Below are 72,089 nucleotides of genomic sequence, written 5' to 3'. Positions count from 1 at the left end.
GTGCAACATTCCACATGAAACTGCCTCTGGTCGTCGGAGAGGATCTTTGGCATGAACTTGGCACAGACTTTGTGGAGCTTCAGATCTTCGGTCAGAACTGTCTCTACTGTGCCAATACTAATACCAACAGCTTCAGATATCATCCTCACAGATATTCGACGGTCTTGCATCAATAACCTTTGCACTTCCTCAATGTTTTCCTCCTTGTGTGCACTTTTCGGTGCTCCAGGTCTGGGTTCATCTTCAACCTGTTCATTTCCTTCAGAAAATCTGTTAAACCACCAATAGAAACTTGCTTGGCTCATCCGTTCACCCCCATAGGCCTCCTTTAACATTCCATAAGCTTCTTGTTTGGTTTTCTTAAGTTTAACATAAAATTTGATGGCATAGCATTGCTCCATGTTTCCCTGCATCTTGACAAGTGTTCACAGATCGGCAAACCGAATCAGACTGGTTCCACCACTTTCACTGCTGCACTCAGACCTACAAATATAGAAAGTTGCCAGTTAGTCATTTTATAGAATATATGTATGTGTACTTCACCATGAAGTATTTTCATCAAATAATATGTAATGTCTCGCCTGACATTTTCTCATTACTTATTGAATATATTCCATAATTGAAAATTGGCACTGATCATAATTTGGTACCATTAATAGTAAAGCTGGACATGTTCTGGTTCTGGGCCATTTGTTGTACTAAAACCTCAGTTTTCATAATACTTATCTGCAAGCAAAGTGACTGGTATACAGAAGGTAGCGAGTCCAAGGTACACTGCACTGAATCAGTAGTATGGGGTAAAAGTGCATCATCTACATATGGCATGTCCACTGCCTGGTGTGTGGATGTTTTGGTACAGGATTGTAGCTATCTGAGGTAGAATAGGCTACCATCAAGTCGGTTTTCTATTTAAATCCATCTTCTTTAAGTTTCTGCATCAGTGTCATTATCATAGAAATAAACAGGTTGAATAGAAAAGGGGGCAGAAATCATCCTGCTTTATACCTGTTTTAACTAAAAATGGTGGACATGCCATAACACAATATAGATATATACACACACACGATGGTGCAGCACACACTTGATGGTGCAGTGGTAGAGTTCTCAACCACCACTTTGGCAGTCCGGGTTTAAATCCTGCCCAGGGCTTAAAAAATTTCAGTATCGCTGTGCTGCGAGTCGTTATTCCAACTTGCATGGGTGGGGAGTTGGGTGTGTGTTTGTATGTAAGGTCACAACATTATCCATAGATTGGTCATATATAGGCTCTGATCTCTTCCAGGAGAGAAATAGCTATCAATCAAGAGTCAACACATGATCCAAGACCATGGTGAATCACATACAGAGCCCTTACATGCCTAAGTGCCGCCCTATGGCAAAGTTATCAGTGATGCCCATCCTCCCACCTCCCCTATCACCACCATGCCTCACAGCCTGTTTTAGCTATTGGCTTGCAAAATAATTAAACATATTTTAAAAACTGCATTTAATGTCCTTATTGCACAAAGGATAAGGGAAAAATATTTCATATTCTGTTAATTCTAATGCAAAATTCATATATTATAGTTAAATATTCAGGGCTTTTTTTACCTTATTTCTATTATAATTTTGTCAGCCTTGTGGGTGGGATGTCCAGACTAGAATTGCTGCCCCCCCTAAATGTGTTGCCCCAGGGCATATGCAACACCCCCATGTGAGGGCCATGCACACACACACACATACAAACATATATATATATATATACACGCACACACAAATATCCATATTATATATATCAACATATTGTATCTATACAAATCTATATATATATATACAAATCCATAAACATATACACACACATATATATATACATTTATATATATATATACATGTATACAGGGTGCATACAGTAATTGTTTCATTGTTTCAGGGACACTGTGTGGAAAGACATGGGTAACCATACGACTCAAAAGAAAAGCAACCGATCAGTATATGTTGAGCCTTTGTCCCAGCAACACCTTGCATCCATGGAGACCTTTACATTTCCTCATCTATGGAAAAAGCATGCGGTACTTATGTTAATCTCCACTGGACACAGCAGCAGCAAGATCTCAGAACTGCTACAAGTGACTGAACAGTTCATCAGAACTGTTAGGAGGGAGTTGATTTCTTCTGACTAAGATTATGAAGGTGTTGCTGAGAGGAAACATCATTCTCAATGATAGGACACCATTGGGGACACCAAATTTGTCACTAAATTGCAAGCCATGGTTGATGAATACCCCAGCTGGTCCATTGCCAAAGAGCTGCAAGTGTCTGAGGGCACCATAAGGAAGTGTTTGCATGAAGATATCAGATAAAAGTCATACAAGATGCGTAAGGGTTAACTCTTCTCTGCAAAGATGCAGGAGAACCACTTCAAGAAGAGCAAGAAGATACTCAACAAACTGAAGCACCCTCTGGAGAATGACATGCTCTGGTTCTTTTCAGGCGAAAAGAAGTTCTACCAGGACCAGACCCACAACTCTCAGAACAACAGGTTTGGCTGTCTGTCACAAAGATGTGCCAAAAGTCATGAAAACCAAATTTCCTGCAACTCTCATGGTGTTTGGGGTAGTCTGCAGTGATGGCCAAGTCATACCCCCAATCTTCTTTCCCCAGGGGCTCAGGGTGACCACCAAAGTGTACAGCAGCATCCTACAGACCTATGTGAAGCTGTGGATTGAGGAAGTAGCTGCTGGTAGACCCTACGTGTAGCAACAGGACTCAGCACCATGTCACACCTCTACAAAATTTCAGAAATGGCTCTCTGACAATTTCTTTGACTTTGTTGCCCCTGATGTGTGGCCCCCTAACTCACCTGACCTCAACCCTATGGACTATTTTGTATGAGGCGCAATTGAACGAGATTCTAACTAAACCCCATGCAAGAGTAAGGATAATCTGATCAGTTGGATCAAGGTTGTCTTCACCAATCTCTCCAAGGAGGTCGTGAAGAAGTCCTGTGCCAGGTTTTGAGGGCGTGTTGAGGACGTCATTGATGCCAAGGGCAGATTCATCGAGTAACGGGACACTAGAAGTGTACTAATACAGAATCTGTTTTCTTTTTTGCAATACATGCATTTTCAACTAAATTGTGACTTTTCTGTGTGACACTAAAAAACAATTACTGTACTCACCCTGTATATGTATGTATATATGTATAGGGTGTTTGGGATAAATCTGATAAAAAAAATTTTTTCTGTCATTTCAGAAGAGTTTGAAGGATTTAATAAAGGTAAAGTGCAACAGATAGCTGATTCTGTGTACTATTGGTGGGTGTGAAAGCTAGAGAGCATGGATGACTGGAAAGCACCGGAATATTGGAAGAGAGTGACCTGCATCATCATGATTCGCACCAGATTAAAAAATCTGGAAATCTTAGCTGCAGCTCAGTACTCCTTGAATACCATGAAGACTGTGAGATAGAGAATTGCGACAGAGATGTGGAAACAGTGGCTAGCAGGACGGATCATAGCAGGCATTTTGACTCTGCACAACAAAATTCATCAAGAAGCTGCAATAAAAGTTGCGGCAAAATCCAGGCAAGGTAATGCGGACCCTGGCAAGAGAGATGGGCATCGGAGTGGCGACTATAAAGAAAGGAAAGCGCTGAGCAAGGATCTTCACTACTCCTCATACAAGAGGCACAAGGGCAAACTATTCACTGCCATGGCCCAAGAGAACTGCCTTATGAAAGCTAATAAACTCCTCAACAATGTCAAACACCCAGTTGAGCTGGGGATGCTCTGGTTCTTCTCAGATGAGAAGAACTTCTGCCTGGACCAGTTGCACAATGCACAGAACAACAGGTGGCTAGCCTATAGTCCACATGATGTCCCACACTTCATGAAGACCAAGTTTCCTCAAACTGTCATGGTCTTTGGGTGTGTTTCCAGTGAAGGCCATGTCATGCCATCCTGCATCTTTGAAGAGGGACTCAGACTCACTTCAGATGGCTATATTGAGTTGCTGTCTACTGTTGTCAAGCGCTGGGTGGAGAGGGTGACTGTGGGAAGACCATACGTGTGGCAGCTGGACTCAGCTCTGTGTCACACCTCTGGGAAAACCCAGAAGTGGCTGTCTGAGAACTTCTATAATTTCACCAGTCCCAGCATCTGGCCTCCAACTCACCTGATTGGAACCCCATGGACTATTATGCTTGGGGCACAGTTGAAAAAGACACCAATTGTACCACCTGCAACACCAAAGATGAACTGATTGCCAGGATCAAACTGGTGTTTAGGCATCTCTCATAGGACACCATGAAGGCTGCATGCTGCAGGTTCAGGTCCCACCTGGAGGCCGTGTTGGAGGCTCTGGGCAGCTTCAACGAGTGAGCTGTATTTGGTGAAAGATCCTCTAAGAGATGCACTTTAAATTTTGAGAATAAATTTTTGGCCAAGATATGACATTTTTCTTTCCTTTCCAAAAGTGTCAAATTTATCCCGAACACCCTGTATGTATATATATATATATATATACTGGTAAATGAGAAATGTATTGGAGAAAGGTCAGGAATGTTGCCTGGCTAATTCTGTATATATTCAATTCCCACAAAATCCAGCCAACCAGTTACCAATTTTACTGTGTAAGCAGGTGCCCTGTTGTGCTGGTACAATTCACTTTGACAAATCTCGAAGCAGTCCCCAAGAGCTTCAGATACCTCTCCTTGTTGACTGTAATGTTCCTTGTTAAGACCACTAGTTTTCCAACACCATGGTACCCAAAAGTACCTCAGACCATAACTGAGTCAGGGTGTTTGACAGCCCCATCACTGTACCTGGGGTAGGAGAAATCTTGACCACTGCATATCCTTATCTTCCCTCCTTGGTTTCTAGTGATAGTAAAGGTGGCCTCATCAGATCATAACACTTTCTTCCACTTGTCCTGATCCCAGGCAAGATATTTCAGGCAAAAACGAAATTGATTCTTCTTTTGCCTGGCTGTTATAATAATTCTTTTTTGAGGTGTGCAGTATTTATACTCAAGATCTTCATGGAGGTGGCATTGCAAGGTCATCAGAGACACATTGGCCAGCAGGTGAGGGTTCTTGTGTTTTAATTCTTTAGCAGAAGTGTGAGGTTCCCTGTCAACTTGGTGCTGCAGGGCCTCAAAATCCTGGATGTGTTGTGTCTTGCTACATTGCTTCTCCACTCACCCCTATCTTCTGTTTTTCCTCTTCCTCAACAGATATTTCCCTCTTTCCCATTGCCCTTTTTACCCTATCCATCTATCTCATTCTTAATTGTCCCCTCATGTTCACTCCCTCCACCTCTGCCTTCCACACTTCTTTTACTGATCTTTCTTCACTCATTCTTTCCATGTATCCAAACCATCCCAATACTTTTTCATCAACCCTTTATCCCAACTCCATTTCCACCCATGCTATCCTCCTCGTTTCTCATTTAAACACTTCCTCTCTTATGTCCCATGTTTCTGCCCCATACAGTGCTGTTGGCATAATCACCCTTTAATACAATCTCCTCTTAGCATCCATTTCCAAAGGTTTACTTCTCATTGCACTTTTTAATCCACCAAGGCATTTAATTGCTTCTCACAATCTACATTCTACCTCCACTCCTCCCTTTTCTGCCACATTCACACCCAAGCATCTAAGGCTATCCATTTATCCCAATGAATGAAATAATTGTGACACAATGAAATAAGGGACCAAATAATGAACTTTGATGTCAGAAAATCACATGGCCCGGATGGATTTGGAAACTGGATACTAAAAGAATGTATAGATGAACTAATGGACAAAATATACAAGATAATAGATTGCTCACTCAAAGAAGGAAAAGTACCACAAGACTGGAAAAATGCCAATATCATGCCAATATATAAAGGGGGAAACAAGAAGACCCAACAAACTATAGACCGGTCTCCCTTACAAGTACAATAGCTAAAATCTGTAAAAAAAAAAAGTCATCAAAAGTACATGGATAACATCTGGAAAACAACAATATACTAAATCCAAAACAATTTGGTTTTAGACAGGGAAGATCATGTGCCACAAACTTGATGTTTTTACTGAAGATTAATTGATATAAAGCAAGAAAGGGATGGATGGGTAGACTGTATTTTCCTGGACTTACAAAAGGCGTTTGACAAAGTACCACACAACCATTAAGAAAACTCAAAACAAACAGGTGTACACAGAAAATTACTGAAATGGACAGAAGATTTTTGCATAGGAGAAAAATGAGAGTAATGTTCAGACATAAAAACTATAACTGGGAAGATATGATAAGTGGAATACCACAGGGTTCTGTATTGGCTCCAATAATGTTTGCTATGTATGTAAATGACACAAAGGTGTAGAATGCTACATGAACTTTTTTGCAGATGACACAAAACTACTAAAGTACAGAAAAAGACTGTGAATCACTACAGAGAGACCAGGATAAGGTCTGGAATTGGGATCATAAGTGGAAAGTGAAATTCAACATAAAGAAATTTAGTATAATGGAATTTGGAGGGAAAAAAAAAAAAAAAGTCAGGACAATATAAAATCGGTACAAAGAAAGTTAGCTATGAAAAGGACCTAGGAGTAATTATCACCAAAGACATGTCCCCAGACAAGCATATAAACAAAATAGTTGGAGAAACCTACAATTTACTGAGATCGAAAAAGGTGGCTTTTAATTAATTGGATGTGGAAATGGTAAAGAAAATACTAGTCACACTGATAAAACCAAGGTTGGAGTATGCTGCAATACTATGGACACCCAGTACAAAAAAAGAATATAAGGAAAATAGGAAGAATCTAAAGAGCAATAACAAAGATGGACCCAACACTTTCAAAATTGACATACGAGCAAAGATTGTCTAAACTGGAACTACCAACCCTGGAACAAAGAAAAGAGAGATCTCTTGGCCATTTACAGAATCATGAAAGGCATAGAAGTCCTTGACAGAGAAGACTTATTAAAGTGGGATACAAGAAAAACAAGGGGACATAAAAAGAAACTAAAAAAATTATAGTTATATATATATGAGAGAGAGAGAGAGAGAGAGAGAGAGAAAAAAACAAAAAAATCCACGCAGAGTGGTGGATGTTTGGAATAAACTAGATGAAACAATAGTGTGTGCAAACACCATACAAGAATTTAAGAACAAACTAGATATTGCAAGATACAAAGACAGGTCACTATCAGCATAGCTCTCCTTCCTGTATAAATACAACTAGGTAAATACTTCCTCCAGTCTCTCTTCCTTAATACTTTCAATTTGCTGCCATCGTCTCCCCTTGTACATCTCATGACTTTAGTTTTACCCTTATCTTCAACTTCCTTCTTTTACACACCTTCCCAAACTCCATCACTAACTTCCTTAATCCCACCTCTGATCCTGGTACAAGCACGGTGTTGTCAGCAAATAATTGGCTCATCTCCCATTTTTCTCCATTTTCTTTAACCATCTCGAATCCCCAGCCTGTTCCCCTTACATTTACCTCTCGCACCACCCCATCCACGTACAGTCAAACCTTGCTTTACAAGCACCTCACATAATGCATGATTAGCATAACAATCAAAATTTTTTTAAATAATTTTATTCACTTAATGAACGAAGTTTTGTTTAATAAGCAACATTTTGCAAGTTGCATGCCTGATGTGTAGACTCTTTTCTACCTAGCTAGCCATGAGTCATGAGGAGCGTCTCCTTGTGAATCATGGCTAGCTTGTTCTTGTCTGCTTCTCAGCCAGTGTTGCCAGTGCTTGAAAATTTCTACTAGATCTTGGATTTTTTACTTCGATCTTTTTTCTTAATGATATGGTTTAATGTCACAAACTCCTCCCATTGGAAGGCTAGGACAGTGCCCCTTACAGAGGACTTTGTAGCGTGGAATTTAATGAACCATGCCCTTGGTTCAACTTTGCCAGTGGCAGGATTTGAACCACCATCCCCTCGAATAAGCGCATAAGCCAGTCATCAATGCACTCTGTGTGGTAGGTGTGCATACAAGGCAAGTAGTGCACCTTGTCCCCTACCATGAATTCAATCATGCATATCACACATCTGCAAAAAGAAAAGAAAAGAACTCAAGGCAAGCCATGGGTGGTTCGAGAAGTTTAAAAGAACAGGCTTTCACAGCATTGTGAGGCATAGCAAAGAACCAAGCTCTGACACAAAGGCAGCGGAGAAATTCATTGGTGACTTTAGGAAGCTTGTGGATTCTGAGGGTTATCTGCCACAGCAGGTTTTTAATTGTGACAAAACGGGTCTCTTCTAGAAGATGCCGAAGCAAACCTGTATAACAGCAGAGAAGGCATTGCCCGGTAACAAACCAATGAAAGACCATCTCATGCTGCTGTTTTGTGCCAATGCAAGCAGTGACTTGAAAGTGAAATGGCTGCTTGCTTACCATTCAGAAAATCCACAAGCCTTCAAGAAGTGTAAAGTCCAGAAGAGCAGGCTAAGTGTGATGTGGAGGTCCAACAGCAAAGCTTGGGTGACACGTGACATTTTTTTTTTAATGATTGGATCAATGAGGTATTTTGTCCTTCTGTGAAAAAATATTTATTTGAGATGAATCTGCCATTTCACGTCTTACTTGTTATGGACAACACTCCTGTCCATCCTCTAGGTCTAAAAGAGGACCTTGATGGATTTCAGTTCATCAAGATCCAGTTCCTGCTTCCCAACACCACTCCTTTACTCCACAAAATAGTCAGAGAAACCTTCAATTTATTAAGCTCAACGTAAGTGGCCTTTGACCACTGTGATGAGGAAATGGTAAAGAAAATATTAGTCATACTGATAAGACCAAAACTGGAGTATGCTGCAACACTATGGACCCCAGTACAAAAAAACAAATGAATAACAAAAAAATAAATAAATAAATAAAAGAAATTAAAAAGAATCTAAAGAGCAACGGTAAAGATGGCACCAACACTATAAATTGACATACGAACAGATTGTCCAAAATGGAACTACCAACCCCGGAACAAAGAAGAGAAAGAGGAGATCTACTGGCTATTTACAGAATTATGAAAGGGATGGAAGTCCTCAACAAAGAAGATTTATTAACCCATTAAACTCCGATGACAAGATGTCTTGTCATTTGGTCAAATAAAACAAAAAATTATAAAACACCAAAATGTTTGATCCAACACCAGAAAAATATGACGTCAGTCCTCGCTTCGCTCGCAAGCGAAGCGAGGACTGACGTCATATTTTTCTGGTGTTGGATCAAACATTTTGGTGTTTTATAATTTTTTGTTTTATTTGACCAAATGACAAGACATCTTGTCATCGGAGTTTAATGGGTTAAAGTGGGATAAAAGAAAAAAAAGAGGACATGAAAAGAAACTCAAAAAGGATAGTTATAGAAGATATCTGAAAAATAGTTTTCCACAGAGTGGTAGATACCTAGAACATATTGGATGAGGCAACAGTGTGTTAAAAAACTATAGAAGAATTTAAGAACAAACTAGATGTTGAGAGATACAAAGATAGGTCACTACAAGCATAGCTCTCTTCCAGAGGAAAAACAAGAGGACATGCAATGAAACTCAAAAAGGATAACTACAGAAGAGACCTGAAAAAGAACAGCTTCCCACACAGAATGATAGAAACTGTGTGTAAACACAATACAAGAATTTAAGAACAAACTTGATCTTGCGATACAAAAACGGGTCACCACAAGCATACCTCCCCTTCCCGTATAATACAACTAGGTAAATACACACAAACACACTTATACATATGTATAATCATATCTATATATATAAAGTATACATATATATCTACATATACATAGTTATAAATCATATATATATATATATATATACCATCAAGACCTTGACCAACATGATTGTTAGGTTCCTCCGGCCATCGTGCAGGACAAAATTCATGTTGGGCGAATAACAGGCCTTATGGGAAAAAACAGGTTCCCAGACCCTCTCCAGACACTGGCACACAAAAAGACCTGGCGGGCTATAATTGTGCTATCATGAATCATGGTCATGTTTGTCGAATTTCATGCATGGTGAAGTGGTGTTGGGGAGGTCTGATAGTATGTATTTACTTAGTTGTATTTACTTAGTTGTATTATATGGGAAGAGAGCTATGCTCGTAGTGACCTGTCTTTGTATCTCTCAGCATCTAGTTTGTTCTTAAATTCTTGTATAGTTTTTGCACTGTTGCCTCATTCAATTTGTTCCAGATATCTATCACTCTGTGTGGGAAACTATTCTTTATCAGATCTCTTTTATAACTATCCTTTTTGAGTTTCTTTTCATGTCCTCATTTTTCTTTTATCCCACTTTAATAAATCTTCTCTGTTGAGGACTTCCATCCCTTTCATAATTCTGTTAATGGCCAATAGATCTCCTCTTTCTCTTCTTTGTTAACCCCTTCCATACGGTGCCGCACACGTAGGCGTCATGAGGAGCAAGTGGATTCGCAACGCTGCCATATCGGCGTCTTGATTATATTTATTGTAGTCGCCCCTGTGTTTTTACATTCTCCCAAATGCGCCCTGAATACCATTCTCTGTGGTTTTCAAAATTCGCGGGTGAAAGAGAGAACGATCGATATAAGCGGCGACTATATTTTATGATGCAAATATTATTTCGTTACGTCATATGGCTGGCATTGGCTGCTGCCCGCGAGATTTAAGTCCCGTATTGAAGTGGTTAAAGGGTTGGTAGTTCCAGTTTGGATAATATTTGTTCGTATGTCAATTTATAGTGTTGGTGCCATCTTTGTCGTTGCTCTTAGGATTCTTTCTAATTTCTTTATATTCTCTTTTGCAATGGGTGTCTATAGTGTTGCAGCATACTCTAATCTTGGTCTTATCAGTATGACTAATATTTTCCTTACCATTTCCTCATCCAAGTAGTCAAAGGCCACTTTCACTGATCTTAGTAAATTGAAGGTTTCTCTGACTATTTTGCTGATATGCTTGTCTGGTGACTTGTCTTTGCTGATAATTATTCCTAGGTCCCTTTCCAAACTAACTTTTTTTTTACCTCCTTTGTACCAATTTTATATTGCCCTGATATTCTATTTTTACTTTTTCCAAACTCCATTACACTACATTTCTTGATGCTGAAGTTTACTTCTCACTTTTGACTCGATTCCCAGACTTTATCAAGGTCTTTCTGTAGTGGTTTACAGTGTAGGCCTTACTCTTGCAGTCTTCTTCACTCTTATGTTCTTCCTCTGTATTTACTTTCTTTAGTAGTTTTGCATTATCTGCAAAGAAGTTCATATAACATTCCACATCTTCATCATCTCATTTATATATGGCAAACATTATTGGAGCCAATACACCTTGTGGAACTCCACTTATCATTCCTTCCCAGGTTGAGTTTTTGTCTCTAAGTACCACCTTCATTTTTCTCCTGTTGAATAAATCTTCCATCCATTTAAATAACTTTCCTTGTACACCACCTATTACTTCGATTTTTCTTAGTAGCTTTTTGTGTGGTACTTCATCAAATGCTTTTTGTAAATCTAGGAAAGCATAATCAGCCCATCTGTCCCTTTCTTGCATTATTTCTATTAGCTTCGAGCAAAAGGAAATCAAGTTAGTGACACATGATCTTCTGTGTCTATTGCCAAATTGTTTTGGATTTAGTATATTATTTTCTTCCAGATGTTTAACCAATCTACTTTTGATAACCTTTTCACATATTTTTGCTATTGTGTTTGTAAGGTGTGTGTGTATATTATTTATACATTTTATATATATATATATATATATATATATATATTATATATATATATATATATATATATATATATATATATATTATATATATATATATATATCACACAGATAACCCACAGTTGGAGTACATGAAAACTTGGGAGAATGTTTAACTTTTCTATTTTGGCTACCTGCTGTAGCCGAAATATAGAAGTTAAATGTTCTCCCAAATTTTCTTTCACTCTGTGGATTATCTGCGAGATTTACAAATGTGTCACTACATTTTGCTTCTGTGAATATATATATTTATATATGTATATACATATATATTCATGAACATATATGTATATATATATATCTACATATATATTCATATATATAAACATATATATATATGGTGAGAGAAAGAGAGAAGTAGAAAGGTGGGAGACCTATTTCAAACTTTATAACTTAACCTAAATTACTATCAATACTCTATATAAAATTAAGTATACAAAACTGAGTTTGAAATTAATAGCTCCCTTAGAACTTTGATGAAAAAATTAGGTATATATTGGGGAAAGCAACATTAATAAAACAGTCCAACTTTACCTCATTCATTATTCCTTACCATTGGCCATTTGTTAATTATAATAATAAAAAGGCTAACTCCATGAACTGCACAAGATTATAGCTTTGAGTTCAACCATAATTAATTATAATGGCATACAATTTTCATATGGACCAATGATGGGTACTTGCTTTTGGTGTTCCTGTAAGATGGACAGCAGAGTTGCCCCTTTTCAAATCCTGTCAACCCCTCATCTCCATTTGGAGGTGCAGCCTTGAGGGGCTGACTTTCAGTCTCTGGACTTGGTTGAACATCTCTGTCAACTAAGTGTACTTACACTTTTTCACACATAAACAATTGTTAACTGCTCTCTTCCTACTACTTTCAGTAACCAGTCACACAGAAACAGTCCCATATCAACCAATACAACGCAAAAAGTCCAGAGTATTTTCCCAGAGATTTATGGAAGGCCCAAGGACTGCTGTTAGCCACTGTGGGGCTCCAGATTTCCCATTTAGTGAAACTTGAGGCAACAATTATAATATTGCAATTTTATGCACACATCCTTCTGTGTTCCTAGAAAAGAAGATTTGCCAAAAGATAGAGTAGCAAATAAATTTAGAGTTTCTCTTGTTATCACTTAAACTTAAGGGAGAGATCATAAGTCTCCTAAGCAATTCATACTTGAGGCACAAGGACTTCCACCTCTCAATATGCCTTATCTATTGTGAACAGAGACGACTAGATCAGACTGAATTTGTCTCTGCAATTTTTCAAAATACTAAATCTCAATAGAATTATAAGAAAAATATATGCAGCTTGAAGAAGTGTTCATCAGGCAAAGTGAAGGAATGCCAGGGTATAACTTGCTGCTATACTGGACTAAAATTAAGAATGCCCATCACAGTAAATCTCTCATTTACATCAACAGCAATCATACTAGGGGTACATAAACACATACCTCAAAGCTAGAACCCAGGATAATGCTTCCTCTACATCTGATCACAAATTCCCATCACTGACAGAAAAATTTCTTAACTACTTTTGGTCTTCTTTTTTCATCACAAATATACAACACTATACAGTATAAGAAAGAAGTGATTTAAAAACAAAAATATAATAACTGTTAAACCAGTTACCATCTAAAATATGAAGTAAATAAACATGTCACACTTTGATGGGGATGACTTACAAAGATAATATTCATATAGTAAACCAATACAAAGTTATTGTTATCAATGAAAGTAATATTCAATTCCTACATTTTCTTAAAGCAAACTACAAAATCTTGAATGTGAACATCACTGCTGACAAATATCTAATCTGACTTAATCACAGGTTCTTCAACTTGATAATTTTTAAAAACATATTTCAATAAGGTAATGTTCTGGCAGCATCTCACCACTGTCAATCCATCTCATCACTATTAGTCACCTGTTATAGTAATGCTGGTGAAGAGCCACTATATGACTCTCTGCATGTCCAGCTGGAAGCAGAATCTGAGAAGAATAAAGAGCCTTCCCTAAGAGAACAAGAAAAGACTAAATGAAAAAACCACAGCCACAGCTTACAAGGTAAGGCTCTCTTGAACCTCTGCTTTACTTCATGATCAATATCCTTACTAATGAGTGAAGCAATGAATATCAACAAAGGGAGGAGAGCAAATTAAGACCCTGTGAATACACTGATCACCAACCCCCATTGATATCCATTGCATATTCCCTACAGTATTCAGTTACTTGTAGGTTTTACTTGGCAAGGAACAGCGTCAAGTCAAGGGTAAGTACAGTCTTGGTACAACTAATTTCATAATATAGCAATGATAATAATATCAACAATTATAGTCTGAGAGCTATACAAGAAGACTATGCATATCATGACAAAAACTGAGGGTGGCACTAGATGATAGCTTATGAGCTATCAGTCTCCAACATAATTCCAGTGTGCCCATCCTTTATTATTTTTAAAATAACATGTGAGCTTTCAACTGTCTTTATGGTCTTTTTTTTCTACAAGGATGAGTTCCACATCACAAAAATTATCTCTAAATTTGAAATGCTGAACTGATATTCACAAAATTCAACAATCAGCTGCTCTAATTACCTAGATTAAAACTAGGTAAATTAGATTTAAAATCCTTAGTCTAGTCTGCAACATAAGTTAAAAGCTAACAATGCAAGACTAGCTGGTTTCATATGTGTTCAGGAGTGCAGCATCAACAGGTTCCAGGCACGAGGGGCATGTGAATGAGCGCATAAGCCAGTCATCAATGCACTCTGTGTGGTAGGTGTGCATACAAGGCAAGTAGCGCACCTTGTCCCCTACCATGAATTCTATCATGCATATCACACATCTGCAAAAAGAAAAGAAAAGAAAAAAAATTATGTAAAAAAAATTGTCTTGTAGTTTGCAAACTTTGCAATTATAATTCAAAACCAAAGTACCTGTTTTTGGTGGTCCTGCAATTCAAACACTAAAGAGAATCATTTTCCTGCCACTGTTTTCACATTTTATCAACATTCTCACTCCAATCTAATGATGCAGCCCCATCTGGTGGACCAGGCCCAAGATTTCTCATTACAATTTCAACTACTTTTCCTCTACTTTAACATAGAAAAACACTAACAGGTGATTGGTATCTTTCTATCCACTTCCAAATTGAATCTATTTCCGGACAGTTTGAGACCATTGTTTCTTGTCTGATTCTCATTCAGTGTGAAAATTATCACTTTTGATGTTGTCAATTCCCTTTAGATTTTTAAAGACCTGTATCAAGTTACCTTTGAGTCTACGCTTTTTTGGGGAAAACATATTCATATGTTTTAGTCGATTTTTGTATGATTTATTTTTTATATTTGGAATCAGTTTTGTGGCTCGCCGTTGTACTTTTTCCAGTCTGTCAATGTTTTTAATGAGATTCGGTGACCATATGGAAACAGCAGATTCCAAATGTGGACGAACTAACGATTCATATAGCTTGTTAATGAGTGATGGACTTTTGAAGTCAAAAGATCGTGCAATCAGTCCTAGAATCTTATTTGCTTTCTCAGAGGCTGAAATACACTGATTGGATGATTTGAGATCTTTTTCACTATTCACTTTTGTTAACGAATTTCCAAATAACTTGTAATCGTACTTACTGTTATTTTTACCTATATGCATTACCTTGCATTTACTTGTGTTAAATTTCATTAGCCACTTTTCAGACTATTGCTGTAATTTATCTAAATCTTCTTGAATATCTGATTGGTTTAAGTGATCATTTACCATTCCGCACAGTTTTGTTTCATCAGCAAATTTGGAAACATTAGATTTTAGTCCATGGTCTATCATTTATATATACTATGAATAGAAGTGGTCCAAGAACGGAACCCTGAGGAACTCCACTTGTAACATTTTTCTATCTAGAAGTTTTTCCATTTAAAACAACTCTCTGTTTTTGATCATTCAACCAATTACTAGTCCAACTTAATAGGCTACCACTTATTCCGTGTGAAGCTAATTTAGTAAGTAGTCTTTTGTAGGGGACAGTATCAAAAGCTTTTGCAAAGTCTAGATATATTAAATCTAGGATGAGGTGGACGGATGGGGTGAAGGGGGTGAAGGGGGCTTTGGGGAAGAGGGGAATGTCTGTTGAGGAAGGACGGGAGAGGACAGAAGACAGGGGTGAATGGAGAATGGTTGTATATGGATGATGTTGAGATGCATGAGGTGGAATGGGCAGGGGGATGGGGGGTGAGGTAGTATGTGTGAGCAAAATTTGACGCAGCCAGAAGGGATTTCTCCCCGTCTTATCCTTTTATGCAATGGGGAGACGGAGGGGGGGGGGTCGCCGATTTAATGAAGTGGCCTTGCTGTGGATGTGCTGTGTCTTGCGACACTGTTTCTGACCCAGGGCAGTGGACAAGGTGCAGGGATGACCCGCCATCCAGGAGGTGCTAAGATAAGAGGGAGGGTGGAGGGGTGTGGAGTGTATTTCAGGGATGGAATGGGTGGGAATGATTTTATGCCTTTTCCTTTTTGGCTACCTCCCTTGTAAGGGGGAAAAAGCCTTGGTATATGTATGTATGTATTGTTTCTTTTGTCATAATTTGAGATAACTGTTGTAGAATTTGAGTAAGTTAGTCACGCAAGAACGTTTCCGTCTGAAACCATGCTGGCTATCATTTATCAAATGGTTACTTTCTAAATGATGTTCGATAACATCTCTGATGATAGTTTCCATTATTTTTCCTATGATTGAAGTCAAACTTATGGGCCTATTGTTATTTGGTTTCTTTTTGTCACCCTTTTTGAATATGGGAGTAACGTTAGCTAGCTTCCATTCTTTTGGGACATCTCCGGATATGATGGATTTCTTGAAAATAATTTCTAATTGAACAACAATCTCATTTTTCATTTCCTTTAAGATTCTTGGATGCCAACCATCAGGCCCTGGTGTTTTATTAACTTTGAGTTCATCCTCTATTTTCCTCACTAATCACGATCATTTTCTTAGCACTTCCCACTGCAACTATCTTTCCCTCCCTATCCTCTTTCACATTTAGCAACTCCCTAAAATACTCTGCCCATCTTGCTCTTACTGCCTTCTCTTCATCTGCACCTTTTACCTTTTCTTCTCTACTTGATTTGCCTCCTCTTTCTCTCTTAATTTTTTTCCAAAACATCTTTTTATTACTTTCAAAACTTTCTGTCATACTCTTACCCCATTTCACATCTGCTCTCTTCTTTGCCTCCTTTACCTTGCACTTTACTTCTCTTTTCTTTGTACCTTTCATATGACTCCCTCGTCCTATTTTGTAACCAATCTGTGAAAGCTTGCTTCTTCTCTACAACCTTCTTTGTTTCCTCATCCCACCACTCACTACCCTTCCTTCTATTTCCTCCCGTCCTTCTTGTTCCACACACCATCTTTGCACACTTTGTGACTCCCTTCTTGAACCATCCCCATTCCTCCTCCACTCCTAGTTCTACTCTATCCTTCACTCCCTCCCACTCCTCTCTCAGCTTCTTGTACTCCTCCTTTTCCTTCTCATTTAAGCAGTTCACTCTAAGCACCTCCCTACCTTTTGTCCTTTTCCTCTTTCTCCATCTATCCTCCACTCTCAACTTACCTTCCACCAAAAAATGATCTGATATTCCCCCATTCTCTCCCCTTAGAACATGTACATCCTTAACTCTTCCTATCTACCACTACATAGTCCATTAATGCTCTACCTAGAAATATATACCATAGAAGGAACAGTTAACAGAATTAAAACCAATAATTAAGGAGAGAAGGGAACTGAAAGTGATGGTGGCAACAGAGCTAAAAACCTGTAAATGCTCTTCCCAGGGAAGTGTGGGAATGACTGGCTGAGTTCTCCCTTACATTCCACTCTGTTGGATCAGTGTGACAGCAGGGAGTTGCCAGATACATTCTGTCTACATAATTTCACCTCAGAAAATGCCTTCCTATTTTCATCATGAATAAGCAGCTGCAGGGAGTAGGGGTCACATACTTTTGATGAGTACTGCAGAGTAAAGGGTGTGTTGGTTTTAGATATGTAGGGTAAAGAGTTCTGTGGTGAAATTGAGGCATTACAAAGGATTACAAAGGAGGAGCATACCAACAGGAGACCTTTTGGTCCATAACTAGGTTGGATGCAGAAAAAAATTAAGATAAATAAAAGAAAAATAAATGAAAATTATAATAATACAAATAATAATAAATAAATGCATAGGTATAGTTAAATAATAAACAAACAGGTAAATAGTAGATAATAATATATTGACAGATAACTAATAATAAATGAAAATCAAGCAAATAATAATAATAAACAAACAAATAAACAAATAATATATGGGTGAAGGGATCCAGATCTTGTTTCAGATGGGGACACTACTGTATAACCTGCTCCAAGGATACAGTATGAACTGCAAATATATTCATCTAATTGTAGTATACTGGAAAGGAGCAATGCTCATGGGGTCCTGTCTCTTACTCTCCAATCAAATTATCATACCTGGCTACAAATTTACATATGCTTCCAATTTAGGTTGCCTCTCCTCATTCTCCAAATATAATTATATTCAAATTTATGTATTGTTCCCGCTTGGGCTCTACCGCCTAAGCTATTCCAAGTATCTATGCATCTGTATGGAAAACTGCACTTCTTCACATTCTTTAGATGTCTTTTTCAATTTGTTCTCATTACCTCCTAAAGCACTTCAATCCCTTATCAAAAGGTTTCTTCTGTCAAGGTAGCTATCCTCTTTTGTGACCTGAATACTGTAATCAAGTCATTCAAACACATTTAAATATTTCTCATTCCTACCTCCCTTTAATTCCAAATCTGTCCCACACAGTCATCACTTTATATAGTCTTCTCTTCATACCCATCCCTAAATAGCTATTTCTCATGACACTTCCCCCCCCCCAACATTTACTTTTTTCCCTCACTGAACAGTTTACTTCCAACCCCATTCCTCTATTCCCTGTTACATGAGACTCTAAATATCTAAACCTATCCACTTTCTCTAACCTCTCTCCTTTAAGACTTACCTCCAGTTTACTGCCACCCTCACCTCTTATACATCTCATCATCACCTTGCCCACACTTACTTTCAACTTCTTTCTATCACATACGTTCCCAAACTCTGTCACTAACTGCCTTAGACCTTCCTTTGCCCCACTACAAGCACAGTGTCATCAGCAAACAACAACTGGCTTACTTCCCATTTCCCTCCACTCTCTCTAACTGCCTCTAATCCTCTGCCCATCACCCTCACATCTACCTCTTCCACCACCCCATCCATGTACACATTCATTCATATCTTGTCACATCAGTGGAGTCAAGTGAGGGCTGGTTCATTCAGTTCTCTCTGGTCATTCTTGGAGCACCTTGGTCCTTGTGGGCACTGTGTCAGAAGATGGCCCATGGTTTGTATCTTGCCACAGTCACAGTTGGGATCACTTGTATATCCCCATCTCATCTTATTAATTCAGGTACACCCAACTTTGCACTGTGCTCTACTGAGTGAATACCATCACTTTCTATTTAGTGATGTGCCATTTAGAAAAGATTCCCTTGCTAATGGGTTAGGAACTGATCTGATGCTGGTGTTTCAGACCATTGTTGGAGACATTCTTTTGAGGTGTTGTTGTCCTCAAGTTCTTTGATGACATGAACAAGCCCATACTGAGGAGATATATCCAGCTGCTGCATAGTAAAAGGGCCGTCTGCTTTTGGGTCTAAGGATCAGCCCCTCCCCAGCTAGTATTTGTCAGCTTATATAGGATGTTTTTTCTAGCTTTTACTTAATCTTTAATTTCTCTATGTATTGTAGGAAGCTCAGTGTGCTGTCCAATGTCATCCCAAAGTATATGGGCATGGGGACATTTTTTAGGATGGTGTCATTCCATGTGATGTTCAGATCCTTCATGGCTCTAGATGGACAGTGCATACTTGGGTTTTGCAAGAGTTTGAGTGGTGTGGCAGGGTATCTGCTAATCTTTCTTCATAGATGGCCTGCTCATGGTGACTCCTGCAATCTTGACAGTAGGATATAAATCACTATACCAAGCAAAGTGACAGTCGCCAGGGTGGTAAAATGAATAAAGATGTACATACCGAATACCCATGGTAACATAGCACACCCCTGGTGCAGCTTCATCTTCACCTCAAACCCCTTACTGTCACCATTCCCAACTCTAACACAAACTCTACAACTCATGCAAAAGCTTTTAACTGCCCTGATCAACTTTCCCACTATCCCTTATCTCTGCAATATCTCCCACAATGCCTTCCTGTCTACCCTGCAATTCCTTGACTTGACTTAATAAGTCAAGGACTCATCTCAAACTGGGAAAACAAACATATCCTTCTCCACTAATATAAATCTGATTGAATTTGCTTACAAGAAACACAACTTAAGTTCCCTGCATCACTTGAAAGGCTATACTAGATACCTATCACCTCTCCCTATCCAAGCCAAACAAAGAAATACAGCAATCATCATCGAGTTGGAAAGAGAATTTTGAAAAGCGAAAAAAAGATGTTCTGGAAGTGAAGAGAATTGGGGAGGGTGAGTCAGATAAAGAGGAAGGTGCAGATGGGCAAATGTTAGAGAAAGTGAAGGCAGTAAGGGGAAGATGGCTAGATTATTTCAAAGGATTGTGGAATGTGGATGGGGTTAGGGATTGATTTATTGTGGCAGTGGGAGAAGGTAGTGAAGTGAAGGTGGTAAGGATAAGATGGGTGGAGTATTTAAAAAAAAATTTGAATGTGGAAGAGGGTAGGGATTAATTATGGTACTGGAATGTGCTAGGAAAATTACTGTGATGGGAGATGAAAATGACAGGGACATAGGAAAAGATGAGGTACAAAGAGCATTGAAAATTATGAAAGCTGGTAAGACACATGAGTTGGATGGGTGGTATAATAAGGGATAAATGGTTATAGTGGATTTGCTAGTGAGGTTATTTAATCTGTAGATAAGGGAAGGGAGGGTGCCAAAGGAATGAAGGAGTGCATTAACCTTGGAGATACTTCCCTCTACACCACATGCATCCCTATCACATCACTTACCATACATACATATACCAAGGCTTTTTCCCCCTTACAAGGGAGGTGGCCAAAAAGGAAAAGGCATAAAATCATTTCCACCCATTCCATCCCTGAATACACTCCACACCCCTCTACCCTCCCTCCCATCTTAGCACCTCCTGGATGACAGGTCATCCCTGCACCTTGTCCACTGCCCTGGGTCAGAAGCAGTGTCGAAAGACACAGCACATCCACAGCAAGGCTGCTTCATTAAATTGGCGACCCCCCTCTCCATCCCCCCATTGCATAAAAGGAGAAGACGGGGAGAAATCCCTTCGGGCTGCGTCAAACTTTGCTCACACATACTACCCCACCCCCCATTCCACCTCATGCAATCACATCATCATCCATATACAACCATTCTCCATTCACCCGTGTTCTGTCCTCTCCAGTCCTTCCTCAACAGACATTCCCCTCTTCCACCTCATCCTAGGATGTCCCCTCATGTTCACTCCCTCCACATCTGCCTTCCATACCTCTTTTACAAGTCTTTCTTCACTCATTCTTTCCATGTGTCCAAACCATCCTAATTTTCTTTCATCAACCCTATCTTCCAACTCCCTTTCCACCCCCATTCTTCTCCTCACCTCCTCATTTCTCACTCTATCTAGCCTAGTAACCCCCATCATACTTCTCAGACACCACATCTCAAACACATTCAAACTCACTTACCAGCAGAGCTATATCTTCCCTTCCTCTCCCTTTCCTCACTCGACACTGCACACCAGACTCCCAAACTCAAAATCACACCTCCCTTTTAATTTAGTTTCAATTAACACTAATGCTTCCATCTTCTCAGAAACATACTACTTATCTCTTCCCTTTTACTGTCATCTGTAGCACAACCATGCACATTTAATGACCTAAATTTTAGGGTTCTGGTTGGAAACCTCACAGACCCTCTCATGGCTTGAATTCTCATAGGATAGTTTATACAGAGAGCAGGTTACCCAGTACCATCACTCCATCCCATTTAGCCACCTTCATCCCACATGTTAAAATTCTATCACTTAAATTCAACAAGGAAATAAACCCACTAAAATCCATCACAACACTTAGAACAATGGAAAGAAACTCTACAGGGTGTTCAGGATAAATCTGATTTTTTTTTTATCTTCTGTTATTTCAGAACCATTTGAAGGATTTAATAGAGGTAAAGTGCAATAGATAGCTGATTCTATGTACTATTGGTGGGTATGAGAGCTAGAGAGTATGGATGACTGGAAACCACCAGAATATTGGAAGATTTGTGCCCAATTAAAAAATTAGGAAATTTTAGCTGCAGCCCAGTGCTCCTTGAATACCATGAGATGAGAGATGGAGAATTGTGATGGAGATGTGGAAGCAGTGGCTAGCAGGAAGGATTATAGCAGACGTTCTGACTCTGTCCATACAACGAAATTCGTCGAGAAGCTGCAAAAAAAGGTGTGGCAAAATCCAGGCAAGGTAATGTGGAACTTGGTGAACAAGGATCTTTGCTACTCCTCATACAAGAGGCACAAGGAACAACTACTCACTACCAAAGCCCTAGAGAACTGCCTTACGAAACCCAAGAAACTCCTCAACAAGGTCAAACACTCAGTCGAGCCAGGGATGCTCTGGTTCTTCTCAGACAAGAAGAACTTCTGCCAGGACAAGTTGCACAACATGCAGAATAACAGGCGGCTAGCCTATAGTCCGCATGAACTCCTGCACTTCATGAAGACCAAGTTCTCTCAAACTGTGATGGTCTTTGGGTGTGTTTCCAGTGAAGGTCACGTCATGCCACCCCACATCTTTGAAGAGGGACTCGGACTCACTTCAAATGGCTATATTGAGTTGCTGTCTACTGTTGTCAAGCTCTTGGTGGAGAGGGTGGCTGCAGGAAGACCATACATATGGCAACAGGATTTGGCTTTGTGTCACACTTCTGGGAAATCCTAGAAGTGGCTGTCTAAGAACTTCTATGACTTCATCAGTCCCAAAATCTGGCCTCCCAACTCACCTGATTGCAACCCCATGGACTATGTGTGGGGTGCAGTTGAAAAAGACACTAACTGTACCACCTCGAACACCAAGGATGAGCTGAATGCCAAGATCAAACTGGTGTTCAGGTGTCTCACGGACACCATGTGCTGCAGGTTCAGGTCCCACCTGGAGGCTATGGTGGAGGCTCAGATTGGCTTCTTTGAGTGAGCTGTATTTGGCAAAAGATCCTCTAAAAAATGCACTTTGAATTTTAAGAAAATATAAATTTTTGGCCATGATAAGACGTTTTTCTTCCCTTTCCGAAAGTGTCAAATTTATCCTGAACATCCTGTAATAACTATCTCCAAGGAGTTCATAAGAACCACCCTCTACTATGTTTCCATTGCGTGGTTCCCAATTATCAGAAAGACAAATGCAAACTTTTGAACAATACAGAATAAAGCACTAAGAGTAATAAGAGGATACATCAAAACTACCCCAAATGGACACCAGCACACTGAAACTACAATCCTCCCCACAGATCATCACATAAAAATAACTGGCACACAGTTCTATGCCAGAACCCTAAGCATAATCCAATGAATCATCTTCTTACATCACACAAGCACCACCCACATCTGGATTAGACAAAGAAGAGAAAGAAGAAGAAGAAGAAGAAGAAGAAGAAAAAAAAAAAAAAAAAAATCTTACTACCCAATATAAAAATTTTCCACCTATACCACCCAACACAACCACTCAAACACATACACAAGCTCTCCAAGACAGACCATCAAACTCAATACTATACTAATAAGGCCCAGATATCAGTCCCACAGGGAAAAAAAATCTGAAGAGCCACACTGGCATCCTTACACTAAGGACACCATCCAACATTAAAACAGTATCAACACAGAATAGAAAGGGGCACAGAATCAAATTGCCCTGACAATCCTTGGACAACAACACAATAATTATCTTCTGAGTGACTAATGGGACCAACCAGAAGTTGTTGCTGGTTACTTGTGAACCGTGGGTATCCCGCAAGAGACCAGGGGACAATGGATTGACTGGCCAACTAATGTGGTAGTTGTTAAAGGTTATACTCCCTTGGAAACCAATGTAGAATTTGTTAGTCATAGCAGTAAAGTTTTTCAGAGTACTTAGGTACTGTTTTTGAGAGGTTGGGCACTGAGAGATCTAAGATGTTTGCTTTGGGTTTGGCATCAGGATAGGATGGATTTCAGTTAGTACTTTTACTTTCAGGACTGCAGTTGGTACTGTGGATGGGGGAGATTTATTTGTATGAAAATGGTTTGTTGGCATTTTTTGGGTGGAAAGTTTACAGGTGTGGCTTGGTTGATGTACAGTAAAATTCCCACAAGTGGCATAATAGAGGCGCAGTCAAGGATGGCTTACAAGACTTTCCAACTTATGAGTCATACTTCTGGTAACCCTATTTTCTAGCCAAAATAAATGGTTTTAAACCATCTACCTAGTTTGACTGCTAGAGTTAATACCTTCTTCTGTAAAGCAGAAGTGCTTGGAGGCTTAAAAAAGACTTGAAATGGCACTTTTTTCTTTTATTTAAGCAGCTTGAAACACATGAACACTGATTTATTTTGTACTCTACAACTTGTTAAACACTTACATAAATAAAAAAAAAATGGAGACTGGCATCACTGTCACTGTAGGTTGTTAAGCATGACTACTTTCTGGCAGTTCTGAAGAGGACTCAATGGGAAAACAGCTGGATGATTCACTGCTGGTGGAAATGGACTAGCCTTGCCATCTTATGAGTAGTTACGATTTATGGAATGCCAACTTATGGGGGCTTTAGTGTACTCCATGACATCTTTTATGGTTTCTCCTGGAAAGTTAGATCTTTTCTTGGAGTGGCAGGGTTGTAGGTTTTGGAGTGAATAGGCTTGTGGGTGGATAAGAGGTGGGGGCTTGTATAAGTGATTCTTGCACTTTTTTCTTGCTCGGTAGTAGGAATTGGAGACAGTTCAAGGTGAGGAGTTGAGTTTTTGTAACAGAAGTGAGGGGGATGTAGGGGAGGTGTTTGACAGACTGTAGTACTTCTGTGTATATAATTCCAGGCCAGATCATCCTGGTTCAAACTCATCTTTGGGTTTCTCTGGAACTTACACATTCTATGTCTCTGATACTGAGGATTTCCTTTTCTAATTTGTATGCTTTGCAGTTTGATGATGATACAGTGTGATCTTTGTTGCAGTTTGTACATTTGGTTGGATGTGAGCATGAGGTACCATATGCAGGGGCTGATCAATATACATTCTAGGCAGCAACATCCCTGTCTAGCATGTCCACAGCACTGGCAGTTGAAACAGTGATATGGACATGTATAGTATTTCTCTATTAGGTATCTTAAATAACCTACAGTCAGGTAGGTTGGAAGTTGTGGTTATATTAGTGTTGGAGTATTGTTCTATGTATTGTTTATGGTTTTCTTTACTCTGTATACTTTTATTACTTCTGATCATCTCACTATTCTGTCCATTATATTTTCTTCTCTGCGATATTGTCGAGGTGAAATGTGGACTACTCCCACACTGGTGTTAGGTGTTCTAAATGTTGTTGTTTTAATTAGGATGTCTGCCAGGGTTATTGAGGGTTTTGATTTTGTTATACAGAGTTCTTGATTCTAGTTTTATGTCTCCTTGGGGCTACATCACAAGGAGTTTACTCTCATGGGGTATTTCTTTTATGTATTCATTGTTGGTAGACTTCAGGGTAGTCCAAGCCAGGGTCTACTTCATCTTGGTGTAGTTCAAATTGGTGGACTGCAGGACTGTGAAGGCTAAGGAATGTAATATCTCTTTGTGGGGTTGGGGTTGCAGTAACTGTGGTGCTTGGGCCTGCTGATAAGGCTAACATACATACATACATATACCAAGGCTTTATTCCCCCTTACCAGGGGGGTAGCCAAAAAGGACAAGGCACAAAAACATTCCCACCCATTTCATCCCCGAAAGCACTCCACACCCCTCCACCCTCCATCCCATCTTAGCACCTTCTAGATGACGTGTCATCCCTGCACCCTGTCCACTGCCCTGGGTCAGAAACAGTGTCGCAGGACACAGCACATCCACAGCAAGGCCGCTTCATTAAAAAGGCTAACATGATGTATGATAACCCAACACAAAATGAGGGTGGGGTATGATCTAGCTGATTCACGTGATTGGTGGGAACAGGAATGGTGGGTGGAGCAATAGAACATCAAGACAATATACAGAATCTCTAGGGAGAGTCAACAAAGAATACAGGATCACTCGGCTACAACTCCAATCTAAATATAATCAGGACACCAACATCGGCATCCTTGTATACCTACTCACACCTCAGGACACCAATGGCTGCATTTACCTACTCATACTTCATGACTCCAACATCTGCATCTTTGTATGCCAAGGGTTAATGTGGTTGCAGGTGAAACTAGGAAGGGAGATGTGGGTCCAAGTAAATGTTTATGGGCCTGACAGCAACAAGAGTATAGAGGAAAGGGGGGCTTTCTGGATAGATTTAAATGAGTACTTAAAGAGTTTTGGGAGGAATATCTATATAGTGCTATTGGGAGATCTCAATGCTAGCATAAGGAATGAACCAATAAATGGAGTGGTTGGGAAGTTTGGAGTCCCAGGTGAAAATCATAGTGGAGAGTTAATAGTGATGTGTTTAGAAAGAGAGCTGGTGATAGCTAGTGCAGTGCTTAAGAATAAAGTTAAGCATAAGTATACATGGGGGGTGGTGGATAGAAGGGTGCATAATAAGGCATTAACCTCTTCACTCCGGGGCACGTCGCATGTCTGGCAGCATTAGCTGCCCGACGTGCAATCTTGCGTCATAATAATCTCATTATAAAAAATAAAGTCAGTGCTCAATCGTTCGTTCTCTTTCACCCGTGAATTTTTATAACCATAGAAAATATGATGAAGCCAGTTTAGAGAGAATGGAGGTTACATAGGTATGACTACAATAAATATAATCAAGATGCCGATGTCGGCATCATCGCGTACCCACTTGCTCCTCATGCCGCCTACGTAGGCGTCACCGCATGGAAGTGGTTAATGGACTATGTACTGTTATCCAGGAGATGAGTAGGAAGAGTTCTGGATGTCCATGTTCTTAGGGGAGAGCGTGGGGGATCAGATAATTTTTTTGGTAGAAGGTAAGTCGAATGTGGATAGGTGGCAAATGAGGAAAAATGTAATTTTCGCAGGAAAATTAATTTTTCCCTGATACAAACCTGAGGTACTCCTTACCCAAGGATACGCGGCGCGTTTCTACCGCTAACACTGTGTGTGCTTGAAAACACCTCACTCCGAGGGTCTGGGCAACCATTATCCTCAGTAAGGGGCCCTCCTGGGGCAAGGGGGGCCCCCCCTCCCCCCGCAAGGGTAGGAGGGTAGAAGCTCCATTGTCTGAGCCAGGTATGAAATTAGTCACGAGGGTTGACAGGCCAGGGAGAAGGAACTACTAGCGGGGTGGATGAGGAGGGCCATTAAAGGTAAGGAGTACCTCAGGTTTGTATCAGGGAAAAATTAATTTTCCTGCGAAAATTACATTTGTTCCGAAGAATACAAACTCTTCGGTACTCCTTACCCAAGGAGACTTGGACTTAGGGGGGAAGGAAGTATTTGTCTAGCCTGGGAAACCCTCGTAAGGAGAAAATGTAGAGTGCTAAGATCTACGTTGACCAGACCCTTATACATTCCCCGAAACTGTGAAGGGCACCTGGATCTGTTCCCAGAGTGGAGACAGACAGGGCATACTCACTTTGTACCCCTTGTAGGGCTCGAACTGATTCCCTTGGAATGCTTGAGAGCCCTCGGTGAGGTAAGGGAATGTAGGAGTATGAGAAGGACTTGAGATAGGTATCCCCGTGGTTGCCGATCCAGAACTTGGATGAGGCTTCAGGGTTGGCTGTGTGCCATTGGTACGGGGTATGTTATCTCAGGACTTCTTGGGCAGCCACTATGGGGCCTAGAGAGAAGGTCCCTAAGGATTCCCACATGACATCTTTGAGGTAAAAGGAAGTGAACGTAGTCTGGGACTTCCATATACCTGCTTGAAGGACCTGGTTGACTGACCGATTCTTTCGGAAGACTAGGGAGGGTCCTATTGCCCTGAGGTCATGAGCTTTTGCTCCAGGGTAATCCGTGGGGCTTGAGGCGTAGGCCCTGCGGATGACTTCCTTGATCCAGTAAGAAATGGAAGTCTTAGTGACAGGCTTGGGTGTACCCCTGGTAGAGACGAATAGTCTTGGCAAGTCTGGTCTAAGATGCTTCGTCCTCTTGAGGTAGGTCCGGATAGCACGTACCGGGCATAGGACCATTTCTGCATGTTCGCCCCCTACAAAGTCGTCCAAGGAAGGAATACTAAAGGACCAGAATCTAGGGTCGGCTTTGGCCGGATCCTGGTTTTTGGCAACGAATTGGGGCAGAAAAGTGAAGGAGACTCTTGCCATCCTTTCGAGTGGGCGACTCGATAAGAGATGGCATGCAACTCCCCGACCCTCTTGGAAGACGCCAGGGCCAAGAGAAAGACTGTCTTCAAGGTGAGGTCCTTGAAATTAGCATCTCGGAGGGGTTCGTAAGGGGGGCCCCGCAGAGCATTGAGGACTAATGCCACATCCCATGGAGGAGAAGTGATCTCCCTGGGGGGGCATGATTTTCTGAAATGTCTGAAGAGCATGGAAATTTCTGGAGACAGGGCTAGATCCATGCCCTTCAGAGAAAACACCTGATTAAGAGCTGCCCTATAGCCCTGCACTGCCGAGAGGGAGATCTTCTTGGACTTCCGGAGGAAGTGGAAGAAGGAGGCAATCAGAGGAATGGTGGCTTGCTCTGGGGCTATTGCTCGGGAGTGGCACCATTCTCCAAAAGCATTCCACTTCCCTTGATAAAGGGCAGCTGAGGAAGAGCGAATAGGGGAGGACATGTCTTCTGCCACTTCTTTGGGGAAACCCTTCTCTAGGAGGATCCGGACCATAGTCTGAACGCGTGAAGTGCCAGGGCTGACGGGTTCTTGTGCCAGGCCCCGTTGACTGGTTGATGTAGAAGGTCGGGTCTTCCCTGAAGGGCCAGGGGCTCCTCCACTGCTAGCTCGAGGGCGTCTGGAAACCATGGGGCTTCCGGCCACCAGGGAGCGATCAAAGTCATCCGAAGGTTGGATGCGGTTCGTACTCTCTGGAGCACCTTTTGGAGCAAGGGAAACGGTGGGAAAGCGTAGGTGTCGAGGTTGTCCCAGCTTTGCAGAAGAGCATCCTCTCCCGCTGCCAGCGGATCCGGGAGAGGGCTGAAATACACCGGGAGCTGGTGGTTCCATCTGGTGGCGAAAAGGTCCACCAGAGGGGAGCCCCATTTGTTGATGAGGAAGGTTGCCACTTCCGGATGGAGGGACCACTCCGTGCTGATTACCTGACTCCTTCTGCTGAGGTGGTCTGCCCAGACATTCTTTTTCCCTGGGATGTAGCGAGCTCTGAGTGTCACTTGGAGGTTCTCGGCTAATAGGAGGATCTCCATAGTGAGATGGCAGAGGTCCTGGGAGACTGTGCCCCCCTGCTTGTTCAGGTAGGCTACTACCGAGGAATTGTCCGACATGATGCCCACAACTTTCCCCGAGATTTGACCCGAGAAGTGACGGAGAGCCAGCAGTACCGCTTTCAATTCTAGCCAGTTGATATGGGCTGTCCGCTCGACCGTGGACCAGGAACCGCTGACGTGATCGTCGTTGAGGTGGGCCCCCCAGCCCTCCTTGGAGGCATCGGAGAAGAGGAGGACTTCGGGGGGAGATGGGCCGAGGGGCATCCCCACTAGCAGGTTGCACGGGTCCTTCCACCAGAGAAGAGAATGCTTGACCTCTCCGGTAAGGGTGATGTGTTGACGGGTGTCTCCCCTTAGCGGGGACCACTGGGACTTGAGGAGCCACTGTAGGGGTCGCATTCTCAGTCTGCTCCTGGGTATTAACCTCTCGACGGAGGCCATGTGGCCCAGGAGGACTTGGCACTGTTTGGCCGTGAGGAACCCGGTCGATAGTGCCTGCACGACGAGGGAAGAGAGATTCTGGATTCGCTTCTCTACTGGGAATGCCTGCATGAGGGAAGAGTCCAGAACCATACCCAGGTACGTGACTCTCTGTCTTGGAATGAAATCTGACTTCGTCCGGTTGACCGTGGAGCCCAATTTGCGGATGAAAGCTAGGACTATCCCCAGGTGGTCGCGGCATAGCTGGGCGGAGTGTGCCAGGATCAGCCAATCGTCCAGGTAACGGAGTAGGCGAATCCCTCTGGAGTGGGACCACGCTGAGACGAGTTTGAACACTCTGGTGAAGACTTGGGGTGCTGTGGAGAGGCCGAAGCATAGGCAGGTGAATTGAAAAGTGGTCCCCTTGTGGACGAAGCGGAGGAATTTTCGGGATGAGGGATGGACAGGTATTTGGAAATAGGCGTCCTGGAGGTCCAGGGACACCATGAAGTCCCCTTCCCTGATAGACGCCCTCACGGCCTCTGGGGTGTCCATCCGGAACTTCGTCAGGGAAAGGAACTTGTTGAGAGGAGACAGATCGATGACAGGTCTCCACCCCCCTGTAGCCTTTGGTACTAGGAATAGCCTCGAGTAGAACCCCGGGTCCGGAGTTGAGACTTCCTCGAGTGCTCCTTTCTGGAGCAGAGTGGAGATTTCCTCCACTAGGGCCCGCCCGCGATCCGAGTCCGGATGGTAGTTGCTGACTTGGATGGGATAGGGGGAGAGGCTGGGGATGGTGTGAAAAGGAAGACGATAGCCTGCCTTGATAACCTGGATGGTCCAGTCCTCTGCCCCGGCAGCCTCCCATTCTCTCCAGTAGAGAGAGAGGCAACCTCCTATCCTGTGCGGGAGGGCAGGCGAGTTCCTAGAATTTCCTGCGTTGGGGTCCAGAGCCTCTATGATGTTTGCGCCCCTGTTCTCTATTGGGGAAGGGGCGGGGCTTTCCTGTCTGGGCTTTGGACTTCGAATGGGGAGGGGGCCCGTCTTCCCGCTTAGGGAGACGAAAAGGCTGCCTCTGCGTCTGAAAGGACCGAGGGGTCGATGGGGGGGTGGTCCTTGGCCTCGAGCTAGAGACGGCTGTTCTCTCGATGGCTCTGTTGTGTAGCAACTGGTTGGTGCTAGTGATTGCCGAGTCCACCACATCCGGGGGAATCAGCGTGTGGGTGAGCAGGGGGGCCCTCCTCAAAGGAGCATAAATCTCCCTGAGGAGGGGGTCACTGGGGTCCCCGAGGATGGTGTCTCTCCTGCGGGACTCGAAGTTGGCCCAGGACGTTGAGAGACAGGAAGCCTGATGCTTCAGGGCTCTGCTCGCGCTTGCCAAAAAAGCCTGGAGGTCGCATTCTTCCTGGGGTTGTAGTTCGGGTAAGAACTCCCTCGCCGAGGCAAGGAGGCGTTCTAGCCTGGAGTTCACCGCCAGGGACAGAGCCAGTGAATGAATGTGGTCGCTGACTTCCCTGCCGGAGAGGAGGACGTTTCGTCTGCGCAGCGACTCGGCGTCCGCCTTAACCAGCTCTGGTAACCTCGCCGGGATCGAGGCTGGTCTGAGGGTTGACCCCGATGGGGTGTAGAAGCGCTTCTGGTGTTCCAATGGGACCGGATGCCAACGCGCCCTCTCGGTCGTCCTTGTTGCGAGAGCGTCGGAGGCCTGGGCCATGGCCCTCGCCGTCTGCGTACTCCATGGAAGGTGGAGGGGAGTAGGCTGGGCTTTGTGAGAGTTGGCCGCCATGAAGATGTCAGACTCGAATGTGGCTTCCTCTTCTTTCGGGGGGCCCAGTCGATTCGCCCTCCGAACCCTCGCGAGGACGTCCGAGAAGGAAGGTGGGACCACCATCGAGGATTCCGACTGGGAAACGGGAGGGGAAAGGGAGCGTGACCCCCCCCCTACGGCGCTGTGGACATCGTCGTCGGCGTAGGAGGGGTCGGCACGGGCAGAGAGGAACCGCACGCTACCATCCTCGTCACTGATGGGTTCAGGGGGGGGCTGAGCAAGTGGAAGCTGGTCGAGGGGGGCCCTTGGGGGCGGAGACTCCTCACGAGCTTCCGTGCGGTGCACGAACCGCGCTTGAGAAGCGCGGAAAAATTCCCGTTGGGCCTCCATCTGTTCCTTCAACGTAGTGACGAGTGAACAGAGAGTGGGGAGGAGGTCCGGGGAATGTCCTCTTGGAGGGTCCCGCCTGGGTGCGGATGGTCCGGGAGACGCCAGGGGGAGACTGCCTCCTCCGGACGAAGCTGAGTCACCTACGACGAACGCGCGTGTGGGTACACCTCGGGCTTCCTGCCCACCGGGCATAGAAAGGGTTCCGGTGATGACCCGGCTCGTCTGACGAGAGGTGGAAGGGGTGGGACTGGGGGTCACCCGAGAAGGAGAAGAGGCTGACGCGCTCCGAATCTCCGAACTCGGTTCCTTTGTCCGTGGGGGGGTGGAGCTGCCGGGGAGCGTCGCGGAGCCCGCGGACGCAACCGGGAAAAAGCTCGTACCCGGGGGGTAGTTCGCGGGGGCCAATGGCGCGTGCCCGTCGAGACTAGCCCCCCTTTTGGCAGGAACAGGAGACAATTTAGCCTGAGACTGACTCGGGGCGGCTATTGTACAACCTTTCCGTTTACTACGCTTAGGAGGGGGGAGACAACTGCCCGCGTCCTCCGCCGACGTAGCATGCCTTCTCTTTGTGTCGGGTGAGGGGGGAAGCCATCTTCCTGGCCCGCGTATCTTGACCCGTGGCTGCACCTTCCGGTGAGCATGAAAATACGCGGACCACTGCTTATCACCCCATTGAGCGCACGTAGTACACGGGGATGAAGGGGAACATGCCAGATTCCGACAATGGATACACCAAGAGTGTGGGTCCACAGTTGTCGGTGGGAGAAGAGCCCGGCAGCGAAATTCACCACGGGCGAAGGCACACATGCTATCGCGAACAACAACACTAGGACCAGATTCCATACTTACAGAGAAGCGGAGAATACCCGGTGGAGATTAAAGAGAGGGATAAAGGGGACTCAAGCGCTTCCAAGCAGGGGGAAGGCGGCGATGCAGGACGTTCCACACAAAGGACGCCGTTGGAAGGGTGTAGAAGGCCGATGCCGATTGCGTTCGAGATAATCGAACGATCCAAGCAGGGGGAAGGCGGCGATGCAGGACGTTCCACACAAAGGACGCCGTTGGAAGGGTGTAGAAGGCCGATGCCGATTGCGTTCGAGATAATCGAACGATCCAAGCAGGGGGAAGGCGGCGATGCAGGACGTTCCACACAAAGGACGCCGTTGGAAGGGTGTAGAAGGCCGATGCCGATTGCGTTCGAGATAATCGAACGATGCGGGATTGGCGCAGGAAATTAATTTCCTGATACAAGCACGGAACTGTGAGAGATGTTGACTCGATCGCTACCGCTTAGACAATGGAGCTTCTACCCTCCTACCCTTGCGGGGGGAGGGGGGGCCCCCCTTGCCCCAGGAGGGCCCCTTACTGAGGATAATGGTTGCCCAGACCCTCGGAGTGAGGTGTTTTCAAGCACACACAGTGTTAGCGGTAGAAACGCGCCGCGTATCCTTGGGTAAGGAGTACCGAAGAGTTTGTATTCTTCGGAACAAATGCAGAAGATAAAGAGATGATTAAAGTACGAGTAGACTGTTTAAATAAGAAGAAAAAAGAGAAGTACAAGGAAAAGCTGAAAGAAGTGTGGGAGGTGGTGAAGGATAAAGTAGAGGTAGAAGTGGAGGAATGGGGATATTTCAAGGAGGGAGTGACAAGGTGTGCAAATATGGTATGTGGAATGAGGAGGATGGGAGGGAATAGAAGGAAGGGTAGTGTATGGTAGGATGATGAAGTGAAGAAGGTATTGAAAGAGAAGTAAGCATTCAAGGATTGGTTGCAAAGTAGGATAAGAGAACCATATGAGAGGCAAAAAGAAAGAAAGAAAGAAAGAAAAAAAAAAAAAAAAAAAAAAAAAAAAAAAAAAAAAAAAAAGATACATGAGGCACAAAGGATAAATGTAAAATAGCGGAGGAGTATGACAGAAAATTTTGGAAGTGATAAAAAATATTTTGGAAGGAAGAGAGGAAGGGGAGGCAAGTTGAGTAGAGAAGAAAGGTAAAAGGCACATGTGGACACATGATAACTGAAGAGGAGGTGGTAAAGGGAAGATGGGCAGAGTATTTTAGAGAGCTGTTGAATGTGGAAGGGATTGGTGGTAGCATTGGGAGGCACTAAGATATTGACAATGACGGCGGAGGAAAATGGAGGAGAAAGAAGAGGTGCAAGTAGTTTTGAAATTGATGAGAGCAGGTAAGGCCCTTGGGTTAGATGGGTGTCATGTGGAGTGTCTGAAGAAGGGAGGAACAGTAATAATGGACTCACTAGTAAGGTTGTTTAATGTGTGTCTAAAAAAAGGTAGAGTGCTAGAGGACTGCCTGTATAGTTCCACTTTACAAAGGAAAAGGGGACAAATGTGAATGTAGTAGTTTCAGAGGGATCAGCTGAGTGTAGTTGGGGAAGGCTTATGGGGTTTTGAGAGGATTACGAGAGGAACAGAGGGGAGTAATTGCTAAAGAGCAGTGAGGGCTTAGGAAAGGTAGTTGCATTGATCATATTGTTGCAGTAAGGCAGATATGTCAGAAAGCTTTACAAAAGATAAGGAAATTTTTTGGGGCCTTTATGGATTTGGAAAAGGATTATGACATGGTAGCCAGAAAGGCATTGTGGGAGGTTTTACAGATATATGGGATTGAGAGGAAGCCATTAAGGGGAGTCATGAGTTTTTACAAGAGTATTAGAGCCTGCAAGTGGTTTAAGGTAAAGGTAGGGCTGTGTCAAAGATGTGTCATGTTGCCATGGCTGTTCAATATGTACATAGATGAGGTGGTGTGGGAGGTTAAAGCATGGGTAATGGGCAGAGGACTAGAGATGGTTAAAGAAAATAGAAATGGGAGGTGAGCCCATTGCACCTGTGGCTGGGTCAGAGGGGCAATTAAGGCAGTTAGTAATGGAGTTTGGGAAGGTTTGCAAGAGGAGAAAGTTAAAGGTAAATGTGAGTAAAAGAAAGGTGATAAGATGTACAAGGGGAGAGGATGGCAGTGAGTTGGATGTAAGTCTTAAAGAAGAGGCTGGAGGAAGTGGATTGCTTTAGGTATTTGGGGTCACATGTGGCAGGAAAGGGAGGAATGGAGATGAAGGTAAATTGTAGACAAGTAAATGCCTTGGGAAAGTGTCATGAGAAATAGGTATTTAGGAATGGATGCAAAGAGGGGGTTATATAAAGGGGTGATTGAGCCGATGGCATTGTATGGGGCAGAGACTTGGAACTTAAGAAAGGCAGAGAGGAGTTTTAATGTGTTTGAGATGAATGTCTGACAAGTTTGGTAGGGGTTATGAGGCTGGATAGAATGAGAAATGAGGGGATGAAGAGGAGAGTGGGAGTGGAAAAGGAGATGAGAGATAGGGTTCATGAAAGACTATTGGGGTGGTTTGGACACATGGAAAGAATGAATAACGAAAGACTAGTAAAAGAGGTGTGGAAAGCAGAGGCGGAGGAAGTTAACTTTAGGGGATGACTGAGGATGAGATGGATGGGTGGACTGAAAGGGGTGTTGAGCAAGGAATAAGGCAGGAGATAGGGGTGAGTGGAGAATGGGTGTGTATAGATGATACTATGATGCAAGACAGGGGTTGGGGGATGGGATGGGATAGGGAGTAGTTATGTGTGAATGATATTCTGATACAGTGTTGTAAGAAATGCCTGTAGATTGTCATTGGTTTATTCTATACTAGTCTGCACATGTGCATGCATTAGCTACATGACGTTGGATCTTGGTGGTAGCAGCAAGCTTCAACGGGACCTTTAGTGCATGATCTGACCCGCGGTCAAGTTGGCTTGACCTGAGGGTCAATCACCGAGAACACCTTAATTCTCAACTGGCAGATTCAACCATATAAATGATATTATTTATTATAATTAATCACTTTTCATAAATATAAGTTATATAGTTAAAATAAATACCTAGTGTCCATGCTGTCACGCACCCAATGTCTACGTTTTTATCTTATTTTCTTTCTTGTGGTAGTCGTAGTTGTCTGCAAGCACGCAGCTTTTACCCACCCCGCCCACTTATCTGTCAGCTGTGAGTCCTATGTATGGTGTGGGTTTTGTTGCTTAGGTTTGTAGGTCACCTTTTGGGATTTTGAATGTTGGTGTGTCAAATACTTTTACCAAAATTTCTTTCCCATGCATGATCTTGAATTACCTTTGTTTTCTCCCACCGAGTTTATCGACATTACACATAATCTAAGGTTGGTTTAGGGTTACAGGTAGTTCTCGATATATGCGACTTCGATATATGCGAATTCGCGTATATGCGATTCAAGAATTTGCACCACTTTTCGATATGTGCGGGGATATATTCGAAGATATGCGATTTGACCTAAAAAAAATAAAATAAAATAAAAATAGTCGCGGCCGATTATTTTTTTCAAAATACCTATTATATATTTGAAGTTGGTGCGCATAAAGCCGTGTGGTAACACTGGCTGCATCAGCTAGGTAGAGCTGGCATCACTGCGGCGTTATCACAACAACAACACCGGCAGCTGTACAGACGGCATCGTCTTAGGCATCCTTCCTGTTTCATAGGCCAAACCATTGTCTTTCTGCAGGTAATTAAGCTTTTTTGATACACAAATTAATTATTTTTTTTCACAAACAAATTAATTTTTGATACTTATTACTGCCCCAATTAATTTAGTCAATTTTCACTCTCTGCAAGAATTATCGTTTATTCTCCGCACTGGATAAACTCTAAGCAGTACTCCTGCCTGTGTATCTCCAGAGCACATCAACAGTCAGTTTAAAGGTCAGATATCAACAGATATACCATTCACTAAAAATCATCGAAAAAGTACTTTTTAAAAGCATACAAATAAAGTTTTTACCTATTACAGAAGAATTTATTCAGAAAATTCACTTTTAATTGCGCCTCGCATACCACTTTTCCGAAATCTAGCTATTCAGAATAACAATATTGTTTGTTTGGCAACTGTGACGTCACGAACGCGGAATTCCCCGAACCTTTCACGAAGCGCACGGGCGGAATGTTTCGAATAGCAGACGACGCAATGAAATGAAGACAAAACTGTTTTTTGCCAAATTTGATAAGATGTAGATGGTGGAATTATATAGAATACTGTCAGTATGTTTTTTGATGTACATTAAACTGTAAATACAAAAAGTTATGGAAGTCTTGATAGATATCAAGACTTCCATAACTTTTTGTATTTACAGTTTAATGTACATCAAAAAACATACTGACAGTATTCTATATAATTCCACCATCTACATCTTATCAAATTTGGCAAAAAACAGTTTTGTCTTCATTTCATTGCGTCGTCTGCTATTTGAAACATTCCGCCCGTGCGCTTCGTGAAAGGTTCGGGGAATTCCGCGTTCGTGACGTCACAGTTGCCAAACAAACAATATTGTTATTCTGAATAGCTAGATTTCGGAAAAGTGGTATGCGAGGCACAATTAAAAGTGAATTTTCTGAATAAATTCTTCTGTAATAGGTAAAAACTTTATTTGTATGCTTTTAAAAAGTACTTTTTCGAGCAATACGATGATTTTTAGCGAATGGTATATCTGTTGATATCTGACCTTTAAGCGTAGCAAGCAGTCTGAAATGTGAATTGTAAACAGACTGATTTTTCAAACAGCTGAAGAAAATACGCTTGGCGAAATAAGTGATGTTTACGGTAGCGTCTTTTCCCGAGGTTAATACTTACATGCTAAAATGTATGTAAACATATATGAGATGCAGTATGTAAGCCCTTTGCCAAAATAAAATATGTAAAAAAAAAAAATCAATCCGAGTTGAGAACGTATCCCCCTTTTTCCCATAGGTTCAATAGTTCGATATATGCGAATTCGTTATATGCGGGGGGTCCGCGGAACGGAACCCCCACATATAACGAGAACTACCTGTATTATTATCTCGCGTGATTTTCTTGTCTTCTGATTATATTTTACATTAAATACTTAAATTGTGATAATATTTCTATTACTAAAGTGCTTTTGCTATTGTTTGGTTGTGTAAATAAAATTTTAAAACGAAACTACTCTTTCGTTCCTGGAAATCAAAATCACAATTCATACATGCATATACCAAAGGCTTTTTCCCCCTTACACGGGGGGGTAGCCAAAAAGAAAAAGGCATAGAAACCACTACCACATATTCCATTCCCTACATATCCACTCCCCTCCACCCTCCTCCCTCCCTCCCATCTTGGTGCCTCCTGGATGATGGGTCATCCCTGCATCTTGTCCACTGCCCTGGGTCAGAAGCAGTGTCACAAGACACAGCACATCCACAGCTAGGCCGCTCCATAAATTTGGCAACTCCCCCTCTCTGTCCCCTCATACAGAAAAGGAGAAGACGGGGAGAAATCCCTTAGGGCTGCGTCAAATTTTTTCTCATACATACCGTATTTTCCGGCGTATAGTGCGTGACTTTTTTCCGTTGGAAGGGCCTAAAAATGGGGGGTATGCGTTATCCGGTGGTGAGCATTATCTACAGCCTACGATAAAAATTCTGCGGCTGTGTGGGTAATTTTTTTCACAACAACATGACGATGTTGGCCGTCACAAAGTTGGAACGGCACACTTCTCCGTGACGTTCCATGAGAACAAGAAGAACAGCCATGGTGACATGAAAGAATAGGCCAGCATGGGCTATATAAATATTTGGTATAGGTATGTATCTATCGAATCTTATTTTTCATGTTTAAATAGGCCTAAACACCATGAAACATTATCAATATTCATGATATTTGCCCATGTTCACAGCATCCTAGTATGAATTTTTATGTTGGCTTTGTTGCTTCACTTTAGGTATGGTACAAATTCCGTTGCGGCCGTTCATAAACTCGTGTCAAACACCTGACTACAACACCCTCTTTCGGGAGTTATATTAACTAAACGTTACCTCGATGACTGTCCTATTTCATCACTGTCATTGCAGGTTCAAAGCTAAAACGAAACAGTCTGTAGTTTGTTTCAGTATTAAATAAAAAATGGTAAAGACGAATTATTTCCTCAAGATATAAAATGAACATTTTCTGTAAAAATCCCGAAATTTTTCTGTATATTTTACTTTCAATAAACTTTTTTTAGATCATATTTCCTACAAACTATTTAAGCTACAAAGTAATAAGGGACCAACGCACAACATGAGTCATATACCGGTACATGTAGTTCCGACTTTTTTCTTAGTTGTGTCCTGATTGATGCCTAAACTGACACTTAGTTTAGTGACAAATCAACAGATTTCCCAGCGGTGGCTCTAGCCAATGAAAAATACTTCTCCATGTAACCTCGTTCACAAGTAATTAATCGTCGTTATTTCATTGGTTTATTTTTACTAACATTAATTATCGTAGTCTATGCAAATATTTGGGATCCGTAAAACAGCACTGGTACCAACATCATGAACGTTGGCCGTTTTAGCTCACCCGGAATATGCTAAATCAGGGCCAAGATTGACAGTTCTACTGCCAATCTAGCCTACACTAAACACCCTCTTGCGAGAGTTTGTTAAACTAAATGTCACTTCAGTAAAGACACTTATGAACTGAAACATAGTTTGTTGCTGCATGGCGATAAAAACTTGTACACGGTGATAAAAACTTGTAAGATGAATTATTCCCTCAGGATAGTAAATTACAATTTTTCTGTAAAAATCCGAAATTTTTCATGTACATTTTGTATTCAATAAACTTTTCATGGCTCAAATTTCCCACAAAACAATGGACCAACGCAAGCAGGAGTCGCATACATGCAGTTCACGAGCTTTAGCCACCAGTGACTTTTCCTGGCATGCGCGTTATACGTCGGTGCACGCTATCTGTGTACTGAGATAACGAAGTGCATGGGTGCGCATTATAACCCAATGCGCATTTTAAGCCGGAAAATACGGTACTTCTTCACCCCCCCCATCCCCCACATGCATCACTGCATCATCCATACACAACCCTTCTCCATTCACCCTATCTTCTGTTCTCTCTCATCGTTCCTCAACAGACATTCCTCTCTTTTGTAATGCCCCTTTCACCCCATCCATCCATCTCATCCTAGGATGCCCCCTCATATTCACTCCTCCCACCTCTCCCTTCCACACTTCTTTTAATAATCTTTCTTCACTCATTCTTTCCATGTGTCCAAACCATCCTAATACTCTTTCATCAACCCTATTTCCCAGCTCCCTTTCCACCCCTATTCTCCTCACCTCCTCATTTCTCATTCTATCCAGCCTAGTAACCCCTATCATACTTCTCAGACATTTCATCTCAAATACATTCAAACTCCTCTCTTCCTCTCTTATGTTCTATGTTTCTGCCCTGTACAATGCTGTTGGCACAATCACTCCTTCATATAACCTCCTCTTAGCATCCATTCCCAGATGTCTATTTCTCATTACACTTTTTAAATCCACCATGGCATTTACTTACTTTCTCAATCTACATTCTACCTCCACCCCCACCCCTCCCTTTCCTGCCACATTTGCACCCAAGTACCTAAAACTATCCACTTCCTCCAGTCTCTCACCCTTAATGCTCACTTCCAGCCTGCTGTCACTCTCTCCCCTTGTACATCTCATCACCTTACTTTTACCCACATTTATCTTCATCTTCCTTCTTTCACACACCTTCTCAAACTCTGTCACTAACTTCCTCAATCCCTCCTCTGATCCTGCTGCAAGTGCAGTGTCATCAGCAAACAACAATTGGCTTATATCCCACTTTTCTCCATTTTCTTTAACCATCTCCAACCCATGACCCACAACCCTTGCATTCACTTCTCACACCACCCCATCCATGTAAAGATTGAACAGCCAGGGCGACATAACTCTACTACTCTTGTAAATATAATTTAGTTTAATATAATGAAAGTCTCCCTTTCTATGCACTAATGTTTAGCATTAATTTCCAAGTAGCTCATTAATGAAATTAGAAAACCTAAAATAGCTAAATTATTGCTTACTCTCTGTTCTTCATAGTTTCGTCAAAGATTCCACACGGTAGGTGCTGGATGAGGCCCATGCGCTTTGCTATCTTCACTTGCTCTTCTTCCGTCAGCTGAGAAGCTGGACGACTGACTGAAGGTGATGGATAAAACATTGGTGCTGGTTCCTGTGAAGATGTGAAGTGAATAATTAGAAAGTCAAACAAGAGAAGTATGCAATGAGTGAATACTTTAGGTGTATCTTATAAAAGAATTGGTTTTACAACAACTGATACCATACAAAGTAGCATAAATCTTGATACCCTTCATCTATATACTGAGCTACATTATTACATACAGTGTATAAATGTGCATATTTGAAAGCTTAACAATTCATTAAAAAATAAATAAATAAACAAACCAGGAACAAATTGCACATATGATTACTTACAATCTAGCACTATCCGCTACAGTACAACTTAAGTAATTCCATGTGCATGTTTAAGTCTTGCGACTGGAACTGAAATAGTGTATCTTCAACGGCAATATCAAATATACATAAACAACGAGATGCACCATAGGAAAAAAGATCTTGAAAATTATACAAGTGACAAACATGAGGCAAACATACATACCAGTAAGGAAAGTGTGTGAAAGAAGAGACAAATGACATGGAGTTTCTCTGTGTTTACCTTCAGTCACCACTATGGACAATGATTCTACAATTAAGAAAGAAAGGTAAAAACAAATTCAAAAATTCTTACACTTCCAATATTCTTGCCATGTGAGTCTACACTAAAGCTTGGTAAATTAATCTCTGGAATGTATAGATAGCAAGCCCATTTTCCAAACAGTTGATGGCTCTCACTTTGTAGATTCTGCCTTATGAGATCAATTCCCACTAGCACTGCTTGGGCACCTTCGACAGTTTTATCACTATTTGATATTGTGGGGTCACACTGTGTAATGCCACATGGTACTAAACTGATTTGCCTATTATCATATATAAAAAAATCTTCCACTGGACCAACAGCTCCTTCCATTTCCAATGGTTCTTCACCTGAGTTCAGCACCTGACAAGCTTGGTTGTATAGTTCTTCCTTGTCATCAGTTTCACAAACATCAGCAACACCTGAGCAGTTTTCAGTCTCTGGATGGAGAGAATATTCAGGTGAGGAGGAATGCACTGTTTGTGACATAGACAGTGAGGAGGCAGGACTGGAATGAGGCACTCTAGAGCAGGACACATCGCAAATGTCTGGTAAGGTGGCACTTTGAGGATGAATAATATCTGCAACACCACCTGAAGACTCCTTCCCTCCATCACTACATCTACCATCCTCATCCTCAATTGACAGTCTATTACTGTTCTTGGCAATTGCATAGAAACTATCACAGTTGGCTCTGGTGGAACTACCTGCAGCACCTTCACAATCTGCAGGTATAAAGCCATCTTCATCTTCACCACGTTCCTGAGGTGGTGTAACCATTTCTTCATCTTCCCCTGAGTCCTGAGAACAAAGCTCCTTTGTTTCATCTACCTCCATCCCATCTGTGACTGCAAGTGCATCTACAGAGGGCAATAATGTATTGTGTATCCTATCTTTACCCTCTGCAAGGTTAATCTTTTCATCCTGTGGCACATAACCATCCAGCGTGCTGGCCAGAGGATGTGCCAGAGTCAGGGGTGCAGCAGACTCCACTGGTGATGAATTTGAAGGAAGCATGACTACCCCAGCATTTTATGCAGGCCTTACTTAGATTAACACTTTTAAACAAAATTCAATACAAATTATTTTTTTCTTTGTACATCACACATTTTGACAGTAATCTACTTTTGTCTCCTGCTTTTCTGAAGTCTTTAAGACTGAGGTATTATGTCAGTGGTACCAATATCCTACAGTCCATACTCCTTTACTCAATGTTCCAAATGATTTACTGCGGTTCTTCATCCTCTCTACCTTTGCCTTTCACTCCATCTGAAAGAGAAGAGCAGGTATCACCGTTACTCAGCACACAACATGTCACAGGCTTGAGGCCTAAACTATGCATTTGAATGAGGCTAATCATTATCAACCTCAAGGTATACTGACATAATCTCATCAATATATACATCAGCCATCTAGCTACACAGAACTTTCCAATTGGTTCTGGGCATACATAAATTTGTAATGACATCCATGTACAGGTGCTAATCAAAACAAAATCAATACAATAATAACAGAAGCTATATAATTTTAGACAGAACCAAAATACACCATAACCAAGAAGTCTGAATAATCATAATCAACAAAAAGAATGTGACATGTTGCGTACGTGAGAGGATAACCCATAAAATCAGTTAAAGGAATTAATAAACAAAAAATTAGAAAACAAACACAATCACAATTAATTGCTATACATTGCAAGGAAAGGATCACTGGTCAGAATAGACCACAATATTATCAAGCACCATTCAGCACTAAAGTAGTGGAGATAAGATGATTGCAATGAACTATGACACTACAAAGAATGGGGCAAGAGATAAAAACCCTTCTCACAACATAGAAAAATTAAACCAAAGACTTGAACTGAACAATGAAAATAAATAAATGAATAAATAAATAAAGTAAATAATTGTAAAAATTATGGTCTACTAGTATGTCATAGAAAAATGCAGAAAAAAGTTTAGGTAAATATTACGCATATATATATATATATACCATTGATATCATGTATCTTGCCCAATAACAAGCAAGTAACAGTTCAACACTTGCAAGATCACATAATACTATTATTCGTCTGCTGATAAGTTTCTACAAAACACATAGATATATACCAAAAGGCCCTATCCCCCTTTTATGGGGGAGTAGCTGAGACAAAGCAAACACCCACCTTTCCCACATCTGTCCAAAAAACATGCTCATTGCCCCTTCCATCTCAACTCCTCATGAATGAAAGGTCATACCTGTTTCTCACCACACTTGCTTTGGTCAAAGGCAATGTAGCAAGACATAACTCTACAGCAGAGCCTAAAAGCTGAAGACTTTCCACAGCTACATTACATGGCAACCAGGGGTGTGGAGTCTCACTGAAAAAAGTTGACTGTAACTTAAGATTCCAGGAAATTCTGAGGTTGTGACTCTGAGTTTTAAATAACATAGGGGTGATTACTGCTCCTCATGGAATTCCATGGGAGTCTTTCTGTGATTTTTTTTTTTATTCTGCACTAAGAACCAAGCCATTTCTTGCCATTGTTGTGAATATCTTATCTCTATGTTTATCTTTTATTACATATAGCAAAGAACTTTATGAAATGCTTTGCATATATCAAGCTACCTTGACCATTCTTTCTGGTGTTTCCTTTTTGAATCCCTCCAATACTTGTTGGGTGATATTTGTGAGCAGTGTGCTGATGGTGTGTCTGTGTCTGTGGTGCTGCAGTATCCAACTTTCGAGCAAATGCACCAAGTGTTGAGATGGCAGAGAGGAAGATTATCCCCCCCCCCAACACACACACAGAAAAGATTTACTAAAAAAATTACAATGGAAAAACAAGAGGTCATGAAAAGAAACTCAAAAAGGACAACTACAGAAGAGATCAGAAAAAGAATAGCTTCCCACACAGAGTGCTGGATATATGGAATGACTTAGATTAAGAAACAGTGTGTGCAAATACTATTCAAGATTTTAAGAAAAAACTTGATGCTGAAAGATACAAAGACGGGTCACCACAAGCACAACTAGGTAAATACAAGACAAATGGATTATATCCAAGAACCAGGGTCACAGCACTCCCCACCTCCTCAAGAAAGTGTGCCCTCAAGGGGCCAGCACCTGGTTTCTGAACTGGGTCAGAAAGTCACTCCTTACACTCTTACACACTACTAGCATCTATCTTCCTTTCCTATACAGACAGACACAGGGGTCATGCATAACTTTTTTCTAACTAGCCAGGCATATTAGTTAGATTCAATTTTGGCTGGTCTACAAGAATTTTGACTAACCCACTAAAAAATTTGACTAGTCCACCTTGTTTTTTTAATTGCACAAAGTAATGTTTCCATTTACTGTTATATCATCATAATCACCATTGTGACCCCATTGCACTCACTGACAACACATACCCATCAGCATCAATGTCAGTGGCTCTGAAGATCCCCAGGGAATGAACACCTGTCAGTCACTGGCTGCCTAGAGGTCATGCTCCAGTTGCATCAAGTCAGACAAATAGGCCCTTGAGGTCCGATAAAACAAATCTCCTGCAACACCTGCAGGCCCCAGCTGTGCTGAGCACCTCCCAAGGGACAGTTAATGCAAGGGTCATGACTTGATCCCGTTGAATATAAGGGGACACCGGGAGTTCATCAAGGATAGATGGCCTCAGGAACTGAGGGAGGAATCTCCCGCCACTTTCCCCGCTGTGACAGACAGCCTTGGGAACTGTGTGAGGAATCTCCCATTATGTTCCCCGACAGACAGATGGTCTTGCAAACTGAGAGAGGAATCTCCCACCACCTTGCCTGCCATGACAGGTGGCCTTGGGAACCAAGGGAGGAATCTTACACCATCTTCCCTGCCATAACAGATGGCCTAGGGAACTGAGGAAGTTATTTTCATCCACCTCCTGCACCAAGACTTCCCCCGAGGACAGACACCTTCTCCTCCTCCCTCCACTCCTCTTGCAGCCATAGTGAGCTTATTTACCTATTCTTAGGTACCCAGCTTTAAAAATAAACTAACAAAACTTTCCAGAGTTTGCCTTCAGCCAGCCCCATGTCCCCTATGTTCCTGACATTTGGCTGCCCATAATTTGGGGCCCCGATTCCAGCTCTGTTGACAGCTAGCTGCCCAACTACCATCAGCTTGACTGCCTGCCTGTTTGCCTGTCTGCTGCCAGCTTTCCAGTTCATCAGCTTGTCTGCTTGCCTGCCAGCCAGCCAGCTTTCCAGCTTGTCAGCTTGCCTGTCTGCCTGCCAGCATACCTACTAGTCAACTTTCCAGCTCATCAGCTTGCCTGCCTGCTTGCCAGCCTGCCTGTCTGCCAGCTTGCAGGCCAGCCTTCCTACCAGTCAGCCTTCAAGCTCGTCAGCCTACCTACCTGCCTGCAAGCCAGTGTAACAGCCTGGTGGCCTGCCATTTGCCTGCCCACCTGGGTGGCCTGACACCCCATCCACTAACAATTTTTTTTTTTTTTTTTTTTTAATGTCATTACTTTCAGATGGTCAATCCCCTCAACACCAACAAAGACAAGGTCAACTGCCTGGCCATTTCTTGTTGAGACTCCACACAACTTTACCTCCAGACTTGACTCCCATGGGGATGTGTGAAGCAGTTGTACTTGCCGGCAATACATACCCTTCAGCATTGATGTCAGTGCCTCCGAAGGTCCCCAGGGAATGAACACTCGACAGTCATCGACTGCCTATAGGTCATGCCCCAACCACATCAAGTCAGACAAACAGGCCCTTGAGGTCCAATAAAACAAGTCTTCTCCAACATCTGCAAGCCCCAGCTGTGTTGAGCACCTCCCAAGGACAGTTAATGCAAGGCTTATGACCCGATCATGGTGAATATACAGGGTCACTGGGAGTTCACCAAGGACATACAGCCTCAGGAACTGTGGGAAGAATGTCCTGCCACCTTCCCTGCCATGATAGATGGCCTTGGAAACCACGGGAGGAATCTCCTGCCATCTTCCCCAACAGACAGCCTAAGGAACTGAGGGAAGAATCTCCTTCCACCTACCCCACCATGACGGACAGGCTCGGGAACTGAGGGAGGAATCTCCCACCATCTTCCCCACCATGACAGACAACCTTGGGAACTGAGGAAGCTATCTCCAGCCACCTCCTGCATCAAGACTTCACTGAGGACAGACATCATCTCCACCCCCCCCCCTCACCAACTTCTCTTGTGGCCAAAGTAAACTTATTCTGTTCTTTGGTGCCCAACTTTAAAAATAAACTAACAAAGCTTTCTAGAGTTTGTCTTCAACCAGGCCCACATCCCCTATGTTTCTGACAATCACCATAAATCATCAATCATTATTATCCTCACATATGTGTTTTGACTGTATTCAGACAGGCCATGTTAAATTGTCTTGCAGGCCAGACAGCACTTGGGGTCTAAATCAAATGTCTTTGACTTGTTTAAAATAAAAAGGTGTTTTGTTTACTTGTACATAACCATGAGAATCACACAAACACAGTCACAATGAGTGAAATTCAAATTAATGTTTTATTTTCTTTCTTATTTCCAAACAACCAATTCAGTAATCAAAAGTATGTGTCTGCACCCAGGGGATTAATTTCTTTTTAAACCTGTGGTCTGAACATATCCCCACTGCCAGACCAGGTATCTACTAGTATTACAAAATTAGTCATCATAATATTGTGTCTACTGTTTTCTTTATGTGCTCCCCAAGTATGTGTACATGCTTACCACCCATCCCCCTCATAATAATCAATGGACAACATGCACATGTGGAGTGTGGAGGCCTGGAAGCATAAGTCATAATGTACACCTAAGTGATATTCAAACCAGCTCAAGCGTGTGCTCAACCAAACATATGTAATCCCATGTTGTAGGTCTACATAGTGACCATAGAGTTACATACTAGGTGATGTCTACGATGGTGACACACATGTACATTTAACCATTGCACACATAATCATGTTGATTATGTTACAAAAGTCACATCGTATATCTGCAAAGTAGCTCATGCTTGCCTGCTGCATGCATGCATTAAAACATTACTGAACAGCTAGACATTTGCTGCTTACTAGCTCCAATACAGCAATCTGCTCTGGATCCTGGCCCTGCAGCTATAGCTGCCATGTGCTCTGTGCTCTGCTCAGTGCATGTTCAATGGAGGTGAGAGTTGGGCATAATTCACGTTCAAATCAATTTCATCTGAGCATATCTTTTGAGTCATAAATTTCACATTTTCACGCTGAATGACTATTTCACAAAATTCATAGCTTTTTGTACAATACAAAAGCAATATATTGGCTAGCCACATGGACTAGCAACTTAAGATTTCGCCCATTTTTAGCTAGCCATTGGCTAGCAGGCTACCGCTGATTTAGAACCCTGCAGACATCATCCATCTTATAAGCATTTGATATGCAAGCACTCAAAGATACAAACAAAATGATCTCCAAGTTAATTTTTTGTTTGGATGCAAAAGCTTAAAATGTGAGTCAAGACCCTCCAACTAGTTCATATTTACACCACTACCCAGGCAGTGCAGCACCATAGCCCAGGTACCATCTATTTACATGCAAATACAATCAGGCATGCTGTGCTCTGTTCATACCCTGGAAGTGATTTTACCTCAGAATGCTGCAATAAGTGTATCCCATATTCATCATGCCTGGTATAAGCATAAAGCTAGTAATAATAGTGGCAATGATAAAGAGTATCAGGTCATCTCAAAGGAAATGACAGCCAATTATTATATATATAAAAATATATGTAAAATATATATTATATATATATATATATATATATGGTGCAAAGATGATTGATGGGGTGGCATGCACACAATGATGATGAGAAGGTAATCAACAGAGGTGGAGTTGGGGAGGCTTTTGAGGTTGAAGGAAGGCAGAGGACAGAATAGTCTATGGATGACTGGATTGTTGTTGTCTTTTATTTATTACTTTATGCATGTTTAATGTGTAGTAACATGTATATACATAATACAATGGTGATAGCCTATAAATAGGTACTTGTAGGACCCATATCCACCAAAATATAAACTTAAGGACAATTCAATATATAAGTAGCCTTCTGGAACATATCTTATTCATAAATTGGGTGGTCTCAGCATTACTGTTTTTTTCACACAGGGAGGTCAGTACACCAGTGCTTGCCCTCCCATTTCTCCTCCTACTAGCCAGTGACATAGACACCAACCCAGGCCCTTACACTTGCACTAATCACACAAACTATGTACACAAATCCATCAAAAGCAACACATGCCACCACTGGTTCCACTTAAAATGAACACACTGGTGCCGTGTCCAGCCTGCAAGAGGCTGCATTGCTGGAACCTTTCCACATCAGAAGGAAGAAGATGCCCCCCCCTCCATGGAGAAAATGAATTCACAAGATGCTGCCAGAGATCTCCACAAGTAGACATGAGGAATCTCCACCTCCCCAAGGAGGTGTGCCATTAAGGGGCCAGCACCTGGTCTCTGGACTGGACCAGAGTCACTTTTAACACTCACACACTACTCCCTACACTATCTTTCCCCTATATATATATATATTTTTTTTCACACAAAGAGGTCAGCACACCAGTGCCTGCCCTACCTTTTCTTCTCCTATGAGCCAGTGACATAGCAACCAACTCAGGCCTCTATACTTGCCCTACTTGCTCTGAACATAACTATACTTGTTTAACAGAAAGTACAGCAAGAAAAAAAAAAAAAAAAAAAAAAAAAAAAAAAAAAAAAGTGAGCACTGAAATAGAGTGAGTCGCTGCAGAGAGATCTGAACAAAAATTGGGAATAGAGTCAGAAGTGGGAAGTGGACTTCAACATCAAGAAATATAGTATAATGTAATTTGGAAAAAGTAAAAACAGCATATACAGACAATATAAATTCAGTGAAAAGGACGTAAAGAAAATGGGATTTGAAAAAGACATGGGAACAATCATCACAAAGGACATGTCCCCTGATAAACGATAAACAAAATTGTCAGAGAAACCTACAACTTGCTGAGGTCAATAAAAGTGGCATTTACTTGGATGAAGATATGGTGAAGAAAATACTAGTCACACTGATAAGACCAAGACTGGAGTATGCAGCGGCACTATGGTAACCCAGTGCCAAAAAGAATATAAGGAAAATTGAAAGAATCCAAAGAGCAACTACGAAGATAGCCCCCACACTTTCAGAACTGTCAAAACTAGAGTTACCAACCCTGGAACAAAGAAGAGAAAGAGGAGATTTATTGACCACCTATAGAATCATGAGAGGTATGGAAGTCCTTGATAGAGAAGGCTTACTAAATTGGAATATGAGAAATACAAGGACATGGAAAGAAAGCCAAATAGGACAATTACAGAAGAGATCTGAAAAAGAACAACTTTCCTCACTGAGTGGTGATGTATGGAACAAACTGGACGAAATGGTGTGTGCAAAAACTATACACAAATTTAACAACAATTTAGATATTGTGAGATACAGAGACAGGACACCACAAGCAAAGCTCCCCTTCCCGTAAGATACAACTAGATAAATACATCTATCAAATGCAATATTTACCACAAATGGTTACATCTAAAATGCACTACACTAACAAAAATAGATACACAAGAAATTGGAGCTGTAACCAACACAACCCGTACAAAAACAATAAAACAACCTAAACATTCTACAGATAAGCATATATGGACTAACAAATGCACAGAACTCCTCTACTTCTTACACAAACACAACATATATATTGCATTAATACAAGAAACAAAACTGTCACCACAAATAATGATTCCCTCATTCACAAATTACACAACCTTAAGAGAAGGCAACACAAACACAAAGGTGGACTTATAACACATGTGCACAAAAGCACACCCTTCTCCATCAAAACATGTGTAAACAATGAATCACAGACACCATCACTGGCATGTGACACAAACAGCAGATCAAAGGCAACAATTTTCTTGAACAACTCCACAACCTAAACATAACTATAGCAACAACCCCACCAAACCTCTCTAATACAATCAACAACCAACATCATATCAACATGTTCACCCTCCATATAAACCCAAAAACACATGGGAAACCATACAAGACCTATCATCTGATCCCTTCCCAATTAAGGTCACCATCGAACTAGATGAGAAGCTATCCATGATCAAGAGGATTTTCATGAATAACCAAAAAGCAATCTAACAAAAATATGCAAAAGATATTGAGAAAGAACTTGAAGCCTTTTAAATAAAATAATTCCTAACCCTGAATAAAGCTGTAGACAAAATAGTAACTACCCCATCCAGAAAACAAGTAAGAAACACATATACAGGCTATAGAATAAACTTCAACACCAATTTCACACAAGACAGCTTCACTAAAGAAAAAAAGGAACAAATTAAAAACGAAACAGCCTCACAGAACAAGAAAAAGAACACCTAAACAATAACATTACAAAACAAATTAACAAGAGAGAAAAAGAGAGAAAAAGAAACAGACAGAGAGAGAGAGAGAGAGAGAGAGAGAGAAAATGAGGAAGAGAGGGGGGGTAGAGAGGGGAGAGAGAGAGAGAGAGAGAGAGAGAGAGAGAGAGAGAGAGAGAGAGAGAGAGAGAGAGAGAGAGAGAGAGAGAGAGAGAGAGAGAGAGAGAGAGAGAGAGAGAGAGAGAGAGAAATCAAACCCCTCCTAACCACGAATCAGTTGGAGCACCCCAACACAACATACCATCACCTAAACAGCAATATCATAAACAAGTATTTCTCCAAAACTAGCTTAAAGCCCATTACACCAGAAAATGGGAAAAACAACTAAAGAAAAGTGTACAATCAACTCTGACAAAGAAGCCATGCCCCCTTTCCACAGAAAAGACACAGAAGAGGCAATAAAGAAACAGGAATTTGTGAAGTTTCATCTCAATGGCTCACACAGTAGGTTGTATATTTTTTCTATCTATATTATGACAATTCCAACAACTTTTTTTTTTTTTTTTTTTTTTTTGGAAATTAATATTAAGGGATGGTGAAAAAATAATTCCTGCAACTTTCCCACCACCCGCCACCAAAGTGCCATTTCTGTTGCGAGCATCACCCACTATTTTTCCATGAAACATGTTTTTCTCCCTATTCTAACCTGACCTAACCTACCTTACTAACCTAAAGCTAGCCTTCTTAATCCATGTGACCACATATAGTACATCTTGCAATGGGCAGCCATGACACCACTTCAATGGCAGGTAGCACAAAGGTTGCGCGAATATTTTTTCATCATCCTTTAATATTAATTTGTGGGAAAAACATTACTAAGAATAGTTGTTATTGTCATACTACAGATGCAAAAAATGTACAAACTGCCATGACGCCGCTTCATTGGCGGGTAGTAGGAAGTTTACAGGAATTATTTTTTCTTCATCTCTTAATATTAATTTGCAGGAAAAACATTACTAAGAAAAATTGTTGGAGTTGCCATAATATAGATGGAAAAAACTATACAAATTGCTGTGTGAGTGGGTAATACAACACTTCACAAATACCAGAAACTAAACTACTCTGAAGTGGAAAGCCCAGACAAGATCTCAAACACCTGGGCCAAAATGCCATAACACCCTTCACTGATATCTTCAACTACTCCTGGCTTAACAACATTCCAAACATCTGGAAAACAGCTCACATAATGCAGTTCAAATAATACCAATCTTGAAACCAAACCCTTCACACTACATTTCACAAGGACCACCAACAAAATGCAACAAATCACTTCTTTCTCTTCAACTTTTCTATGTTGGTAGATCCAATGTTTATGTCCTCTCCTCATGTGAGGGGGCTTGAAGTGTTTAAAAAACATGACTGGGGTTTACAAGGATGGATAGATTGAGAAATGAAGTGAAGCAAAGAATAGTTGTGAATGGATGCTGTAATGATTATAATTTATTATATATTATTTGTTTTTGTTTTGTTATCATTTGTCTGTTTTTCATATATTATTAGTTATATGTCAATTTATTATTATTTACTATTTACCTGTTTGTTTATTATTTCACTATACCTATAGATTTATTTATGTATTTTATTTGTTATTTACATTATTATAGTTTTTATTTATCATTTTATTATTATTATGATTTTTTTTGCATCCAACCTAGATATGGACCAAAACGTCTCCTGTTGGCATGCTCCACCTTTGTAATCCTTTGATGCAGCATGAACAGATTTCTTCTTGTCTACTTTGTAATTTTATTTATATATTTTTTTGCAAAATAGGGGGTGGGTGTGTTGTCATGTTATGACATGGTGAGAGTAAACCAGTTTTGGCTGTCAGGTCCTACTGTGTCTTCCTGCAGTGTTTCTGACTCAAACAGTTGGTGGTGAACAGGAATGGCCCAATGAATACGAGGACCTAAGGTAAAAGGAACAACTAATAGGTGTTCAGTGGATAAAGGGTTGTTGTCTGCCTTGATTCAGTATTTTGTCAGCAAAAACCAGCATTTCTATCCTTGGCAACAGTATTGCACCAAAGAAAGTAGAGGCAAAAAGGAATCAACATTTATTTCCACATAAATAGTCTCCCACCATTAACCCATTCAACTCCGATGACAAGATGTCTTGTCATTTGGTCAAATAAAACAAAAAATCATAATAAAACAACAAAATGTTTGATGATCAAACAGCACCAGAAAAATATGACGTCATCAGTCCTCCTCGAGGAGGAAGACTGATGACGTCATATTTTTCTGGTGCTGTTTGATCATCAAACATTTTGTTGTTTTATTATGATTTTTTGTTTTATTTGACCAAATGACAAGACATCTTGTCATCGGAGCTGAATGGGTTAAAGAATGCTCTGTGACCTTGGTGTGTAGGATAATCACTAAAATCCCTAAAATACTGATTACATAATACTTTTACACTCAATACCCCATATGGGCATATCTTGAGTGGGCTACCCCCTTTATCAGGGGGAAATGGCTTTTTGGTACATGTACTATTTTTCTGACAATCTGTAGTAGAAAACAATTTCTTTATAAAAACATATATAACCAAGGAGCAAAATAGAAAAATGGCATGCCTGATTACTATTTATAACCCTGTATTTATCACCCTCTTCCTCCTACCAGTTGGTGATACAAAAATAAACCCATAGATATAACACTAAGCTAAGGAGTCCAGTGCTTCTTCCTAAAAAGATCCATTGGAAGCCCAAAGACCAAGGAGAATGGGGTTACATGTTTCCACTCAATATAACTGTGGCAACAATTATTACTTTAAGGTTAGGTTAGAATTGACTAAATATTGCCAAATTTTTAGCTCTTGGTTTATTGTCTAGATAAGTGATAATGATATCATTGACTTAATTTACAATGATTCTTTATAAGGTTACCATACCTTATAATAGTATAGTGTACTAATCATACAGCTACATTGTAAGTCACTTTTCATGTTTGCATAATTTCAATACCTATGATACTGTGGTTGGGTATACAAACTTATCTTGTAGCTGATTACAATGCACAAAGTCATAGGCTATTAATAATTAAGAACTTATCATCAAAATTCACGAATAAAGACAAAATGATGCAATCAACTCATCTCCTGCTCACTGACAAACAAGTGTTTACTATTTAATAATAATAACATTTAACTAAAAACAATATACCACATTCATGCATGTAATCTCAAAGTATCCTGTAATTTAGTCCTATGACAATTTGTCACTTTTCCCCAATGACATTCTTCACTAACCAACACATTACTGACAAGTCAGTTGTTTGTTACAACAAAATTACTCAGGTCAACAAGGAATTAATGCACATCCATTCCTAATGTTCTGGTAGCACACCTCACTGAAAAATACTTGCACTGTCAATTTGGGTTACTATTAGTGTTAAGAAATGGAAAACTTTGAGAAGAACCAATGACTCATCACACAATCTCGAACAAATTACAGTCGTTATGCTTGGCTAATCAACTGGAAAACCACATTAATTTTAACGTTTGTTGATCACCATGCATGACATGAGGTCTATCCATGTCTTGAGAATAATAACAGGTTAAAGCAATGCATTCTAGAGAACAATGAGATGCAAATATTACCTCGATGTCAGGTAATCTGGCTTGCTCATCCAGCTGCTCATTCAATCTTACACTAGGGGGATCTCTAGCAACACTTTCTGAACCCCGTAGTAAAGATATATCATCCGAAGCTGAACTCTTCAGGCAATTCCCCATCTCCACCGTGTCTTAAAAAGTCTTATGATACGGTTGGAGAAGTGTGGTGATGGGAATTTTTTATGAAATTCACCATGACAGTTATATTTACTTCCTACTTTATCTCCACAGCTCGTGATTCCATTTTCACAGCTGATGAGCCGCAGTACCTTCCAACATAAACAACCGAAATACAAAGTAGCGCAATGCGTATCATATGATTACTCCACAAAACACTTTATATTATAAAAGATACGGTTCCAAATGGAATCAAAATGTTCACTTTAAAGAATATATAATTCTAATACGTAAGTGTTGTAAATCAAAACAAAATCACATTTGTTTTGATTGTTGTCGTCTGCTCACATGAAGGAGAGGCGGGGTATTTGAAATAGCTCTCTACCTATTTACATGCGAAGTTTTACATAAAAAATAATCATGATTTTCCTCAGACTACCTCGAAATTGTAATCACATTTTCTTGCACGATTTGTTAAAAAACGCACAAATAAAAAAAGAAAGAAAGACTGGAAAACAGCATTTCCCCTATACAGTTATCAATCAAAATGTACCAATATGGTTTAAAAAACAGGAGAGCATAATTGCAAAGGAAACACGCCAAGGAATTTAATGTAGCCTATGCTAATGTAGATATTTCATTGTCGGCCAGGTTGAATATGAATGACTACTTGAGTTTATTGTGTTTAGTGGAGATAAAAAATGTATGTATATGAATATTATACAGAGGTGGGCATCAGTCCATTAATTGTATTAACGAAACAAAAATAATTTACGCATTAACCTTTAAATTAACTTTGAAAATCATTAACGGACTAATTAACTTCCGTTAATAATCCGTTAACTTCGTATATAACCTTTCCCATATTTTCAGATTCTTAGAACAGATTAAAAATATGTACTATTGTATAGTGAAAAAATGTTCTTCGATGGATAAGTCACTGAAAAATAATAAACGAAAAGAGTATGAATATATATTTGTCGGAGCACATGACATGTTTCTTTTTTGCTGACATAAGCTCACCAACATGACATATAGTGAGTCTGACGTACTATAGTTATGCTAATAGGGGGGCGGTGGGAGTTTTGCCCGACTGTATGCTTGTATTATTTCGGTTTGCGTTTGTGCACATATATGCTTCTTTACCTCGTCCGAAAAGTTCTGAGAAAAAAGAAAATTCCTTCGCCGTCTCTAGCCATGGGGTCTAACACTTTGTAGCGACTTAAAATTTCTGCCTAAATACTTTTGATTTCTGTCCGACTGATACTTAGTTTGTATCCCGCTGATTTTCTCTCTCTCTCACTTTTTTTTTTTTTTTACTCGACAGAGACCAATTTCTTATCTGACTTAACTTGTTACCCAAGTAACACACATTTAAATTCAGAACAAAGAAATATAATTGGTCGGTCCGATTCCACCCGTTAAGGTAAGGGTTAGGTAATGGTCACTATTAGTAAACTGATATCAATTGTCTACCTTTATACATATAAAATTCAAATAAAAAATAAAGGTTTACCGTCAATATGATTTTTATTTATTTTTTCATTATATATATATATATATATATATATATATATATATATATATATATATATTTATAAACACACACACACACACACACACACACACACACACACACACACACACACACACACACATATATATATATATATATATATATATATATACATATATATGTATTATAACCACAATGCGATTTAATTCTAAGCCATCAACATCGGAAGAACCGTAGAGGCAACATGCAGAAATTGAAACGTGGTACGCCCGAGGACTCGAACCTACGGCTAACACGTGACCAGTGCTGTAGTGACTTCGACCATTGGTCACGTGCTGCCCGTAGGTTCGAGTCCTCGGGCGTACCGCGTTTTAATTTCTGCATGTTGCCTCCACAGTTCTTCCGATGTTGATGACTTAGAGTTAAAGTGTTTTGTGGTTGATAAAAATGTATCTCTAGTCACTGGGACCCATTCAGTGTTGCACATATATGTATGTATATATATATATATATATATATATATATATATATATATATATACAGTATATATATATATATATATATATATATATATATATATATATATATATATATATAATATCTCAATCTAAGCCATTTTTGCATGTTACCAAGTTATGTAAAACATCATATTTCGAAACCCAATTGGAGGACTACTTCTTTCTCTATGGAAAACGAAACGTTTATTTTCAGCTGCAAGATGTGCCTACCCAAGTCTGTTCTAACCAAGGGGCACATCTCGAGTCTGAGCAATCTCAAACAGCACATGAAAAGAACCCACACAGCCAAGTTAGTACAGTTTGGGGAGTGGGTGAAGCCAGGTTCTTTTGGCAGGAAACCTAGCCTTAGGCTTCCTTAGATTGGGGTAGCTACACTTTGTCAAACTCATTTTTACCGTCATCTCCCACGAAAGCACGACAGCAAACCATTGGGGAGTCTTTTGCCATCACGGCTACTACCAGGGTCGTGACGGATTAACGAAGCTAACTTTTTTGTTAGCGGATTAACGATTTGTATACTCCACTTACATCATCACCATTCCCACACATTGTGAGCGGTGTCACAATCATCACCCCGACATCCCGTCGCCAGATACGTCCGCCCTAACAAGCTGAGCTTAGCACTTATCGCAGGAAAGCTGACCTAACATTTTTAGCAGCCGAGCGCCCACAAACAAGACGCACACGGACACACGAACATACACATAATGGATGCCATTAGTCACAACTCACATTAACACACGGAAACACAATACACATAAGACCTTTCCCCCTGGACATATTACGTAAGATAAATATAATAGATAACAGTTTATAAACCCAGAATAATACTGTTGTTACATACTTATGGTATCATGTATAACAATTGAAATTGATAAGTAACCAAAGCACCTCAAGAAATTGCTATGTCACCACTTCCGGTCAACAAAATGACCGCGGGGATCTGGAGAGAGGAGTAGTCGGTGTTAGACGTGCTTGGTGTTACTAGTGTACAGACATATTGTATAATCCTGTGTTAAGAAATAAACGAGAGAAAACCAGAGTGCGGTTTATAACCCCAAGCGGGTATACAAGTGACTAACTTAGTGATTGGAGACTACCGGGAGCAGGACACTCAGACCGCTGAAAAGAACCAATCAACCGAGTGGTTCTACAAGCGGTTACACTGGTGGCAGCCCACTGCATCCCATTTCCTCTAGAAGAGACTGGTACCTAGAAACCACCCTATTTTATTCAACCTGAAGCGAGCCAGCCACGCCCATCGTTCAGAAGCACGAAACCTCGGTCACAGAGCTGACATCGCCTGCCCCTGACTTCCAATCTACCGCACACTACACTGTACACTGTAACGAGCATCGTCGTCACCGTCTCCAAACTACCTAACCACGTCTACAAGGTAAATAATTTTCTATCCACCCCTCACAACACTTGATAATATTAATAATCCTCATCTATCCCCTAAAACCCCCCTGATACTCGCTTTTCTTTTCCATTCCATGCGAGCATCATTCACCTAAAACTTCAAGTACCAACCCACAACAAACCCCATGTACAGAAAATATCACCAATAATAAAAAAAAAAAAAAAAAAAAACACATCGACAACCCAAACTGAACTTCAATCAAAATTCCTACGTCTGGCACCTCGCAATCTACGGACATCAACAGCCCCACCTTGCGATAGCCGCACGTACGTCCATATACCCATTCATACCTTTTTTTTAAGGTATTAAACGAAGCAAATATCATTATATTAATTTTTTTTGTAACATCACTAAGATAACCACTCACTTATCTTTGCAAATAATTAAGTTAAGAGATTAGTCACTACGTAACATAGTACTATAATAACTACTTAGTGATAATTTTTTTTCCTCCTTACTAAGTACATATTCACTAATATTTAAGTATTATTTTATATATTATTAATTGTTACCAATCCATAATTATAATACCATTTCCTTTTACATAACCTTACTTTGTATTTTCCCAATTCATTATTTACATTTAATACCTTTTCAACTTTTACAATAATTTATATAGTTATATTGATATATATACCCTTTTTGTTATATTTCCACCACCTTATTATTACAAACCCATATTATATATCCCATTGTATACCCATTTACATTTAATATCTTTTCAACTTTTACAATTACTTATATAGTTATATTATTATATGTACCTTTTTTTATAATCTTATCCAATTACTAATACAAACCCATATTATATATCCCATTGTATACCCATTTACATTTAATATCTTTTCAACTTTTACAATAACTTATATAGTTATATTATTATATGTACCTTTTTTTTATAATCTTATCCAATTACTACTACAAACCCATATTATATATCCCATTGTATACCCATTGACGCCTTATACCCCCCCCCTATTCTCTAACTACACTACATTATATCTTAGGTAATGCATGCATCTCTAGTTAGACACTAACATGGCTACAGGAACGAGAGCCAGAGTCAGAAATTTAATTGACTCGTTTATTTCTTCCTCTAAAGAAGAAAAACCCTCCCATGACACTGACCATGCCACAACTAAGGCAGATTCTAGATTAATTCTCGAGGATAACATTGACAACCCACCCTTACAACATGACCATTCACAGGAAGACCCTTTTAACCTAACCCAACTACACCACCTCCCCCACCCCCTCCCCCACCCCACACCAAAAGCTCAAGTTACCCCTCAACTAGATCCTCAACAACAACCACCCCACATCTCACCTCACCCCCAAGTTGCCCCTCATGTAGACCCCCAGCAACAATCCCTAAATCCCACAACCCATGCATACGAGAACTTAGCCTTCCCTTCTCCCAACTTCCCGTCAAGTCCAACAGCCTTCACCCAACATCCCTACCCAGCACCTAACCTTGCCCCAACCCCATTGCAACATCCTCACCCACAACTCCAACCTACAGTAATCAATAATTACCAAACCATTACCCCTCTAACCGAAATCCCCACCTTCTCTCAAGCTAGCGGACTCTCCATCACTGACTTCCTGACGGCATGTGACCTTTTCTTTTCTAAAAATCCAAACTACTCTGACTTAGATAAGATAAATCTATGCCGCCAGAAAATAGAAGCATCAGATGAGCACCGATCTACCGCTCGGATGCTAGACAGTCTGATAGCCACAGGGATCGCATATAGCGATTATAAGCAGCATCTGTTAAATGTCTTTCAGAGCAAACAAGCAAACAACATTAACTTTCTCCTCACATTTCTAAATAATACTAGAACTCAAAAACAGACTAACATCAAAGACAATGTGGCCAACGCAATCAAGGAAATTAGGGAAAATCTAGAAAATAACAGCCCTTGGACCTGTACAACCATTACAGGAAAAAAGGCAGTGACATTAGAAAACCTATACACATTCCTGGAGATAGGCCTTTATCTTTCCCAACTCCCACCAAAGTGTCAAAGAGAAGCCACAAAAAGGGATTTAAACACTAGAAACCCATTAGCTTACACATACATATTAGCCATAACCAACGCTTGCAACATCTCCCTCTCTGACCAGCACCATTTTGCTACACTAAATAGCCTTCAGTCACACCAGCCCCCTAGCTCCAATACAGCGCAACCATCTAACTGGTGTTCCTACCATCTTTCAACAAGTCACAACACCAGAGACTGCATACAGAAACAACAAATGCAAGCACACCACACTACCCCTTGCTCAGTTCATGGAACTACTTCCCACGCGGATTCTCAATGTAGAACGCAGCAATACCAACACCCGCAGACACAACACCACACTACCCCTTGCTCAGTTCATGGAACTACTTCCCACGCGGATTCTCAATGTAGAGCGCAGCAATACCAACACCCGCAGGCACAACACCGCGCTACCCCCTGCTCAGTTCATGGTACTACCTCCCACACAGATTCCCAATGTAGAGCTCAACAACAAATCAAACAACCCACGCCCCCCCCAGACCCCCCAACATATCAAAACCAACACGGCCAGGCAAATACTGCAACCTACACAAAACCACAACTCACTCCAACGAGGAATGTTCTCAACAAAAATCACAACCACAACCTCATCAGAGAACAAACAAACAAGTTACCGCACCTCGACAAACACCTTCCTCCCACACAACACATACAACTCAACACCGACTGGGGGAACGTGCACCAGCCTCACGCACCAGACCACCATAGGAACGTCCGACACACCACACAACTATATCACCCTAAAAGTGACATTAGATCAAATTACTGTTGACATGATGGTTGATACAGGAACAAACCTGAACCTCATCCCCAGAGCTCTCTATGAAGCACTAAATGACCCACCCCAAATTCAGTATTCAAATACGGAAGGCCTACTGATAGAAGGATCAACCATATCACTTCATGATATGATTGATATAAATATAGAAGTAAACAATTCCCAGGTAGGCTTCACATCCTTCCACTTAGCTGATGAATGGAGTCTCGACCAACAAGGTATAATAGGTTTAAAGTCCCTACGAGACTGGAAGTCCATCATCAACTTAGATACCAACAAAATCTCCTTCCGAGATGAAAGTAATGAGTCAACACTTCCTGAAACACCCAACCCAGACACACAACCTCTTTCATATCTATCTAGCTTAAATAAACCCTCTGCAACTAAGAGCTACTCATTCCGTCCACCACCTTATGTCACCTCAAAAGCACTGATGTCTAACACAGTCATCATACCCCCTAGATATTCAATAACAGTTCCACTATACATACCCGGAGCAATAGAACATCAGGATGTCATAATTGACCCAGATACGTCAAGAATAAATAACATAACCCTAGAATCTTCATGGGATGTAGTGTCAGAAAATAAACACACCCTAGCTATGTTAACGAATCTCTCAGACCAACACCGCAAAATTAAAGAGAACACATACATTTGTTCAGTCCATCTCCATAATTCCCCAATCCAGGAACCACTCCCTCAACACATCAACACTGTAAGACAAACACAAACCCTCACCCCTATCCACCCCAACCAAATCACAACATCAGCCAACGGAGAGATGCGTGACAAGCTACAATACCTCCTACAAAGGAATAGATCGGCTATCGCCTTAGAAGGCGAACCCTTAGGCAAATGTGATATAATCAAACATCACATCCAAATTCCCCCCAACACCCCCCCCTCATACACCCCCGCTTACCGCATACCCCACAGTAGGAAAACACAAGTCAACAACAGTGTGCACGAGATGTTACACCAAGGTGTAATTTCTCACTCAGACAGTCCGTGGAACAGTCCCCTCTTCCTAGTCCCTAAGAAAGACGGAACCTTACGCCCTGTTGTTGACTTTAGGAAAATCAATAACCTAACTCAATCTGACCCACACCCACTACCCGCCATGCAAGATGTCTTACAATCATTAGGGAACGGGAACTCTGTTTTTTCCACAGTTGACCTTAAGTCAGCCTTCTGGCAGGTGGAACTGACAGAGGAATCAAAACCCGTAACTGCATTCTCCACTGATAAGGGACATTTCCACTTCGAGCGTATGCCCTTTGGCCTTAAGAATGCCCCCCTCGACCCAACAGAGATTAATGACTCGCATTTTCAGCGACATGATAGGAATCTCATTATTCGTCTACTTAGACGACCTCATCATCTATAGTCCCACACAAACTGACCACCTTCATACACTAGAGATTGTCCTAAAAAGACTCAAAAACACCGGACTGAAAATCCAACTAGGAAAGTGCAAATTCCTACAGACGGAACTCACCTTCCTAGGCCATAAGGTAGACGCCACAGGCATCCATACCACCCCAGATAAAATAAATGCCATAGTCAACTTCCCAACCCCCAGAAACGCAGATGAAACTAGAAGTTTCGTAGGACTAGCATCATACTATAGACATTTCATACACAAATTTGCAGAAATTGCATCCCCTCTCACCAAATTCACAAGAAAAGGCGAGCCTTTCAAATGGTCTGAAGAGGAACAGACAAGTTTCGACACCCTTAAACATGCTCTTACCACAGCCCCTGTCCTTGCCTTTCCTGACATGAAGAAAGAATTCCTTCTTTACACCGACGCCTCCTCTAAAGGAATAGGCGCAGTCTTACAGCAGAAAGATGAAAACGGGAAAGAGCACCCCATAGCCTACGCAAGTAGAGTACTGAATAAGCCTGAAAGTAACTATTCAACTACCCACAAAGAAGGACTTGCATTGATATGGGGCTTGAAACATTTTAAATATCTTATACTAGGGTATAAGATCACAATCTTTACAGACCATCAACCCCTAGTCTACCTCTTTAACTCTAAAGACCTACATGGCAGAATAGCTAGGTGGAAAACAACCTTATTGATATATGATCCCAAGATCACATACCTAGCTGGAAAAGCTAACATAGTAGCTGACTCACTAAGCAGACAAACTCACGTGTCAACCCTAGCAAAAACAACCTGTATCCCTATGCAAGACCTTAGAGAGGAAACAGACAAAGACCAGACATGGTCTAAAGTAAAACAATATCTACTCTCAAGAGCACCCTTACAGTCCCGACCACCTGTCCCTATAGAGGAACTCAAACTGGTCGACGGAATTATAAGGAGAACCACTAACAGCAGGGAAGTGACTATCATTCCCAGAGCCCTAGTTCCCAAGGTCCTACACATATTGCACGACAGTGCAATGGGAGGCCACTCGGGCAGGGATAAGACACTGAATACTGCTAGGCATTCTTTCTTCTGGATCAATATGAAAAAAGACATAACCACGCACATACATAATTGTGTGACTTGCAACCAATTCAGAGGACCTGACCCAAAACAACTCAATATCAAAGACATTCCACTCCCTGCTGAACCATGGGAAACACTTGGCATTGACCTACTTAAAATGCCAACGAGCCATCAAGGTTCCAATTATGTACTCACGGCAGTCGACTATCTGTCAAAGTACACAATCCTAGTTCCACTACAGGACAAAACAGCAGAGACTGTGGCCAAAGCATTGGTTAACAACATATTCTGTAGATACAACATCCCCAGGCGAATGCTGTCTGATAACGGCTGTGAATTCAAGAACGAAGTAATGCGCGAAATAGCACATTTATATAACATAAATCAAACCTTCGCCACTGCCTACCATCCACAAGGGAATGGACTTGTGGAACGAACAAATAGAAAAGTGCTTGAAATCCTCAGACCTTTGGCCAACGATCTTTCGGATAGTTGGGAAGATTGGCTACCCCAGGTACAAGCTAGTATCAATAGCACAGTCAACTCCGCAACAAAGATGTCCCCCCATGAGATCATATTTGGCCAAAGAATGCGACTACCCTACCAAATCTTTAACCAACCCCCACCCCCCTTATACAACCTAGATAACCTTACCCAATGCCTAAAAAGAGGCATGCAAAGTATATACAAACAGGTCAGAGAAAACCTCAAAGCAGCTCAAGAAAAAACCAAAACCAAACAGCACAAGCGATCATCTCCACTCAACATAACACTTGGAGACACAGTCATGGTCAGAGACTCTAATAGATCTAACAAACTCAAACCCAAGTTCTTAGGCCCCTTCACAGTCACAACCTCACTCCCCAACAATGTTTTCCTGTTAACGGACCCTTCCGATCACACAACCGTAACCATACACGGAGAAAAGTTGAGAAAAGTTAAACTTAACCTCGACCCAACCCCACCTCCCAACTACAACTCACCTACCGCACTAACACATAACTCACCCAAGCGCAAGTCCCATCACATGACACTACGTCGACGCAACTAAACATGCACTCTAGCTCTCGCCCCTGAAGATGCAGGACGTCATGCATCCCTCCGTGGAGGTTAAAATGGCCAATTTACAATAAGAACTCCCTTCCAAATATCTATCAAACCCTCTCTACTTTACAGATTAACAAAGTTAACTTTTTGGTTAACTGTGACCATCTCTGTATGTATGTATGTATGTATGTATACACACACACACACACACAAAATTTGTGAGAAAATCATCAAGAATAGATGGGTAAAACACCTGGAAGATAACAACATATTAAACCCAAGACAATTCGGGTTCAGACAAGGTAGATCATGCACCACAAACTTGATATGCTTCTACTCAAGACTAATAGACATAGTGCAAGAAAGAAACGGATGGGCTGATTGTGCATTCCTAGACTTGCAAAAAGCAGTTGACAAAGTACCACACAGAAAACTACTAAAAAAACTGGAACACATAGGAGGAATACAAGGGAACCTACTAAAATGGATGGAGGACTTCCTGACTGGAAGAAAGATGAGAGTAGTACTCAGAGAAAAATATTCAGATTGGAAAGAGGTGATCAGTGGAGTACCGCAAGGATCTGTACTGGCTCCAATAATGTTTGCTATCTATATGAATGATATGGACGAGGGCGTGAACTGTTACATGAGCTTCTTTGCTGATGACGCCAAACTGTTAAGGAAAGTAGAAACTGATAAGGACTGTGAAGCACTGCAAGAAGATCTGAATAGGGTATGGAACTGGAGTCAGAAATGGGAAGTGGATTTTAATACTAAGAAGTGTAGCATAATGGAGTTTGGAAAAAGCAAAAACAGAATATCAAGAAATTATACAATTGGAACCAAGGAAGTAAAGAAAGTAGGATCCGAAAAAGACTTGGGAGTTATTATCACAAACGACTTGTCCTATGATACACAGATTAACAAAATTGTCGGGGAGACTTACAACTTGCTAAGATCAATAAAAGTGGCTTTTGCTTACCTGGACGAAGACATGATAAAAAAAAAATTGGTTACATTGATAAGGCCTAGACGAGAGTATGCGGCGACATTGTGGTCCCCCAGTACAAAAAAGAACATAAAGAAAATAGAAAGAATCCAAAGAGCAGCTACAAAAATGGCACCTGCACTTGCAAACCTATCATACGAGGAGAGATTGGCTAAACTGGAGCTACCGACACTGGAGGAAAGAAGAGAGAGAGGAGACCTACTGACCATCTACAGAATCATGAAAGGCACAGAGATACTTGATAGAGAAGAATTACTAAACTGGGACAAGAGAAACACAAGAGGACATGGAAGGAAATTAAGAAAACATAGCTATAGAAGAGAACTGAAGAAAAACAGTTTTCCACATAGAGTTTTAGACACTTGGAACAAACTGGATAATGAAATAGTAAGCGCAAAAACCATTCACGAGTTTAAAAGCAAACTAGACAATGAGAGATACAATGGCGGGACAACACGAGCATAGCTCCCCTTCCCGCAAAATACAACTAGGTAAATACAACTAGGTAAATACAACTAGGTAAATACACACACACACACACACACACACACACATACACACACACACACTTCAGCGAATGGACGGCTTGGATGACGTTCTGAAGAAAACTGAAGTCTGTGGATCCCAACGCAAAGAGAAGTGCCTAGTGTTTTTGCAGGGTGGGGGGGAAATTGCTCGTGGAGTAGTGGGAACGTAGGGAAAGAGGAAAAGGGGAGGGATTACTGAGGGAAATGGAAGGAAATGAGGAGGGAGTAGACTTTGCCCAGCCAGACAAGCGAAAGGTAAACAAAAGACTGAGTGAGGATGACATGTCTAATAAAAATGTAAAGATTAGAAGTATAGAGAGGAGCAATACAGAAGAAAGTGACGAGAATATGTTCCAGGGATTTAAAGAGGGTGGGGGGGACACAACCCCCCCCCCCCGACTGATAAGACTAGAGGAGAGAGTTGATAAGGTGATCGAGGACTTGGAACGTAAGTTAGGTAATGTAGACTCCATTTTCCAGAGAATTGAAAGGTTGGAACAACTAGAGAAGGCTAACAGAAACTTAACTGAAGAAATAGAGGACCTAAAAAGACAGTTAGGAAATGTAAAGGAGGAGAATGAGAAATTGAAGAAGAATAGTAATGAAAACAGAGAGAAAATAGCTACAGAAGCTAAAAATTGGAGAATAACTCAAGAAGGGAATAAGGTTTCATTCACTGACATAGTCAAACAGCAATTGAAAGAACATAATGAAGACTCAGTTATTAAAGTGATGAGACAGAAGGAGAATATAGTAAGAGAATTAGCTGACAAAAAGAAATGTATAATTATATTAGGAATGGAAGAGAAACATAACCCAGATAGAACCGCAAGAATCAAGGAGGAAAATGAAAGAGTAAGCAGTTTATTAAAATTAGTCCAGGAAGATGAACCAGAAATTATAAAGGAAATTGAGGAAAAATTCAGACTCGGAAAATATAGTACAGATAAGACCAGACCAATTAAGATTAAATTCAGGTCACAAACAACGGCAGAGAAAATTCTATCCAAGACAGGGAAACTAGCAACAAATGATCAATATAAAAAGGTATGGATAAAAAGAGAAATGAATAAGGAGGAAAGAGAGGCAGAAAAGCAGAAAAGAATTGAAGCTAAGGCAAAAAACGAGGAAAGAACGGAGTCAGAGAAAGAGAGATTCTATTGGAGAGTAGTGAACATGAAAATAAAGCAGTTCGACATACTAAAGAAAAACATAAGGGAAACAGAGAACACAATGGAAGTGGCAGAAAACTAAGAGTGTCTTACACAAATATAGATGGATTGATAACAGGATTGAATGAACTGAATGATTATTTGAAAGAAAAAGAACCGGACATAATGGGAATTGTAGAAACAAAATTAAAAGGCCCACTACCACCCAACAGTGTAGGACATGATACATACAATTATTGGATTAGAAACAGAGAGAAAAAACAAGGGGGTGGAGTTATGTTCCTGACTAAGAAGGATATAAACGTGAAAGGTGTCATATATGGAAAGAATACAGTAGAGATGATTATGATAGAAGTGGAAGACCGAGATAAGAAGAGCAGAAAATTTGTGATCAATTATGTGCCTCCGAAAACAGCCTCATGGGAGGAGAGTGAACATAAAAGTATGTTAGAGGACACAAAGATAGCATTAACTAAAATAATGGAAGACGGAGGAAGAATAGTTATGATGGGCGACTTTAATTGCAAAGAAATCTGCTGGGAAGAAATGACAGTAAAGAGTGGTGATGACTCATGGGGAAATGCTCTACTTGAGATGATTACTGACCATTCAATGACACAATGGATACAAGAGAACACTAGGTATAGAAATGAAGAAGAACCATCGAGGCTAGACTTAATAATTACATCTGAACCTAGAATAGTGGACAAGATTGAATATAAAACACCAATAGGTAAAAGTGACCACATATTGATTGAACTGGAACTTAATGAAGAAAAATATATGAAAAGAAATGAACAATATAGAAAAGGAAGAATGATGTATGAAAAAACAAACTTTGATCAAATAAGAGAATTCTTCCAACAAGAAAACTGGGAAGAAATATACAAAGAAGAAACATCAGTGGAAGAGAAATGGAATATTTTGACAAAAATTTACAAAAAAGGAGTGGAAAAGTATGTCCCAAGACAAAAACAAGAAAAAGAATATGTAAAATGCTGGTACAACAAAAGTTGTAGGGAGTTAAAAGACAAAAGAGACAAAGCCTGGACCAGATGGAAAAAAGACACAAGACCTGAAAAATGGAAAATATATACTGGTTATAGAAATGAATATGTACAAAAGTGCAGAGAGGAAAAAAGAAAATATGAAAAAGATGTTATAGAAAAGTGTAAAGATCAACCAAAACTATTCTACAGATTTGTAAACAATAAACTGAAAAACAAACAAGACTTGGAGAAATTAAGACAAGGAGGAGTTGAATACACTGAGGAAATGGAAATGGCAGAAATTATGAACAAACATTTTAAATCAGTGTTTACAAGGGAAAATATACAACCTGAAGAGATTGAGTGGAAGGAAAAAGTCCCCCCTATGGAAGAAATAGAAGTAACAAAGAATGAAATATTGACACACTTGGGTAATTTTGATGTCAGAAAATCGCATGGGCCAGATGAAATAGCAAACTGGATTCTGAAAGAATGCAGGAATGAACTGGCAGACAAAATACATAGCATAATAAGCAGTTCCTTAAAAGAAGGAAAAGTTCCAGAAGATTGGAAAAAAGCAAATATAGTACCTATATATAAAGGAGGAAATAAAGAAGAACCTACCAACTATAGACCAGTCTCTCTAACAAGTACAATAGCAAAAATATGTGAAAGAATTATCAAGAGTAGATGGGTAAAATACTTGGAAAAAAACAACGTACTAAATCCAAGGCAATTTGGATTCAGACAAGGACGATCATGCGTCACCAATTTAATATGTTTCTATTCAAGGCTAATAGATATAATACAAGAAAGAGATGGATGGGCTGATTGTGCATTTCTAGACCTAAAAAAAGCTTTTGACAAAGTACCACATAAGAAGTTGCTTAAGAAATTAGAATATGAAGGAGGAATACAAGGTAAATTGCTAAATTGGATGGAAGACTTTTTGCAAGAAAGAAAAATGAGAGTAGTGATAAGAGATCAGCACTCAAAATGGAATGAAGTAATAAGCGGTGTCCCGCAGGGAACAGTTCTGGCCCCAATAATGTTTGCTATATATATTAATGATATGGATGAAGGAATTGAAAGCTATATGAGCTTCTTTGCAGATGATGCAAAATTACTGAAAAGAGTGAAAACTGAAGAAGATTGTGAATCACTACAGAGAGATCTAAATAAAGTACAAGAATGGAGTAGGAAGTGGGAGATGGAGTTCAATACAAAAAAGTGTAGTATAATGGAATTTGGAAAAAGCAAAAACAGAATAACAGGATCATATAATTTGGGAGAAGAAGGAATAAAAAGAGTAGAAAATGAGAAGGACCTGGGAGTCATTGTTATGAATAATATGTCACCTGAGAAACATATAAATAAGATTTTTGGAGAAACTTATAATTTAATAAGAACAATCAAAGTGGCATTTACATACCTGGATGAAGAAATGGTGAGGAAAATCCTAATCACCCTGATAAGACCAAGATTGGAATATGCAGCAACGATATGGTCACCAAGTACAAAAAAATGTATAAAAAAACTTGAAAGAATACAAAGAGCAATCACAAAACTGGCACCAACACTCTCAAAACTATCATATGAAGAGAGACTACAAAAACTTAAACTACAGACACTAGAGCAAAGAAGAGAGAGAGGAGATTTGATAGCTATTTACAGAATCATGAAAGGCATAGAAATTACTGATAGAGAGAATCTGATAAAATGGGATGACAGAAATACAAGAGGACACGGAAAGAAAATAAAAAAAGACAGCTATAGAAGAGATTTGAAAAAGAACAGCTTTCCTCACAGAGTAATAGACAGTTGGAACAAGTTAGATGAGAAAGTGGTGTGTGCAAAAACAATACATGAATTTAAAAATAGTTTAGGTAAAATGAGATATGAAGACGGGACCCCACGAGCATAGCTCCCCTTCCCGTAAAATACAACTAGGTAAATACAACTAGGTAAATACACACACACACGTACGTCGGATTCACGGCGAAGATTGGAGCTGTGGAAAAGAAGTGCAATTTTCGTGGGTCTCAACGACGAGTGAGTACCTTTGTTGTATTAGTAGGGAAGGGGAAAGCTCGTGGTGTAGTGGGAATGTGAAGAAAAAAGAGAAAGAGAGGGAGTACTGAGGAAAATGGAAGGAAATGAGGAAGGGGACGAACGAGCCCTGGATATTAGGAGGGGTGTAAACAAACGGGGGGGGGGGGGCAGAACACTTAGACGAGGAAGAACAAGGAAGCAGAGGTGTAAAAAGCAGAAATATAGATAATTGCAGTTCAATGGAAAGAGAAGATAACTGCTTTTATGGATTTAATGAGGGGAAGGTGACAACCTCCCCCGACTAGTAAATCTAAAGGAGAGGGAAAAAAAAAAAAAAAAAAAAAAAAAAAAAAAAACAAAAAAAAAAAACATGGGAGGTTAGGTTTAACCAATTAACACTAGTTACACAAAGATTTGATAAACTGGAAGAACTAAAAAAGGAGAATCAAAACCTAACTAAAGAAATAGAAGAATTAAAAAGACAGTTAAAAGAAGTAAAAGATGAGAATGAGGAATTAAATGATAATAGTAATAATAATAATAATAATAATAATAATAATAATAATAATAATAATAATAATAATAATAATAATAATAATAATAATAATAATAATGATAATAATGATAATAATAATAATAATAATAATAATAATAATAATAATAAAGAGAATAAAAAGTCCATAGCATAAAAAGCACAGGGTTGGAGAAAAGTCCAAGAGAACAATAAAGTTGTATTTAGAGATATAGTGACACAACAAATGAAGGAACAAACTAAAGCCACAGTTATTAAAGTGATGAGAGAAAAGCGGACAAAAAGAGACTTAGCGGACAAAAAGAAAAGTATAATTATATTAGGGATGGAAGAGAAGCATAATCCAAATAGGACCACAAGAGTAAAAGAGGACAAGGAAAAGGTAAACAAGATATTAGAGGTAGTTCAAGAGGATGCACAAGAAACAGTGAAAGAAATTGAAGAAATATATAGACCAGGGAAATATAATACAGATAAGACCAGACCAATTAAGATCAAATTCAGGTCACAAACGACAGCAGAGAACATCTTAGCAAAAACAGGGAAACTAGCAGACAGTGATCAATATAAACGGGTATGGATAAAAAGAGAAACGAATAAAGAGGAAGGAGAGGATGAGAAACAAAAAGACTAGATGCTAAAGAAAAAAAAAACGAGAAAAGAACAGAGTCAGAAAAAGAGAAATTGGAGAGTAGTGGATATGAAAATGAGGAAATGGTTCATAGCAGAGAAAAATGGAGAGGAAACAGAAAACACGATGGAAGTAGCAGAAAATTAAAAATGTCTTACACAAACATAGATGGGTTAATAACAGGCTTGAACGAACTGAATGAGTACCTGAAGGAAAAAGAACCGGATATAATGGGACTTGTAGAGACAAAATTGAAAGGTCCACTACCACCCAACAGTGTAGGACATGGTGCATATAATCATCGGATTAGAAACAGAGAGGTAAAGCAAAGGGGTGGAGTTATGTTCCTGACTAAGAAGGATATAAATGTGAGGAATGTCATATATGGAAAGAATAGAGTAGAGATGATTATGATGGAAGTGAAGGACAGGGATGGGAAGAGCAGGAAGTTTGTAGTAAATTATGTGCTTCCTAAAACGGCCTCGTGGGAAGAGAGAGAATACAAAAATATGTTAGTCACAAAGATAACACTAAATAAGATAATGGAAGATAGAGGAAGAATAGTTATAATGGGTGACTTTAATTGTAAAGAAATGTGCTGGGAAGAGATGACAAAGAAGGGTGGAGACGACCTATGGGGAAATGTACTATTTGAT

At 40.7% G+C, this 72,089-nt stretch overlaps 1 protein-coding gene across 1 annotated transcript; it reads right to left on the bottom strand.

Moving 5' to 3' along the window:
* Window positions 1–13,272: 13,272 nt before the first annotated feature.
* Window positions 13,273–54,920, bottom strand: LOC143037240 (uncharacterized). Its single transcript, XM_076205368.1, has 4 exons — window positions 54,572–54,920; window positions 41,561–42,775; window positions 40,836–40,984; window positions 13,273–14,586 (listed from the first exon to the last, which is right to left on the bottom strand). The coding sequence occupies exons 2-4, from the start codon at window positions 42,521–42,523 to the stop codon at window positions 14,415–14,417; spliced, it is 1,284 nt and encodes a 427-aa protein (XP_076061483.1). The 5' UTR covers window positions 42,524–42,775; window positions 54,572–54,920; the 3' UTR covers window positions 13,273–14,414.
* Between the last annotated feature and the right edge of the window lie 17,169 nt (window positions 54,921–72,089).

This window comes from Oratosquilla oratoria, chromosome 2, assembly GCF_046742065.1.
Source record: "Oratosquilla oratoria isolate Oo_2021 chromosome 2, ASM4674206v1, whole genome shotgun sequence".
Taxonomy (NCBI): domain Eukaryota; kingdom Metazoa; phylum Arthropoda; class Malacostraca; order Stomatopoda; family Squillidae; genus Oratosquilla; species Oratosquilla oratoria.
Note: the sequence above shows the minus strand (reverse complement) of the source record. Positions and strands in the feature narration are given on the sequence as shown.

Bases quoted from the DNA above. Each gene is read 5' to 3' on its own strand.
- LOC143037240 (XM_076205368.1), bottom strand. From the start codon at position 42,523: ATGCTTCCTTCAAATTCATCACCAGTGGAGTCTGCTGCACCCCTGACT. The intron at 40,985-41,560 runs GTAAGAATTTTT...ACATCTTCACAG, and splicing joins ATGGCAAGAATATTGGAAGT to GAACCAGCACCAATGTTTTA. The intron at 14,587-40,835 runs GTAAGCAATAAT...TTCTTTTTGCAG, and splicing joins GAAACTATGAAGAACAGAGA to ATGTGTGATATGCATGATAG.